The sequence below is a fragment of the Miscanthus floridulus genome, chromosome 17 (assembly GCF_019320115.1).
Source record: "Miscanthus floridulus cultivar M001 chromosome 17, ASM1932011v1, whole genome shotgun sequence".
Taxonomy (NCBI): domain Eukaryota; kingdom Viridiplantae; phylum Streptophyta; class Magnoliopsida; order Poales; family Poaceae; genus Miscanthus; species Miscanthus floridulus.
This window is the reverse complement of record NC_089596.1, coordinates 50,444,781-50,516,869: the sequence shown is the minus strand read 5'-3', so window position 1 is coordinate 50,516,869 and position 72,089 is coordinate 50,444,781. Positions and strand designations below refer to the sequence as shown.

General features: G+C 44.8%; 1 protein-coding gene and 1 long non-coding RNA gene across 3 annotated transcripts; one reads left to right on the top strand and one right to left on the bottom strand.

The window, feature by feature from the left end:
- Positions 1-29,868: 29,868 nt before the first annotated feature.
- LOC136518913 (uncharacterized) lies at positions 29,869-48,532 on the bottom strand. Of its 2 annotated transcripts, none has more exons than XM_066512601.1 (7): positions 47,747-48,532; positions 46,947-47,002; positions 33,686-33,795; positions 33,337-33,496; positions 33,168-33,260; positions 32,521-32,652; positions 29,869-30,175 (listed from the first exon to the last, which is right to left on the bottom strand). In XM_066512601.1, exons 1-7 carry the CDS (start codon positions 48,468-48,470, stop codon positions 30,158-30,160), a joined length of 1,293 nt encoding a protein of 430 aa, XP_066368698.1. In that variant the 5' UTR covers positions 48,471-48,532; the 3' UTR covers positions 29,869-30,157. The 2 variants fall into 2 exon arrangements, with proteins under 2 accessions (XP_066368698.1, XP_066368699.1); XM_066512602.1 differs by having other exon boundaries at positions 33,388-33,496.
- Positions 48,403-68,671, top strand: LOC136518915 (uncharacterized). Its single transcript, XR_010774653.1, has 3 exons — positions 48,403-48,537; positions 67,181-67,329; positions 68,402-68,671. It is a non-coding gene; the product is annotated as an uncharacterized lncRNA (long non-coding RNA).
- The last annotated feature ends 3,418 nt before the right edge of the window (positions 68,672-72,089 follow it).

Genomic DNA, 72,089 nt, shown 5'->3' with positions numbered 1-72,089 from the left:
ATTTGTAGGCTATTGAAATTTTCTTAGAATTTATTAAGCACTAAAAAAATTTATCCTTTAAATCACCTTATTGTATAAGGAAATTGATAAATGAATATAAATAAATTAGTTATGGTTAACCATGATGTTTCTATGGTGCTTGTGATGCATATGATCTGTTGATATTATTAGTTAGGCTTAGAAGTAATTACTTGTATGCAACTAGTTAATTATTGCTTTATAATTCAACTAGATGGCTGCATGTATAATTTCTGTTGTGATGATAATTTCATGATAATAATGGTCTTTTCTATAAAACTTGTAAATAACAAAGTTGTATATAACTTACTTATCTACCCTATGTTAAATTTTCATAGTCATCGATCTTATCGTTTAAGAATTATAGCTGTTAGAAATCTGCTGTCAGAAATGCTTACTCTCTGGATAGATATGAATGATTGAATTATTTGACCTAGATAACTACTGAATCACCTTAAGATGATTAAAAGAAAGTTGTAGGCAATTTCATAAGATTTCTAGAAAGTCCACAACCATATTATTTTGATTTGTAGAACTCTAGTAATGATCAATACAATTGGCTCTTGTCTTGTAGTCCAGAAAATGATTTACATAAGCGTTTGTTTAAGTTACTAGAGAAAAGATATGCACCTACTTAGTAAAAGAAAATATAACTTGCTATCACCGTAATGCAATGCTATTGAGAACACTTATGAGGATGCATTCATCACATCATATCATCTTATACATGTCATTATATATGCATTCGTGATATCTTATTTTATGCTCATGCATATAGGATCGTCCGAAGGGATAACTCTTTTGGAGTTCAACGAAGAAGAGGAGAAACAGCAGGAAACACCTCAGGCCATAGCTCTAGAAGAAGAGGAGCAAACTCTTGAGGACCTCCCTAAGCATCCGGATCACCGGCCAACCTCTTTCCTCAAAGTCAAGCCCAGAAGCATTCTAAGGCTCCTATGTTTTATAAAACTTCACTTGAGTCCTTTATGTTTGATGCATTAGATTATAAGATTTGATTGGAAATAGTTGATGCATAGAACTACCTTGTCCAGATATATACACCTTTAACCCTGTGTAGGTCTAGGATTGAATATATGCTTAGCCATGCTTAGACCGGTAGAAGTCGGGTGATTTCCTATTATCTGTGATTTATAGGTGGATATCGAAGCACGGTTAGATATATTTGCTATCATGGAAAAGAACCATGGGGTAATGTAACTAGAGGCCAGGCGGAGTCTATGTGTAGATTGACTCATATGATTTTGTCTGTGCCAATTAAGAACCATACTGTTGTTGGAACTTCTATTGAGATTAAACGCATGCCTCTCACTTAGCTGACCGAATAACTCATTTCGACCACGAAGCCGAGTAGCTCAACTCAGGCTGGGCTTCGTTCTATAAAAGTGCGCACTCTGGATGGTAGTAATGATGTGCGGGGAGCCAGACGTGAGCCCAAGGGTAAGCTAGGCCTAAACATCCATGCAGTTGGTTGTCCCTGATTATGCGGCGCTAGATGAACCCACAAAATGTGGACCTGAGTTATACCAAAGGTGACGTAAGGTGACCGTTGATTTGGTCTGCCTGGGTTTGTGCTAGGAATAAATTCCCAGCTGGTTGAAATCGATTCGAATCGCGGTCTCTCCTGGACAGTGAGAAACTTGGCTAGCTCCAGCATCGTAGTAACTGTATTATGGAATGATGGTTATGATGAACATGGAATTATTATAACAGCTATGGTTACTATTATTATGCTACTAAATGATATACCACATGTTTGACACAGGTTAGTTGCTAATCTAGAGATGAATAGCTATAATTAACTTGATGATCGAATTATAAATATACAACTAAATTAGTCGCTTTTATGCAAAATGTTATCGAGCTAGCTCCTCTTATAAAATCTTGCATAATCCTTGGAGTCACTTTATTTTTGGTTTATAACGGGTAAGTCTAGCTGTGTACCTTCTCATACTCAGGGTTTTATTACCATTGTTGCAGATGGTACAGTTTCTCATGCCTATTGCAAGAACTGCTTCTGTCGCGCCGTCGATGAGGAGTAAAGCCCTAGGCAGGCATCTCTTATTAATCCCTTTCTTATGCTTTTGTGGTAGTGTGATCGTGAGCTAGCACTATATTTAAACAATGTTGCAGGTGTTGGTTTCAAACTTTTATTTGCTTCCGCTACTATCTTACATGAACGTGGTTTGTAATAACTTTAATTCGTACTATGATGGATGAACTGTATTTGTGAACTTTATGTAACGTGTGACATGTATGTTGAATCATATACGATCTTGGTTGAATGTTGATGGTTAATCGAGACCTTTGTGGTACTAGACGGACTACCGGGTTTATATGGGCTCAAGTATGATAGAGCGACCGCTAGCGACCTGCCATTATACTTGTGCTCTTATAAATTGATCGGTTCTGCTACAGCTAGTATAAGATCAAGATTCAACATTAATGGCCACATGTGTATTTAAAACAAAGGTTTTTGTTTTCCAAAACTATTTTTTAGCAACTTATAGCTATATATATAAGTGTATAAAACCTAGAGTTTGAATCTAAAGTGTGCCAGTGATCACTTTCCTTTATGCCCAGTTAAGGACTTCAGGTAGCTAATTAAGTACTAACTTGGGGGTTTTCCATTTCATTGTCCATACGGCGTGCTATTGTATGGATGCCATTCACTTGAGTGGTAATGTATGGATCAAATGCCTCTACGCCCAAGGTAAGATGCCACTCATCATCACAGTGGCATGACCACAAGTTATGAGCGTGCAGTCTAATGAGGAGAGTTAGCTTTGGTACTAAAGTGTATATATGCCTCATATATATACGGAAGTATTTAATTGTGGGTTAGCTTTGATGCGGCTATATATGCATATTTATATGTATATATAGGACGTATTTACTCTCGGGTAGCTTTAATACGAAAGCATATATATATGGGTATATATATATATGGAAGTATTTAGCTTGCAACCTAGAGCCCAGATTTACATTCTGCATATAAAATTGTGGGGTTGGGCTAAAATGAAATTCTTGTGCAGTTACACAAACAGCGAAATGTGTAGCCTGACTAGTTATGTTATATATGAGAGAACGATTGTATGCCACCGTTTATGCCGTTAGAAGTTTTAATTTTTTCCTAAGTTTGTGAGGACGTACGGAATGTGCATGCATCATGATAAATTATTATTATTACACTTGCATTGTTCCTCCCCTTATGGATTTCTTACTTGGTTATGTAACTCTTATCCATTATGACATTGTCTCATGATAGTTGCACCATGTTGTTGGTACAGATGGCAACACCAACTAGAAGTGTGAATTTCCTGTTGATGTTTGGTACCCCTGCCCTACTTTGGAGAGTCTTGCATTATGTGGGGTATTATGAACCGCCCCTCTATTACTAGAATGAAGTATACCTAGAGGGACAACCATGGTATGAAGTACAGCTGACCATACCAGCTCGTAACCAAGCACCCTTCTGGCAGGAATGGAGGGTAGAATCTAAAGGAAGAACTCCTTGGGAGGCTGCCCAAGTAGTGGCTTTTGAGGTACTGAGTTAGATATGTCAGCAGCACGGGGACGAGCTTACCAGTAGTGCCACTAGTACTTTTCCTCGGGTGGATCCATCCACAGTAGTTTGGGCATAGCGCAACCACAATGCGTTGACCCGAGACCGGGATGAGCGGGCAGACAGTTCTAGTCCCACTATGAGTACAATGTTTGTAGTGATGAAGATGTTCTATACTCGCTAGGACACTAGGAACTTCTGGTAGGAGTCCTATACCACTTGCATGGATAGGCTCATGAGAGCCAAAGCTACACAGCATAAGCTGAGGAAGCATGTGCGCAAGTATAAAAAGGCAGCAAGTGAGGCTCGATGGGAAACTGATCAGGCATATGTAGCATTGGGGAATCTCCACACCCAAATGGAGCAAGTTGATCAGTAGAGAATTGTCGCCCAAGAGGCAAGAGCAGATGATCAGGCAGTGCTAGCAGGACTACGGGAGCAGCTGGAGGCCGCTCGTGCTGAGGCACTCATAGCTACGCGCTAGTGGATCCAAGCAAACAACCATGCAGCCTTGGCAGAAGCAGCACAAAATAGGGCTCAAGCCCTAACCATGCAGTAGGACCGTGTCGAGAGGGACTTGCGCTAGCAGCTTGCACAGACCCAGAACGTGGTGGTTGATCTTCAGCATGAGGTGCATTTTCTGAACAACCAACTGGACCCGATCCTAGATGAGGAAGAGGAAGATCCAGAGACATTGGTTGAAGATGACGGTTGGGAGAAAGAAGTGCATCTAGTGGATGAGGACGATGCTATCTCCGACCTCGATAGTGAGCATGCTGAAGATTAGAGTCATCTAGTGACTAGTTAAAGCGCTAGATGTATCCCTGCTATTCATGTAATGGATTTGTAACTTAAAGTTTGGTATTGTGATTTGACTTCGGTGTAATATTGGCACTTTGCATGTTGTTTCACTTTGGGTTGAACTTTAATGAAATTCCAGTTTTGTTTTACTGGTGAAAAATGACATGAATGTTAATGCGCTATGAGTATGATAAGTGATCTAATTGGTGATGTCATGTTGTGAGAATGGATTATTATGCCTCTATTTTATTGTATGAAATTAAGATTCTCTCCAGTAATTTCAGTTTGGCATGATTACACAATTCATCTGCAAACTCCTGACATCATCCAATAATCACTTATTATTGCAACTTTGCAGATGACTCGCACTCGTGCTGGGGCAGGCACCAGCTAAGGTAGCAATGATGGTGACTTACCACCACCACTATCACCGTCTACGAATGAATTCTTTGCATAGTTCCTAGGTAATCAGAGAGCTATGGAGGATACACTGCGCCTCATTGCGCAGAACACCGCTCATGCCCGTTAGAAACATCAAGTGCCTAAGCCAAATCAATACAGCTCTTTCAAGGATTTCCACGACACCAAGCCTCCTATCTTCAAAGTGGCCAAAGAACCGCTCTAGGCGGGTGAATGGCTAAACACGATCGAGCAAAAGTTCTGTCTATTGAGGGTTACTGAGCATCAGAAGGCAGAATATGCGTGCAATCAATTCTAGGGACCGGCTGGGATATGATGGACCCATTTCCTGTCCTCTCTACCTACCAACTCATAGGTCACATGGGAGCAGTTCAAATTAGCCTTTAGGGGACATCACATTCCCCCTAGGCTAATGCGCATGAAAGCCGCCGAGTTCATGAGACTCACACAAGGGACCAAGACCCTTACCAAGTACATGCATGCCTTCAACAATCTATCTCGATATGCCCTAGGGTTCGTCGATACGGAGGAAAAGAAGATAGAAAGCTTCAAGAGAGGCCTTGGCACTAAGCTAATGAAGACTATGGCCAACTCGAGGTGTACCACATACAATGAGTTTGTCAGCCATGCCTTGACCCAGGAGAACCAGAACAATTAGCACGCAATAGCAAAGGGCCACAAAAGAGCAGCTAAGGCAGGCACCTTAGGATCTTCCCAATCTAGAGCTTTAGTGGTGGCTAGGCCATAGTTTTGTTCACCAGCGCCTAAGTTTAGACCTCCTTCGCCAAAAGCTTAGGCCAATTGCCCCAAGAAGACATTCCTCAGGGCATTCACCATTGCCCTACCCAAGGGAAACAGAGGGCAAGGAAGCTCAACAGGGCCAAGGAGCAATCAACCATGCCTCAACTATAACCAGTTGGGCCATTGGGCCAAGGAGTGCCCCCATCCCAAGAAGAATGGCAATCAAAACCAGGACAATTAGAAACAGGCATAAGGCACATCCTAGATATGTGCATTACACAGCTGTTGAAGAAATCACTACGGGAGAAGTTGTCACCACCAGTATGTTTCTTGTTAACAAACATTCCGCCATTGTTTTATTTGATTTTGGAGCTTCTCATTCACTTATGAGCCAAGCATTTGCATCTAAGTATGATTAGAAAATAATTTGGTAAACAAGGGTGGTTATAGTATAAGTTCAGCTAGGGTTACTATCGCTACAAATCATATAGTCAGAGATGTGATTATCTCTATACAAGAGAGGGAGTACATAGTGGATCTAATAGTATTGCCTGGATTAGCCATAGATGTGATCTTAGGCATGAAATAGATGAGTGATCATGGGGTTCTCATCAACACTAGCACTAGAACAATTATGTTGAGAGAACCAAAGGGAGATAATGCTTTTTGAGCACCACTTTCCTAAAGTTTTGATCTCTAACACTTGTCTTGTGCTATCCAAGCCACTACCCTTTGTGATATTCCAGTGGTTTGTGAGTTTCCTGATGTATTTCCAGATGACTTGCCGGGTTTACCGCCTGATAGGGATGTGGAATTTAAGATTGAGTTAGTGCCAGGTACGACACCTATCTTAAGAAGACCCTATCGGATGCCACAAAATGAATTAGCTGAACTTAAAATTTAGTTATAAGAACTGTTGGACAAAGGTCTCATTCGACCTAGTTTGTCTCCATGGGGATGTCCAGCTTTATTTGTAAAGAAGGACAAGTCCTTGAGAATGTGTGTGGATTATATTCCGCTTAATGCTGTGACCATTAAGAACAAGTATCCTTTGCCTCATATCGATATCTTGTTCGATCAACTGGCGAAAGCAAAGGTATTCTCTAAAATTGACTTGAGGTCCGGCTGTCATCAGATTAAAATTAGGCCAGCAGATGTACCTAAAATAGCTTTCTCCACTAGGTACGGCTTGTATGAGTATTTGGTCATGTCCTTTGGGCTAACAAATGCTCCTGCCTACTTCATGTATTTGATGAATTCGATATTCATGCCCAAGCTCAACAAGTTCGTGGTTGTGTTTATCGATGATATCTTGATTTATTCGGAGAATGAGGCAGACCATGCATTGTTTTGTCCAGATTAAGGGAACATAAGTTATATGCCAAGTTCAGTAAGTGTGAATTCTGGTTGAGCAAAGTACCTTTCTTGGGTCACATCTTATCTAAAAATTGAATATCTATAGACCCATCTAAAGTACAAGAGGTCATGGATTGGAAAGCCCCAACTTTGGTTCATGAAGTTCAGAGTTTTCTAGGGCTAGCAGGCTACTATCATTGTTTCATTCCTAATTTCTCCAAGATAGCTAAGCCCATGACCAGACTACTTTAGAAGGATGAAAAGTTCAATTGGACGCTAGAGTGTGAAGCTGCTTTTCACACCGTAAGCACCTTGTTAACTATAGCTCCAGTTTTAGCACAACCCGACATTGAAAAGCCTTTCAATGTGTTCTGTGATGTATCGGGTATAGGTTTGGGGTGTGTGCTCATGCAAGAAGGAAGAGTTATTGCCTATGCTTCTCGACAGTTGAGAAAGCATGAAGTTAACTATCCTACACATGATTTAGAGCTCACAGCAGTTGTTCATGCGTTAAAGATATGGAGATATTACTTGTTGGGAAACGTATGTCACATATATACTGACCACAAAAGTCTCAAATATATCTTCACTCAACCTGAGCTGAACATGAGGCAGCAAAGATGGTTAGAGCTGATCAAGGACTATAATTTGGAAGTGCACTACCATCTAGGAAAAGCCAATGTTGTAGCAGATGCACTTAGTCAGAAATCTCATTGCAACTCTTTCAAAGCCTTGTTGGAAGATGGATTTAATTTGCTACATCCTGTTGTGCTACATAATATCACTATCAGTTGCTCACTTGAGAGTAAAATCATAGAACTGTAGAAGACGGATGTATGTATATTTCACCTTAAGAGAAGGATGAAAGAATAGGAAACCAAACATTTTAGGTTGGATGAAAGAGGTGTGCTATGGTTTGAGGACCGACTAGTAGTACCAAAGGACCATGAGCTTAGAAATCAAATTTTAGATGAAGCTCATTCATCTAAGTTGTCTATCCATCTAGGTAGTAGCAATATGTATCAAGATTTGAAAACCCATTTTTGGTAGACCAAGATGAAGAAAGAGATCGCCGCCTATGTCACTAGGTGTGATAATTGCAGTAGAGTCAAGGCCATTCATTTGAAATCTGTTGGATTACTTCAGCCATTGCCTATTCTAGGCTAGAAATGGGAGAAAATAAGTATGGACTTTATTACAGGCCTCCTGCTGACACAACAAGGTCACGATTCTATATGGGTCATTATAGATCGCCTCACCAAGTCGACACATTTTGTACCTGTTAACACAATGTATTACGTTGGGAAGTACGCTGAGTTGTATGTTTCTCAGATCGTGAGACTACATGGAGTACCAAGGACCATAGTCTCAGATCGGGGACCATAGTTTATAGCTCATTTTTGGGAACACTTGCACAAGGCCTTAGGAACCAAACTAATCAGAAGTTCGGCATACCATCCACAAACTTCTGGACAAACTGAACGAGTGAACCAAATCTTAGAAGACATGTTGAGGGCTTGTATAATATCTTCCAAGGGTTCATGGGAGAAATGGCTACCTTTAGCCGAGTTTTCCTACAACAACAGTTATCAAGAGAGCATCAAAATGGCTCCTTTTGAAGCCTTGTACGGTCGGAAATTTAGAACTCCCTTGAATTGGATTGAGCTCGGTGAAAGAAGATGCTTTGACATTGACTTTGTCGCCGAAGCTGAAGAGCAGGTATGCATTATCCAATAGCATATGAAAGTAGCTCAGTCTAGATAAAAGAGTTATGCTGATAAAAGAAGAAGACCACTAACTTTTGAAGTGGGAGACTATTTGTACTTAAAAGTTTCACCAATGAAAGGAGTGCAGAGATTTGGAGTAAAAAGGAAGCTTGCGCCTAGGTATGTAGGCCCGTACTAGATTATTGAACGGAAACGAAATGTCACCTACAAGTTACAACTTCCTCTAGAGATGAGTGCGATATTCAATGTCTTCCATGTTTCTTAGTTGAAAAGATGCCTTCGCATACTTGAGGAAGCCATTGCACCCACCAACATTAAGATCCAATCAGATTTGATATATGAAGAGAACCCAATTCGAGTGCTAGAAGAAATGAAAAGAGTAACATGTAGCAAGGTCATTAAGTTCTACAAAGTGGTGTGGAATAACCATAGTGAACAAGATGCCACGTGGGAACGGGAGAATTATTTACGTGAGGTTTATCCCGCCTTTTATGAGGAATGGTAGGTCTTTCAAATCTCGAGATGAGATTCCTATAAGGGGGAGGGGCTGTAACACCCTAGTGTTAAGCATGGCATTTGGCACCTGCATTTTATGAGCACAAGCATCATCCAAGCATTCATGAACATGAGCATATGAAATTTCATCTCATTCTTATACCTTATCACATGAAATGTTGAGTTTATATATATGCTTATGCTTGCAATCATGTATGACCAATGTATGAGATGGTTGTGAGGTCATGAAAACACCTTAGACACATCTAGAATGATAATTGGAACAATGTTTATATTCATGACTTAAGCCAATTTTGCTTCTAAGTGTTGGTTTCATTTGAAATGTCATTTTCATGATGCTAGTTTGACTAAAGTTGAACAGTAGCTTCGAGTGTTTCTATGGTTGTGACCTAAATAAAAGTTGTAGTTCTTGTCATGAGTAACAAACTTTATTTAAGGGTCATGAGCTAATTTAGTGTCTAACATGGTCAAATAGAGCTCATAAGTATCAACAAAATGTTGTTTTCAAAACTTGAAATTTTGCCGTCTTTAACTGTGTTTCAGTTTCAATGTAGTCTACTTTGGAACATTGTAGTTTGAAAACCAATGAGAATTAGACAAAACTCCTTTAAGCAATCTTGTAGTACTCACGTAGCTCTACAATTTTTATTAAGGTAGTTTTTGCTAAACCACATATTAGGACTGATCGCTTGAACTTGCTTCGTCAGTTAGGTTCAGAGGCGTCTGAACCGACACCGCGCACGCGTGTCGTGGCCGATCGGAGTCAGGCCACGGCCGCTGCTTGGAGGCCATCCGCCGGCATTGGGCCCATGTGTCAGGCCAACACGGGCATCAAAACGGCAGCGATGCGCCCTCCCTCCTCACTCTCTCTCACTCGCCTCGCTCTACCTCTCTCTCGCCTTCACCACGCCCGAGCGAAACTGAGCACCACGCCATCGCCGCCGCACCCTCGTCGAGCTCGCACACCACCGCCACCGTGCCATTGTGCGATTGCTCATGCACACCGCTCGGCCATCACCTCCTCCACCCCGCCGACCCGCCATTTCCTTAGTTAGAGCCCAGGTAATGCGACATTTTACGTCGCCATCGCCGCCATGGTCATGGAGCGTCGTCGAGCTCCGAGCTCGACGTGGCTAGCCCTATCCACCGCTCCTCCCATCTCTCTCTCTCTCTTGATTCATCTTCATCGTAGGTCCTAGAAGCTATAGCCATAGCTCGTTGAGCCGCTACCGCGTCGCCGGTGTCGGAACGCATGCCGTGAGCCGAGAGCGCCGCCGCCATGCACGCCGCCGTGGCTGTGCATGCCCGGTTCTCTTCCTCGTGCGCTTCTAGATGTTAGATATGATCATACAAATTTTTACATAGTATTCTTATGCTAGGATGAAAGTAAGAAAAATATTAAATCTGTTGCTTGACACTTTTCACTATGCTAAACTATTTTTGCTAAAATAAGCATATGTAACTTGTCATTTTTATAGAGGTAGCTATACTTGTCCAAATGGCATGAAATTTGTACAGTAATTTACTAGGGTCATTTGTAGGCTACTGTAATTTTCTTAGAATTTATTAAGCACTAAAAATATTTATCCTTTAAATGGCTTTGAAATTAAAAATTGCTTTTGCAAATGAAATATAACCTTAGAGTATAAATGCTTATTATCTAAGGAAATTGATAAATGAATATAAATAAATTAGTTATGTTTAACCATGATGTTTTCTATGGTGCTTGTGATGCATATGATCTGTTGATGTTATTATTTAGGCTTAGAAGTAATTAGTTGGATGCAACTAGTTAATTATTGCTTTATAATTCAATTAGATGGTTGCATGTATAGTTTCTGTTGTGATGATAATGGTCTTTTCTGTAAAACTTGGTAATAACAAAGTTATAGATAACTTACTTTTTACCATGTGTTAAATTTTCATAGTCATCGGTCTTATGGTTTAAGAATTATAGCGGTTAGATGTCTGCTGTTAGAAATGCTTACTCTCTGGACATATCTGAATGATTGAATTATTTGACCTAGATAACTACTGAATCACCTTAAGATGATTAAAATAAAGTTGTAGGCAATTTTATAAGCTTTCCAGAAAGTCCAGAACCATATTATTTTGATGTGTAGAACACCAGTAATGATCAAAACAATTGCCTGCTATCTTGTAGTCCAGAAAATGATTTACATAAGCGTTTGTTTAAGTTACTAGAGAAAAGATATGCACCTACTCAGTAAAAGAAAATGTAACTTGTTATCACCGTAATGCAATGCTGCTGAGAACACTTATGAGGATGCATTCATCACATCATATCATCTTATACATGTCATTATATATACATTCATGATATCTTATTTTATGCTCATGCATATAGGATTGTCCGAAGGGATAACTCTTTTGGAGTTCAACGAAGAAGAGGAGAAACAACAGGAAACACCTTAGGCCGTAGCTCCAGAAGAAGAGGAGCAAACTCTTGAGGACCTCCCTGAGTACCCGGATCACCGGCCAACCTCTTTCCTCAAAGTCAAGCCCCAGAGCATTCTAAGTCTCCTATGTTTTATAAAACTTCACTTGAGTCCTTTATGTTTGATGCATTAGGTTATAAGATTTGATTGGAAACAGTTGATGCATAGAACTACCTTGTCTAGATATATTCACCTTTAACCCTATGTAGGTCCAGGATCGAATATATGCTTAGCCATGCTTAGACCGGTAGAAGTCGGATGATTTCCTATTATCTACGATATATAGGTGGATACCGAAGAATGGTTGGATATATTTGCTATCGTGGAAAAGAACCATGGGGTAATGTAACTAGAGGCCAGGCAGAGTCTATGTGTAGGTTGACTCATGTAATTTTGTCTGTGCCAATTAAGGACCGTACTATTGATGGAACTTCTGTTGAGATTGAACGCATGCCTCTCACTTAGTTGTCTGGATAACTCATTCTGACCGCGAAGCCGAGTAGCTCAACTTAGACCGGGCTCTGTTCTATAAAAGTGTGCACTCTGGATGGTAGTAATGATATGCGGGGAGCCAGACGTGAGCCCAAGGGCAAGCTAGGCCTGACAAACCCACAAAATGTGGACCTGAGTTATACCAAAGGTGACCTAAGGTGACCATTGATCTGGTCTGCCTGGGTTTGTGTTAGGAATAAATTCCCAGCTGGTTGAAATTGATTCGAATTGCCGTCTCTCCTGTATAGTGAGAAACTTGGCTAGCTCCAGCATCGTAGTAACTGTATTATGGAATGATGGTTATGATGAATATAGAATTATTATACCGGCTATGGTTACTATTGTCATGCTACTAAATGATATACCACATGTTTGACATGGTTAGTTACTAGTCTAGAGATGAATAGGTATAATTAACTTGATGACCGAATTATAAATGTACAATTGAATTAGTCGCTTTTATGTAAAATGTTGTCAAGCTAGCTCCTCTTCTAAAGTCTTGCATAATCCTTGGAGTCACTTTATTTTTGGTTTATGACGGATAAGTCTAGCTGAGTACCTTCTCGTACTCAGGGTTTTATTCCCATTGTTGCAGATGGTACAATTTATCATGGCTATTGCAAGAACTGCTTCTGTCCCACCGTGGATGAGGAGTAAAGCCCTAGGCAGCCATCTCTTATTAATCCTTCTCTTATGCTTTTGTGGAAGTGTGATCGTGAGCTGGCACTATATTTAAATAATGTTGCAGGTGTTGGTTTCAAACTTTTAATTTGCTTCCGCTACTATCTTACCTGAACGCGGTTTGTAATAACTTTAATTCGTACTCTGATGGATGAACTATATTTGTGAACTTTATGTAACATGTGACATGTGATGAGGACATCGCCACGCTGGACACACCGACGCCATGGTCTTCCCCAAGTTGCAATTCGTTCCCAACTCAGCTGCCACGTCACCCTCGGATTCAGCAGACACGTCGTCACTGTTTCGGTCATAACTTTCTCATACGACATCGAAACGGGCCGTTCTTGGATGCGTTGGAAAGGGGACGACGACGCCGTTGTTTTGGATCTGGTCCTAGCTCCAGAAGGTTCTTGGATTCTGTGTGACCACAGCAAGGTGCTGCATCACCTATTTGGGCCAACTTGGCCATGTATCGTGTCGGGCCTTAAGCCCAAGTTGTGGGCGCCCAACCCCTGGCCGTCCCCAACCCTAGGTCGAGTCTTAGACTATAAACACAGCCGCCGCCGCTGCTACACAATTGGGTTTTGTTTAGAGTTTAGTTTTCCATCGAGAAACTGAATCGTTCATTGTAACTATGGTGACAAATCCTTTTACAGTGATCCAGGGCCCCCGTTCTTGATCTCCTCCACTGTGTCGATTAGTCCTTTGGAACCGAGTTCTTGAATCCTCTATTGATATTCGCGTCATTCATATTTGCAATTTCAGATTGCGTGTTTTACCTTCTTGCTTGTGCTCTTCGATTCGCTTGCAAGAAAAGCCTTCTTGGCGAGGTCAATCAAGTTGTGCTTGGTTGATAACCAACGGAGCAGTGGTGTAATGGTTGCAGGGTTCGAATCGCGTCTGATTTGAAGCCGGATCGCCAACGTCAAGATCTCCACAAAATCGAACTTACCGGCTACCTCTCGGAAGATCAGGCCTGTACTCATTAATTGACTTCTTGCCATCGCGCAAACCTTAGATAGGTTGCTAGCCGCTCTTATTTTGCCCTAATTGATGAGTACGGGCCCGATCTTCCGAGAGGTAGCCGGTAAGTTTGATTTTGTGGAGATCTCGACGTTGGCGATCCGGCTTCAAATCAGACGCGATTCGAACCCTGCAACCGTTACACCACTGCTCCGTTGGTTATCAACCAAGCACAACTTGATTGACCTCGCCAAGAAGGCTTTTCCTGCAAGCGAATCGAAGAGCACAAGCAAGAAGGTAAAACACGCAATCTGAAATTGCAAATATGAATGACGCGAATATCAATAGAGGATTCAAGAACTCGGTTCCAAAGGACTAATCGACACAGTGGAGGAGATCAAGAACGGGGGCCCTGGATCACTGTAAAAGGATTTGTCACCACAGTTACAATGAATGATTCAGTTTCTCGATGGAAAACTAAACTCTAAACAAAACCCAATTGTGTAGCAGCGGCAGCGGCTGTGTTTATAGTCTAAGACTCGACCTAGGGTTGGGGACGGCCAGGGGTTGGGCGCCCACAACTTGGGCTTAAGACCCGACACGATACATGGCCAAGTTGGCCCAAATAGGTGACGCAGCACCTTGCCGTGGTCACACAGAATCCAAGAACCTTCTGGAGCTAGGACCAGATCCAAAACGACGGCGTCGTCCCCTTTCCAACGCATCCAAGAACGGCCCGTTTCGATGTCGTATGAGAAAGTTATGACCGAAATAGTGACGACGTGTCTGCTGAATCCGAGGGTGACGTGGCAGCTGAGTTGGGAACGAATTGCAACTTGGGGAAGACCATGGCGTCGGTGTGTCCAGTGTGGCGATGTCCTCATCATCCTCCCCTTCTCGAATTGGAGTCGTCCTCGACTCCATCTTGGCGATGTCCTCATCAACATGTATGTTGAATCATGTATGATCTTGGTTGTATGTTGATGGTAAATCAAGACCTTCGTGGTAGTCTACGGACAACTGGGTTTATATGGGCTCAAGTATGACAGAACGACCACTTGCGGGCTGCCTCTTATACTGGTGCCCTTATAAATTGGTCAGTTCTGCTACACAACATAGATGCACGGTTTGCGCCAAACATACCATAGGCTTAGAAATCATTTTCCACGCACCCGATGGTACTCCTAGGTGACGAGGCTCAAGTGAAAGCTCATTTCCATCTGTTTGGAGATAGTGCTAATCTTGACGCAACATAGGTGCACGATTTTTGCCGAACATACCATTGGCTCGCAAATCATTTTGGATGCATCCGATGGAACTCATAGGTGACGTGGGTCATGTGGAATCTCATTTTGGTTTGTTTGGACACAGTGTTCGTATTGGTGCAAGATAGATGCACGGTTTTGCGCCAAACGTACCATATGCTCAGAAATCATTTTGGACGCACCCGATGGTACTCCTTGGTGACGAGGCTCAAGTGAAAGCTCGTTTCCATCCATTTAGAGATAGTGCTAATCTTGACGCAAGAAAGGTGCATGGTTTACGCCGAACGTATCATAGGCTTGAAAATTGTTTTGGTCATACCCATTGGAACACCAATGTGACATTGGTCATGTGGCATCTTGTTTCGGTCCGTTTGGAGACAGTGTTCATATCGGTGCAAGATAGGTGCATGATTTGCGTCAAACGTACGATAGGCTCAGAAATTATTTTGGACGCACCCGATGGTACTCCTAGGTGACGAGGCCCAAGTGAAAGCTCGTTTTCGTCCATTTGGAGATAGTGCTGATCTTGATGCAAGATAGGTGCATGGTTTGTTCCGAACGTACCATAGGCACGGAAATCATTTTGGATGCACCCAATGGAACTCCTAAGTGACGCGTGGGTCATGTGCAATCTTGTTTCGATCTGTGTGGAGATAGTGTTCATATCGGTGCAAGATTCTAAACCCGAATGCCATGGGGCAGAATCGACCCGAGGCTAGGCTCCCTACCTGCCGCTCAGGGCTCTGTGACCTGGCCTGAGTGTAGCACCTAGCTTCGATGGTGCCGCGCACTTCCTGATCGTCACCGAGCCGGTTATGCGCGGGCATATGGTGAGGGGAAGGCTCACGCCTTCACTCCTACCGGGGCTTGGCACCCTAGGTCCATGGATGATCCAAGCTATTGGCAGAGGGGTCATCGCTGCTGCCTCTCGTCGGTGGTGCACGCGTGTCGGAGCGATCACTGTTGATGGTGGGCATCGGTTGGGATGACCTTGAGGTAGCGGCATGGCGTCGTGACATCGAGCTCTTAGCCTGATGCTCATGGGCGACACGAAGGAGCCACCTTGCCTCATGGAGCTTCTCGTTGGTCTTCGAGTCTAGCATGTCGAAATGTCCTTGAGTTGGTAGGCGGCGACCACCATGTTTTAGGCCACGTGGGGGAAGCGCAACAGGCTGGGAGCCCCTGCATGGTCGTCGTCGGTGGGCTAAGCAGCTTGCCACCACTCAAACTCCTCCCTTTGCCTCTCAAGCTATACCTCAGCGACATTGAGGTCCACTAGCCGAGACTATAGGTGTGCTGCCTTCTCTCGAAGCTGGTTTGCGTGGCTAGTGGGACTCAGGTCCGGAGGCATGAGTTCAGAGGCGTCATCGGTGAGGACCTCACCATCGAGGTAGAAGCACTCACGGGAGGAGTAGTAGCTGACATTATCGGAGTAGTACTCCAGTTCGCACCTCGAAAGGATCTCAAGGAAGCCACACAGGGAGGGGACATTAGCCCCTACTATGCCTGAGAGGATGATGTCACGTGGTGCCTCTAAGGTTGATGAGATGCTCTAGCTCAAGCTAGAACGCCGCCGCCACATTCCGGATCCCATATAGTAGGTAAGGCATGTTGTACCAGAAGCGGTTGGGCAGCGGCAGCACCTCGCAAGTAGCAATCTGGTAGTGGACTTTTGTCAGGATGTAGAACATTTGGTGATGCTCCGATACGGTGGGGTTGGAGCCCAAACCGAGTCAGATCTACCATGCGAGGACCTCGAGATCTGCTCCCAAGAGGCCCGGTGGGGGAGATGATGCCAGGGACTTGTTGTCCACCAGCTTGACCAACCGGGTGAAGCTCATTGTAGCAGTTGGCAACATAGGCTAGGCTCTCAAAGTTGAGGACCCGACCCGGGGCGAAGGCACCGGCTATGATGAATAACTCACCGGGGAGCCATCTAGGGCGGCCTACTCTGACGACGAGGTGATTGACTTCGGCCACCATAGAGCCTTGATCACACTTGACGCACTCCTCTACCTAGGATGCCAGCTATCACGGGTTGGTTGCCATGGCAAGCATTGTTATTCATCGGGTGTCACTGAGTGTGGGTCTCCGGTGACTCAGGTGGACTCAAGAACACAAGAGAAGACACTGCGATAAATCCTGGTTCACACTATCGTAGCCCTATGTCCAGCAGCAGTTGTTCTTTGTATTCGAGAGCACCCAAATCGAGGGGTTACAACGAAGAAGAAAGAGACTTGGCATGGGATCACTCGGTGCTATCCTAGGCTCATCGATGGTGAGGTTGGTTTCCCCAATGAGGGAGAAGAACACTCCTCTCTCCCCCTGATTGTCATGGGGAGGAACGCTCAACCGTTCCTCTCTACTTGCTCTGCCTCTCCATCGAGCTCCGACTAGATTGCTCAGTTTTGTCTTGCCTCTCTAGTCTCATCCTTCCCCTCTCTATAGGATCCGACCTCTCCATCCTAGACCGAGGAAGGTCAGGTACAAGGCAGTTCGAGGATTTTGAGTCTATGGTCTACATGCGCTAGAGTCCAGGGGTGTTGTTATAGCGTGGAAGGTCTCTAGCATTGTCATCGAGTCAAGGGAGCCTCGGATGCCGCCTGGCTCTTCTAGCCCTGATGCTCTGACTGTCAGGGGCTGTCAGCTTGGACCGACCTCCACCTGGTAAGCCTTCTCGAGGCTTCCTTGGAGGCGAAGGCGCCAAGCTTGGAGCGCTGGCGAGTGGGCCCAGAAGTCCCCATGCCCTAGGAGATAGCGCTAGGAGTTGTCTTCTTATGTAACGCCACCTGTGTGACTTTGTCAGAGGAGTGGGCGACAATGTCGCGTGCTTATTGGCCAGGGCGACGCTGAGGAGCCCCCGAGCCTAGGATGCTCGGTGGGCTGAGTGATGATGCTCGAGGCCTTGGATTCCATCTTGGGCACTCAGTTGGGCTGAGGGCGAGCTAGGGGATTAGGCTCGAGCTATCATCGGTCAAGAGCCCAAGGACTTAGCAAGCCCCCGAGTCCTAAGCAGAGGCCAAGGGCGTGCTAGGGCTTAGCCTGATCCTTGGCTGAAGGTTATGCGTGAGCGTACCTAATGAGTAGAGCCCCCGAGCGATCCTAGCGGGATCGGTCGGGGGATCTCTCGGTCGGGAGCCTATCTCCAAAGAACTTGACATACCCCTATGTTTGACTCTCGTCACCCTACGACAAAAACACAGAGACGAAGAACCACGTTGCCAATCAGCAAAATGCGAGGGGACGGTGTGTCCAAAGGCTCCCCCCACAAACTGCTGCATACTGCAAGACTAGTTCATGGACTCATAGGTCACTAAGGCACCCACAACAATAAGAGCTAGTTACTAGCTCTAAGTCAACCTCTCCAATAGTGTTAGCTTTTAGTAAAGGCCTATAGTATGATTAGACCAACATGACACTCTCACACATTCTAAAAATGTGTGTACGAGCCCAACTCTTGATCAAGAGTTAGTTTTTCTCTCTCTTATATTAAAATATGTAAAAAATTGCTTGAAGGTGGCTTGAGTCACCCATTGCGGATGCCCAAAGGGTGTGTTGCGTTTGATGACAAGGATGGATGGGATGTGCCATCCATGGATTTCAAAATATGGTTGGATGGATAGAACGAGCCATTTTTCTGTTTGCTTAGATGAAAGAGAGTGGATGGGATGAGAATACTTGACTAATTGTATTTATATTATTTAAAAACAAAAACTAATTATACACTAATAAATATGCACTAACACTAACTTTATTGTGATAATCGCTAATTACAAATAAAATATATTAATTAGCACCACTATTGTCCTAATTGACATACAAAACATGCACTAGTCAACATATAAGCACTTCCTAAAATTAATCTTGTCATTATAATTACTAAACAATAAAAAAACATACTAATATCATTAATTATTTGCTAATGTCAAATATTAGAAAACGTGGATAAGCTCCCCCGGCAATTTTTTTTGACATAGATATCCAGCATCTGTCAAAATATTCCTCTATCAAGGATATCCATATCCACACTTAACCGTGAACCAAACATCACTTGTCCATGACCGTCATCTCCTATCTGGGGGATATCCATCAAACCAAACACACCCTATGAGAAACCATAAAACTCGCCAGGACATTTCTTTGCTTCAGTAATCAATGATCACCAGCAACAGCAGAGCACGACTCCCAATACAACCACAATATTAGGGCGTGGCGGTGGAGGCGTTCGGTGAACTCAACCGATCATCTAAATATATGAGGTTTTGGTGCCATTGTACATATTAAAGAGCACAAATTGAATAAGTTGATCAAGGATGATGGCTCAGTTGTGGAGGACAGCAGCGGAATCAAAATGTTAATCACTAATTTCTATAAATCTCTTTTTGAATCCCATGCAGGTTCACGTTACAATGAGTTGCTGGACCATGTACAACCAAAGGTGACTCCTGATATGAATAATTTTCTGTTGAAAGAGTATACAGTGGAGGAAATTAAACAAAACTTAGATGATATTGGTGATCTAAAAGCCCCCGGTGCTGATGGAATGCCAACTATATTTTATAAACATTTTTGGCATATTGTGGGACACGATGTGGTAAGTGAGGTTATGAGTTTTCTGAATGGAGGTGCTATGCAATAGGACTAGAATGACACAGTAGTTGCTCTTATTCCAAAGGTTGCAAACCCAGATAATGTTAAGGATCTCAGACCAATCAGCCTGTGTAATGTGATATACAAGATCGCCTCAAAGGTTCTATCAAATCGATTGAAAGTTATCTTGCCTGACATTATTGCTTTAAACCAAAGTGCATTTGTACTTGGAAGACTTATTACTGATAATGTTCCGTTGGCTTATGAGATGACACACTATATACAGACCAAAAGAAGGGGTATTGATGGGTATGCTGCTTTCAAACAAGATATGAATAAAGCATATGACCGAGTAGAATGGAATTTCCAGAGGATGATGATGGGCAGCCTGGGCTTTAGTGAGAATTGGATTGATCTTATCATGAAGTGTGTGACTACAGTAAGCTATCGCATCAAAATTAATGGCAAGCTCAGTGAAGAAATTAGTCCACAACGGGGTCTTCGACAGGGAGATCCTCTGTCCCCCTATCTTTTCTTGATATGTGCTGAAGCTTTTTCATGTTTGCTGCTTGCTGCAGAAACTACAGGGGAACTATCTGGAATTAAAGTATGCCAAAATGCGCCGAGTATCAATCACTTATTGTTTGCAGATGACTCTTTGCTACTCCTGAAAGCTAATGAATGGAGTGCAAACCATCTACAAAATATCCTTTCTTTGTATGTAGATTGTACGGGGAAAACCATCAACAAAGACAAGTCCTTAGTCATGTTCAGTAAAACACAAAGAATGCCAAAAAGTCACAGGTAGTGTCAGTCTTGAATATCTCAACAGAAGCCTATAATGAGAAATATTTGGGGCTGCCAATTTATATGGGAAAATCAAAGAAACAAACTTTTGCTTATCTAAAGGAAAGGGTGTGGAAAAGAATTCAGGGGTGGAAAGAAAAGCTTTTATCAAAGGCCGGCAAAGATGTCCTTATCAAGGCAGTAGCACAAGCTATCCTGACTTGTGCAATATCATGCTTTGATCTTAGAAAGGGTCTATGTGATGAAATTAGCAATATGATATGCCGTTTTTGGTGGGCTCAACAAGAGAATGAAAATAAGGTGCACTGGCTTTCCTGGGAAGTCCTGAGCTGTAGGAAGGACAAAGGAGGTTTGGGCTGTAGAGACCTCCATTTATTCAACCTTGCTATTCTAGCACGGCATGGCTGGCGTCTCCTCTTGAACCAAAGCTCTTTATGTGCTCAAAGTCCTGCGTGCTAAATATTTCCCAAGTGGAGATCTACTATCTGTTATTGAAAAACCAGGAATTTCCTATTCATGGCGAAACATTGTCCGCGGGGTACAGGCACTCAAAGATGGTCTAATCTGGCGTGTTGGCGATGGCACACAAATTAATATATGGTTAGACCCCTGGATTCCAAATGGCGTCACAAGAAGACCAGCTACTCCAAGAGGACACATAATTGTGACTAAAGTGTCTGAGTTGGTTGACCCAACTATGGGTGAATGGGATAGTGCTTTAGTGAAGGATATTTGCTGGGAGCAAGATGCAAAAAATATTTTGGCTATTCCTCTGAAGCAACGTATGATGGATAACTTGGCATGGCACTTTCATTCAAAAGGGCGCTTCTCAGTGAAATCAGCATATCATGTTCTAGCAGATAACAAAGATATGAAGAAAAATAAGCAAAAAGGTGAGTCAAGCAACACTGAGGTTACTGGAATATCTTTCAAGTGGAGTAATATCTGGAGGCTTACGTGTCAACCACACGATGCCCAGTCTGTTGGCGTCTTGATGAAGATGGAGGGCATTGCTTTCTAAAATGTAAAATGGTGAAAAAATGTTGGATAGCTTTGTCCATAGAACATATCCGCGTTGATCTTTTGGAGTCAACTTCAGCAAAGGATATGGTGCTGAAAATCCTATCTTTACAGCAAGAAGCAAAGATGAAAGTAATGTGACTCCTTTTTTCATGGTGGGAGGCACGCAATAAGGCAGTGCTAGCAAACAGTTGTGGTCGACAGCGGAGGTTGTACATAGAGCCATGTCCATAGACCCTTCTTGCTCTATGTAGTGGTGAGAGAGAGTGATATGAACCCACTAGGGTTTGTTTCCGATCTTTCGATGAGAGGTGTGGGATAACTCGATTGATGGGTGGAGACGACGTTCATGGCCCAACTACAGCCTTCCAAGCTGCGCCTTAGCAACCGATACACCACCTCCAATGGCTGCCGCGATCTTGTGGAGCGCGTCACCCGACCACTAGGGCACTCGTCCTGCAAGCAATCGAAGAACTAGCAAGAACAAGTATAGCAAGTACTAAATTACTAGATGTAGATGAAAGTTTCAAACTCAATCTCAATTAAGGTGGGGTTCCAAAGACAAGAAGACGGGCGGCTGATCCAGCACGCGCGCTTACAAGCAAGTAGCCAGAGCTAAACTTGATCTAAACAAAACCCAACTATTCTTGGTGGTGGCTAAAGAGTATATGAAGGTGGAAGGACGACCAGGGGGGTGTTGGGGTCGTTCTCCAACCCTAGGACGCGTCCCTAATGGACCCAACTTGATACACGGCCCATTGGACCAAACTAAGGTGACGCAGCACCTTTGGACAGACAAGCTCTTAGTAGTAATTCAGTCATTGCGGTCGCCTCAAAATAGATATGGACTTCATTCCAGATCCATATGAAAATAGACTTCATAAGGATTCCATGAAGTACTTGAACGCCCCAATCCGAGTCCGTATGCGACCGTGGTGACCATCACAAGTTGGAGCTGTCCTGGAGTCCGAATTCAGCCTCCGCGAATCCTTGTCCCTTTCGGTCCTCTCCCTGGTTCCTAACCAAAACAAGAGTGCACGCGTCTCCATGGTCTAAATATGATGGACAGGAACTCAAGAGTGAACTTACTTGATGATTAATGTGACGAGCATGGGCGCGAGTAATAGGACCAGAAACTGGTAGTCGTGTCGGCGTGGATGTATCGTTGGTGTTGATGTCCTCATCATCCTCCCCTTCTTGCATTTGAGACGTCATCGACTCAAACTCGTATTCTTCTCCCAAATATGGCTTCAAATCTGCAATGTTAAATGTGGGACTAACCCCAAATTCTACAGGCAGATCGAGTTTATATGCATTATCATTAATTTTCTCTAACACTTTAAATGGCCCATCAGCCCTAGGCATCAATTTAGACTTTCTGAAATCAGGAAACTTATCCTTTCTCAAGTGCAACCAAACTAAATCTCCAGGTTCAAATATTAGTTCCTTTCTACCTTTATCACCAGCAATCTTATATTTAGCATTCATACGCTCTATGTTTTCTTTAGTTGTTTCATGCAGTTTTAACATCAATTCAGCACGCTTAGTAGCATCAAAATTTAGTTTTTCAGAAGATGGCAAAGGCATCAAATCAATAGGAGCATGAAGCAAGAAACCATAGACAATCTGAAATGGGCATATCTTTGTAGTAGAATGCAGCGAACGATTATAAGCAAATTCAATATGAGGTAAACAATCTTCCCACATCTTAATGTTCTTCTTTAAAACAACCCTTAACATAGTAGACAAAGTTCTATTGACAACTTCAGTTTGACCATCGGTTTGGGGATAACATGTAGTAGAAAACAAAAGCTTAGTCCCTAGTTTTCCCCATAAAGTCTTCCAAAAATGACTAAGAAATTTAGCATCATGATCAGAAACAATTGTGTTGGGCACACCATGCAAACGAATAATTTCTCGAAAGAACAAATCAGCAATATGAGTAGCATCATCCGTTTTATGACAGGGTATGAAACATGCCATCTTAGAAAACCTATCAACAACCACAAACACACTATTACGTTCCTTCCTAGTCCTTGGCAAACCCAACACAAAATCTATAGAAATATCTTCCCAAGGGGCACTAGGAACAGGTAGAGGCAAATACAAACCGTGTGGATTTAACCGTGACTTAGCCTTTTGACATGTCATGCAACGAGCAGCAAACCTCTCCACATCTCTTCTCATCTTTGGCCAAAAGAAATGACCAGCAAGTATGTCCTCCGTTTTCTTAGCTCCAAAATGCCCCATCAAGCCACCTCCATGCGCTTCCTGCAGCAACAACAAACGAACGGAGCTAGCTGGAATGCATAGCTTGTTAGCTCTAAACACAAACCCATCACTAAAGATGAATTTGTTCCAACTTTTCCCATCTTTACAATGCAGCAACACATCTTTAAAATCAGCATCATTAACGTATTGGCCCTTAATTGTTTCTAATCCAAAGATTTTGTAATCAAGTTGATTCAGCAAGGTATATCTCCTAGACAAAGCATCAGCAATAATATTCTCTTTCCCTTTCTTGTGCTTAATAACATAAGGAAAAGATTCAATAAATTCAACCCACTTAGCATGTCTACGATTCAATTTCCCTTAACTATGAATATGCTTTAAAGACTCATGATCAGAATAAATAACAAACTCTTTGGGCCACAAGTAATGCTGCCATGTTTCTAATGTACGAACAAGAGCATACAATTTCTTATCATATGTAGAATAATTTAGAACAGGCCCGCTCAATTTTTCACTAAAATACGCAACAGGTTTGCCTTCTTGTAACAAAACACCACCCAGTCTAATTCTGCTAACATCACATTCAAGCTCAAAAGTCTTATTAAAATTAGGAAGTTGGAGGAGAGATGCATGTGTCAACTTATCTTTTAGCATATTGAAGGAGTTCTCTTGTACTTTGCCCCAACTAAAAGGCATTCCCTTCTTTGTAAGCTCATTCAAAGGTGCAGCAATGGTACTGAAGTCCTTCACAAATCGGCGATAGAAACCAACAAGTCCTAGGAAACTCCACACTTGTGTGATAGTCTTTGGTACAGGTCATCCCTGTATAGCTTCTACCTTGGCTTGATCAACCTCAATTCCCTGTGGAGTCACAACATAGCCAAGAAAAGACACTCGATCGGTGCAAAAGGTGCACTTCTCAAGGTTACCAAATAAACGTGCATCTCGTAAAGCATTAAAAATAGCACGTAAGTGATCAAGATGTTCATCCATAGATTTGTTGTAAATCAATATATCATCAAAGTAGACTGCAATAAATTTTCCAATGAAAGCACGCAGAACCTCGTTCATTAACCTCATGAAGGTACTAGGTGCATTAGTTAACCCAAAAGGCATGACTAACCACTCATATAAACCAAATTTAGTTTTAAAAGCAGTTTTCCATTCATCTCCCAATTTCATACGAATCTGGTGGTACCCACTTCGCAAATCAACTTTGGAAAACACATTAGCACCACTCAGTTCATCAAGCATATCATCCAATCATGGAATAGGGTGTCGATATCGAATGGTGATATTATTAATAGCTCTACAATCAACACACATACGCCATGTTCCATCTTTCTTAGGCACTAAAATGACAGGAACAGCACAAGGACTAAGGGACTCACGCACATAACCTTTGTCGAGTAGTTCTTGCACTTGTCGTTGAATTTCCTTCATTTCTTCCGGATTAGTCCTATATGGCGCACGGTTTGGCAAAGATGCACCAGGAATAAGATCAATTTGGTGCTTAATCCCTCGTATTGGTGGCAGCTCCGCTGGTATCTCACTTGGGAAAACATCTGAAAACTCCTGCAAAATGTTAGCAACAGCAGGGGGCAAAGAATGCTGCATATCGTGAACTGAAATCAAAGCACCCTTGCATACCAAAGCATAGGCAACATAAGTGGAAGCAACCAATTCATTAATATCAGATTTAGTAGCAAGCAAGCAATGTCCTTTCAATATTATCTCATCTTTGTTGCTACTAACAGATTTGACATTTTTATCGATCTCAGATTTAGTTTTCTTAGCTTTAGCAACATCATCATGCACAATAGCTTCAGGAGACATAGGGAGCAAAACAATTTTCTTATCATGGTGTATGAGAGAATACATATTTGATCTACCATGATGCATACAATCTGTATCAAATTGCCATGGTCTACCTAGCAGAATATGACAAGCTTCCATAGGCACAACATCACAGTCAACAACATCATGATATGATCTAATAGCAAAATGAATTCGTACCAATCTCGTTACCTTAACCTTACCACTATTGTTGAGCCATCGAATGCGATATGGATGTGGGTGCGGTTTGGTTGTAAGTGCAAGCTTCTCTACCATATCGCTGCTAGCCAAGTTGTTGCAGCTACCTCCATCAATTATCAAACGGCACGAACGCTCTTTAAGACACTTTGTTTGGAACAGTGTATGCCGCTGATTTTGCTCCGCCTTCTCCATTTGTGCGTTAAGCACACGCTGCACAATGAGGCTCTCATAATGATCTGCATCCTCTGCTCCAATCTGCTCTTCTGGTTGTTCCTCACTTTCTACATGGTCAGCAGCAAGCAAAGCAAGTGTATCTTCATCAAAATCACTAGCAGAGGAATACTCACCATCATCTTTGACGACCATAACACGCTTGCTTGGATAGTCATGCATCACATGTCCATATCCCTTGCACCGATGACACTGAACGTCTCTTGTTCTACCTGTAGATGCCATGGATGAAGCACTCGCAGCAGGCTTCTGGGTCATCTTCGCCACTGAATTTGCGGAAGTAGCACGAGGTTTGTTGCTGGATGTTGGCATAGGAGCATGTGTAGTTGGAGTAGTAGTCATGCGGGGCTGCCATGAATTAGTTTTCCCTGCAGAAATATTATTCTTGGCACTGGCACGTCGCCCCTGCACTTCCCTTTCAGCTTTACAAGCAAGATGAAACAAACGGGTTACGTTAGTGTGTTCTTTATAATCAAGGATGTCCTGAATTTCATGATTTAACCCACCCAAAAATCTTGCCATAGCAGGTTCCTCATCCTCATCTAAATTACAACGCAACATACCCATTTGCAATTCTTGATAATATTCTTCTACACTTTTAGCACCCTGTCTCAGTTGTTGCAATTTATTTAACAAATCACGTGCATAGTAAGAAAGAACAAATCTAGCCCTCATGATTCGTTTCAAAGCATTCCAAGTTCGTGGTACGTTATTAGGATTTTTCTTGCCATATTCTATCCACCAAACAGTAGCAAAATCAGTAAACTCACTAGTAGCAGCCCTAACACGTGTATTCTCAAGAAATTCATGATATGCAAACTTTTGATCAACAGCAATTTCCCAAGTAATGTATGCATCAGGATCATATTTACCATCAAAAGGAGGTATCTTAAATTTTATCTTACTGAAAGCATCATTATTATTATTGGGTACCTCACGTCGGCGGTGACCACCCATACCTCTACGATTGTGACATAGGCGACGCCGGTCACGAGTGTCATGAGCATCATGTTCAGTATCAGCAGTGTAATCATCATCATAATTATCCTCGTGTCGCTCTTCGTCCTTGTTGTCTTCATTATGCTGCTCTTTGTCTTTCGTGTGGAAGTCATCAAAACGCTTCAGAAGAGCAGCAAGGCTTCTGTCCATACGGGCAACAGATGCCTCCAATCCTGTAAGCTTGGTGGTGGAGGCAAGTTGGGTGGCCTCCAATTGCCCAATCTTGTCATTGGTCACCTGTAAATCTTGATCAAGTCCTTCTATATGCAACTGCACTTGCCTTGTAAAATATTGAATGATGCCCTTGGTGCGAGGAGATTGTGGCCTCTTGTTAACATCCTCTGATCCTGACATGGTTTAAAAGACAAGGGCAACAAGAAAACAGGTGAAGAAATAAAAGCACTACAGCTATTAGGATGTAGCTACTGCAAGGCGCTCACTCTCAACCTGTTACAAAAGCTCTTACCAATTCTTACCTTGCTCAACAGGAGGGAACGACAACCAACAAGTCTGCAACCGTGGAATGAAGTGTATCGGTGCCGCAACAACAACACCTGTCAAGCTGTAGTCGAAATATGTGGAGCTATAGGTGGGCTAAAGCAAGGAAGTACTAGCACCACGTTAGTCACAAAAGCAAGCTGAATAATCGTTCAACGGTGGTACTGTGCTGGTCCTAGCTTAGACCGTGCTAGAGACGCGAGCCTGGGCACAAAGGAGGTCACAACACACCACCGAAAACAATGGAGAAGCACAACGAACAGCCCCCCTTTTTCTCTTTTTTCCCTATTTTTTTCCTTTTTTTTCTTTTTTTCCTTTTTTTCTTTTTTCTGGGGATCCTCAAAAATGATTACATAACAAAAAGACTTCACAGGAGTCACACACCACACAAACTTTTTTTCGAAGGACAGGGGTATTCCGGTAAAAAAAAATTCTCTCTCTCTCTCTAGAGTAAAAAAAACCGAGCCAAAACGTATATGCAGGACGTGGAGTTTTTTAGTATAAGTAGGACTACTGCTGCACAAAGATGTACTCAAATTCGGACTCACAATAGCAGCCAGGTAGCTATCAATTCAGACTAAAAACCGATTCCAACTCGAACTCGACACCACGTGGGATTCGGTCTCTAACTCAGATTCCTACTCGGTCTTGAACACAAGGATGTATTCGGATTCAGCCAACAGAAGGTTTATATGTTAGCACACGGCTGTGACTAGAACGTGACAAGAACTCGAAACTCTAAAGGACAAAAACTAAGACCAGCAACTCGACACAACCGATGTAGCCGACGACTCAACAAGCCCTAACTAAGCAGTGCTAGCAAAGGCTCAAAGGGTTTATAGGATCGCGGTAAAACTAATCTACTATATTTTTTTGGCTTTTCTGGACTATAGGAAAAATTAGAACAACGAAGGATTGAAAGACTCTCACCGATAAACCTTACTCTGATTACCAACTGATATGAACCCGCTAGGGTTTGTTTCCGATCTTTCGATGAGAGGTGTGGGATAACTCGATTGATGGCTGGAGACGACGTTCACGGCCCGACTATAGCCTTCCAAGCTGCGCCTTAGCAACTAATACACCACCTCCAATGGCTGCCGCGATCTTGTGGAGCGCGTCACCCGACCACTAGGGCACTCGTCCTGCAAGCAATCGAAGAACTAGCAAGAACAAGTATAGCAAGTACTGAATTACTAGATGTAGATGAAAGTTTCAAACTCAATCTCAATTAAGGTGGGGTTCCGAAGACAAGAAGACGGGCGGCTGATCCAGCACGCACGCTTACAAGCAAGTAGCGAGAGCGAAACTTGATCTAAACAAACCCCGACTATTCTTGGTGGCGGCTAAAGAGTATATGAAGGTGGAAGGACGACCAGGGGGTGTTGGGGTCGTTCTCCAACCCTAGGACGCGTCCCTAATGGACCCAACTTGATACACAGCCCATTGGACCAAACTAAGGTGACGCAACACCTTTGGACAGACAAGCTCTTAGTAGTAATTCAGTCATTGCAGCCGCCTCAAAATAGATATGGACTTCATTCTAGATCCATATGAAAATAGACTTCATAAGGATTCCATGAAGTACTTGAACGCCCCAATCCGAGTCCGTATGCGACCGTGGTGACCGTCACAAGTTGGAGCTGTCCTGGAGTCCGAATTCAGCCTCCGCGAATCCTTGTCCCTTTCGGTCATCTCCCTGGTTCCTAACCAAAACAAGAGTGCACGCGTCTCCATGGTCTAAATATGATGGACAGGAACTCAAGAGTGAACTTACGTGATGATTAATGTGACGAGCACGGGCGCGAGTAATAGGACCAGAAACTGGTACTCGTGTCGACGTGGATGTATCGTTGGTGTTGATGTCCTCATCAGAGAGGTGTAAAACAGATGATAGAAAATGTACACTAGTGTCCGCCAAACTCTGAATATGTGAAAATTAACTTTGATGGTTCTTTTATCCAGGACAGAAAGAGTGGAGCCTGGGGTTTTGTTGTGAGGGATCATGAAGGATCCGTGATTCTGGCAGGCACATAAAATTTGGATAATGTTCATGATGCTCTATGTGCAGAAGCGCATGCATGCTTGATAGCTATCACTGCGGCAACTGATCAAGGAATGATGCATATTCACCTTGAATCGGATTCTATGGTTTTGGTAAAGGCCCTCAAATCTCCTAACTATGATCTTTCCGCTAGAGGTACTCTGTTTAGAGAAGCTAAATTTCTTCTAGACACCCGGTTCATTTCTTTTGATGTAAATTATGTTACACGTTCTTGTAATGTTTGTGCACATGAGTTAGCTCGCTGTGGTCTGCTATGGGACCCGGATCAATCCTATGTTTGGATTAATCCCCTCCCAGAGTTTGTAATTTCTTTGGCGGTTCGTCACATTCACGATCCATCTGAGACGTAATAAAGTTGCGAGTCTTTGCTTTCAAAAAAATATATATTAAATAGCACCCCTCTATATTAAAAGTCCATGAACGGATCGTGATTCAGCATTAGTCTTGGGGCCTCGTGCGGATCTGTCCCTAAGAATCTGATGAGAAGGAAATCTGCAGTATGCTTGATTCTTGTCTTGGTAGCATACAGCATGTTAAGAAAGTAGGAATACCAAAACTGCGTCAGGGGCTTCAAAGCCTCCATCTGTGGTTGATGAATGGGCGTTGCAACACGGACTACAAATGTAAGCATAACTAATCCTTCTGGTGTATTCTCATTCATCTGGCAAACTCTGCATAAGAAATCAGGACAATAATAAGATAAAATAGTGTCTGGTTTTTTTAATATACCTTGTCCAAGCTAAACAATAGAGCAGGCTCCGTAGGAGAAATAAGCAGAAATATGGCCAGAAACGAATAAATCATGGCTCATAGTTGGTAATTTATTTCTATGCTCTTAATATTTCAATTCAATCAATTTGTTCAGCTGCATTTCATCATAAAGATAGTTTAACCCCACGTATAATCGTATAATTCAAGAGTGTATATGCAACGGATAGGTTCGTGAGACCAAAAAACATATTTGAAAATAGGTTGTGCCACATGTTGTCACTTTACTAGTTACACATTAGAGAAAATTCCAATGTGCTTACTTCAGTCGAATACAAATAAGTAGTCACTCCGTTCCAAATTATTGGTCATTTTGGCTCTTCTAGAAACATAATTTTTACTATATATGTCTAGACATAGCATATACCTTAGGTGCATAGTAAAAGCTAAAAAAACAAAAACAACCTATAATTTAGGATGGAGGGAGTATTTAGGTGAAGAGTTCCCATTCAGTGTGATCTCTACAATGTAACACAAGTTTTCATGGTGCAGGATAAGCCACGTGTATGGAAACTGTTAGATGTACTCCCTACATCCCATATTATAAGACGTTTTTACTTTTCTAGATACATACCTTTTGTTATGCACTTAAATATACCCTATGTCTAGATATATAATAAAAGCAATGTATTTCGAAAAGCCAAAACATGATAACATGGTAACAGAGCTCTAATGATAGGATTCCATCCTCACTTGGCTGCTGCCGTCGCCGCCGGATGGCAAGCTTTCCCCGGCGAGCAACTCCACTTTTTTCCCTCCCCTCTTTTTTTCCCGCCTCCACAGGTCGCACAACCCCATTAGCGGCCGCCGCATACGCTGGCCATGCAAGCCCTGAACGGTAGCCACATCTGCACTCTGGGCCGTTGGTAGCTCCACAAAAAGAGAGGAGAGACAAGACGGTTGTGCCTTAATGCCATTCATGTTCCTTGATGCCCGATTATTTTCAGTGGCACCAATTAAGGAGAGTTTGTTTTTCACACGGAGATCCATATGGGTGGGCAGCAGTTATGGGCTTATCTCACTGGTGAGGCGAAAATGTCTACTATGTCCGATTCTCTACACACCACCCACGTATCCCCCCAATGTTGAGGATGCCATTAAGACTATCCGATTGGAGGTGGATTATGATGGAGGCCTATCAGTCTGATCTTGCTGTCTATGACACTTGGCTGTGTGAGAAAGCCTGTGCTAAGGCCATCTTGCTTGCGAGCATTGCGATTGATCTCTCAATGTCTCTCAAGGGTCTTGCCTCCACGTATCTGCTTCGTGGTAGTTATGAGGTCCGTAACGAGACTATGTATCTTATATAGAGTTGCTTCGTCAGCTAGACTTCTAGCTTAACCGTGGAGAGCTTGGGAGCTGAGTTCTGTGGTGCGAACACTTGCATGTTGCAAGTGTTGTGACTGTCACCGGAGTCAAAGAGACTCTCCGTCTTCATGAGTTCCTCTCTCAGCTTTGTCCTGAGTTCAAGACTGTTCAGTTGCCGAGGCAATGCCTGAGCTATAGGGCGAGGAGATGTGTCTTTGCACTGGTGGTGTGAGTCAGGCTCAGCAACAGGACAGTAGCCCTACATGCTAGCTGCTACGACCTCACAAGTGTCTTTGTTGCCTGCCTCCCTCGCTGCCTCAGCCCTAGCTGGTGGCGGACTTCTTCTATTCTTTGTGGCCATTGTGGCCGGCTAGGCCATGAGGAGCCGACTTTTCACAAGAACATGGCTGCAAGGGCCACAACCGATGCTCCTCTCTAAGCTTGAGTGGTTCTTCTACTCCTCAAACCTCTCAATCAGTGCCTACTACCGAGCAAAAGGTCCTCCTTGTTTTGTCGCCTTACTACCTTGATTGCCAGTACGGATTGTTGCTGCTCGAGGAAAGAAAAAAAAAGAGAGGGAGAGAAGAGTGTGGGTGAAAGAGGTAGACAAAATCTCAAACGTACATTTTGGTCCAATGGTTAAAGGACAAGGCCTTGGGGATGAGATATTGGGAGACTGCAAAAGCATCCCCTCGATAATACTGGATATTGTATTGCAGTAGCCCCATTACCACTTTATTGGGGAATCATATGGGAGGACTGCTGGAGATGCTCTTAGGGCGTGTTTGGTTTGCGTGGGCCAGGCATGCTTTCCGGGGTGAGAAGCAAACAGCCCCTTTTAGTCACTAGTATAGGGTGGTATCTGTACTTTGTACATGATTATATCCAGCCCTTCACATAGCAATAGATCTAAGCTGCATTTCTAACAGAAACTACTTACCAGACCAAGAGCCTCTGCAGCTGTTTTTACGTTACCAGCAGTACAAGCGCTCCTGTATAGATATAGAAGGTGAACCCTCTCGGCAACATGCAAATTCTTTTCTAGTCCAGCAGCCACCATTTCCATCTCTGCCTGTACGAAACAATAAAATGCAATTATGCTTGTAAGGATAACAATGCAGTAACAAAACCGAACAGTGCATACAGGATGTTGGATTTCTTCAGACAAATAAATAATCATCTTGCATACAAGTGACAAATATATGCTCTCAGCTATGTACCAGGGAAACTATTTAACAGAGGCACGACAAAAATATCAATCAAACTGGCACAAAAAATCCAAGCTTTATATGAGGCATCATCTGCTGCTTCAGGCCTCCAGGTCTAAACATGCTATGTCCTAGCTCAGGCGCACAGGACATAAGCAACTTACTTGGACTTGCTTCCTAGTTTTAATAAGCCTTTAACTAACAAAGAATTAATATTGTCTAGTTATACTCCTACACAGGTCCAGATGCACAATTTTGAACCCACACAGTTCAACCAGCACATCAAGACACAGAGTACACAAAGGGGTGAAAATAGAATGAATGCAGAACAAATGTAATGCCAAAGACAAGCTTTCAAGCTTAAAACGAAACGACATACAGAATTGTCCTCTGGAGGAAATATGTAATGAATTCTACAAATCTTCACAAGTTCATCCAGTGCTTCTGGCCGTTTTCCTTGAATCTCTAGAGCCTAGGGACGAAAAAAACATGGAATCAACATTGTAAGAACATGGAATCCCTGCAGCTATGTATAGGTAAATCCATACCCAGCATTGCAAGAAGCATGTCCGTGTACGAGTAGCAATTGATGCACATACAAGAGTGGCAGCACGAAACTTGTCTAATCCAATATTGCTAGCAAGACCGGCGAGAAACTCCCTTGGATCCTCACCATTAAGTTTTGCTGCACCGATGTCTTTTGCTGCTCTTTATTAAGCACCAAATATCAACGAGTCTAGATCAAGCATGGTGGATGGCAATGATAAAATAAGAACAGTATGTACAAAGAAATACGTAAAATTAAAAAAAAACTGTCTGGCAGCAGAAATTTACAAATAGCTGATGAACAGAGTAACTGAAGCCAAAACAAATTCTTTGAACAAAAGCAATAAATACCTGCTGCAATCATCTAAAACAAAGTTCACTGCTGCTCTGTAGAAAGAATCACGAGCATTTTCAGTATCAAAGCAGACCTTTACCCCCGATATCTTGCATAATTGCCTAAGCTGCATATCAAAGCATGATTACACAATGCTGGCAAGCACATGGAACAAATTGCAGCATCAATCCAAAATAAATTCAGGTATACCAAAGATTGTGAAACTTATACGTTTAATTTATTTACCCAAATAAATCATACGTCTGCTCAGAACTATGGCTAAGCATAACATTACCATCTGCAATTGTTAGGTTCATTGTGTAATAAAAGGAACAAACAACAACTTCTAAAGCTTGTATGGTCATATAAGGGGGGACAAAGTAACTTCATTTAGGTTCGCAGTTTAATGCTACTTGCTTGGTAGCTTCTTCCCTCATAAGTGTTTCGCCTCAACGTCCAGATGGAGATTGGAGAAAGATGAAACTGACACCACCATGATAATGACACACCACGGACAGGCGGGCAAGAAGCTCACCAAAACTCAGAACACATTTCTCCCCAGTCCCAATCAGTTTGCAGCTCTGCGTCCACTCACCTTTACCAACTGCCGTGGGCATTAAGAGATCGACCATGACCTTTGCCCTTCATTATCAATCACAGACAGGTGATGAGGCGCCTGTCCAGCAATCAGGTGAAGCAGGCATTCTCGTCTACTCAAGGCGTCCAAGAAAGAAGCATACCGAGACAGTTGTAGAATTGGGGCCTACGGAGGATTTCATCCACCGGATCTCCAGGCCCTTGCCAACTCTCTCCACCCCAGCTATTCCGAAGCATCGTTGCCAACCCACTGTTTCAACTCTCCCTCCAAGGCAAAGTAGGCGGATAGCCAAGCTGCCGCCAGAAACCAACCCACAAGCAGCCGGGACAGTACGTCGACAACTAGGCTTTGCGGAGAACCATAGCTGTCACTCAGAAGCCTCCAAAGAAAAATGTGCTCGCTTCTTCGACAAACCTCTCTCAAAGAGCCATGTGACTGCCCTTGCTAAGCTCCTGGGCAAAGAGGTGCCGCCAGATGTGCTCGGCGTCCCCGTGGAAGATGCTATGGCTGTGTAATTCTTTGAATCTGTGGTCGCATTTCTTTTCCAATGGATTCCCCAAATTTTTTGGTGTGGAATGTTCAAGGTCTTAATAAACGGGCTCGACGAGACAATGTTCGCAAGGTCGTTGATTCTTGTCGCCCAGCAGTTGTATGCTTGCAGGAATCTAAGCTTGCCCACATATCTCTCTGGGATGTCATGTCCATTCTTGGTCGAGACTTTTAAAAGTTTGTTTTCCTCCCTGCACAAGGAACTCGTGGTGGCATCCTTATTGCGTGGCGCGATGGAGTGTTTGAGGCTGATGTATGGCACGTACAGCGGCATTCGGTGTCGGTCAAATTTAAGTCCGGCGATGAGCATGTTTGGTGGTTCACCAGGGTTTATGGACCACATCAAGATGCTGAGAAGATTGCTTTCCTAGATGAAATCAGGGAAGTGCGGGCTAACTGTGGAGGGCCATGGATGATGGCCGGTGATTTTAACATGATTTACTCGGCCGAGGATAAAAACAATGAAAACTTAAACAGAGCGATGATGGGTCGATTTCGCCGGCTAGTGAATGATCTAGAGCTGAAGGAAATTCCACTGATGGGAAGACGCTATACCTGGTCCAACGAAAGAGATGCCCCTGCCCTGGTTAAATTGGACCGTGTCCTTTGCACGGCAGACTGGGAAGCATTGTATCCAGAGTGCATTTTGCAGAGTCAAGCTACCGAGATATCTGATCACTGCCCTCTCTTACTCAGTCTCAAGGAAGGAATTCAAGGCAAAAAGAGATTTCACTTTGAGAGTTTCTGGACCAAGCTTGAGGGCTTCCACGAAGCTGTAGAGCAATCTTGGTCCGCGCCGGTTACAACCAGCTGTCCTCTTGACCATATCTCAATTAAGCTCAAAAGGCTAGCGCGTGCTCTTCAATCTTGGAGTCAGAAAAAAGTTGGTAATATCAGTGCACAGCTTGGAACAGCCTGTGAAATCTTACATCCACTAGAAATCGCAAGAGACAGCTGGTTATTGACAAGAGAAGAGGATTGGTTGCAGTGTGAATCCAAGCGACACTGTCTTGTCTTGGCATCACTTGAGCATACTGTTACTAACCTTGGAAATCTGAGACGATGAATAATCACTCCATTAGTGGAGAGGTATATATAGACACTCATATGGGCCAATAGTAGATGGGCCTTCACTTAATAACCCCCTTCAAACTCAAGGCGGAAGTGGAGGATCTAAAGCATTGAATTTGAAAAAAGGCAGTTCAGTTGCCACAAACCAAAAGAGCAGAGCTCTGGCCAGCGCTGGTGCTTGTGCTGTGTGTGTGCGCTTGAGCTCAACCCCTTCTTCTATCTCTAGCCATAATGAGTGTGTGTGTGCTGGTAAGCAAGTTGCTTACCTGTGAAGGGAGGCGAGGGACCAACAGGTCCGGAGTAGGGGGTATAATTGTACGGGACAGTTTTTTTTCCTCTCTTAATACAATGATACACAACTCTCCTGCGTATTTGAGAAAAAAAAAGATATCATACAGAACGACTATTCCAGAATGCTATTTTATTTTTGGTGTTTTAACCAGTGTGGCTACATTCTACAACTGCAAGGATCCAATTTCACACCAGACAACAAAGATTATAAGCAAATGAAAGGCACCGATGAACTCACAGCAATTGCTGCATGGAAGACTCTAATAAAAATAGTATATTCCCTTCCATGACTTCACTATTTCTCACTAAATCCTCCTGAAGTCCCACAGCAACGCATGGTGTATCATCTAATCATTAAAATAATTAAATAATATATTTTCTTCCATCATTTTACTATTTCTCACTACATTATAAAAATATATATTTCCTTTCATAATTTTACTATTTCTCACAACATCAAACCTCTAAAATCCCACAGCAATGCGTAGGGTATCATCTATCTAGTTACTAAATAGAGAAAGCAAACAGCTATGTTATCAGCAAACTGCATGCTCAAGACGAGCATCGAGCCATCGATGCCGCCAATTGTCTATCCGCAATGATGCTATTGGGCCGGCTGATGACCACATGGTGACCCTCTTCCACGAGTTCGACAATGTTACTACCGGCATCCAATATGCCAGGCGCCGGCGTGGCTAAGTGGCGCCTAGATTAGATGAGCTAATAGTCCAGTTATCCTTATGCTTTATTATTTGCTATTTTCCCCAATAGGATATTTATTTCTTAAAATAGATTGCTTAGAACGGATATATATATATATCTTGTAAACATTATTGTGGAAATTAAGCAAAGCAACAATATTGGTTGCACGGCTTCCCTGAAGCCCTAGCCGCCACCCCTCTCTGTTGCCGGCGTTGTGGATCACCACAGCGCCAACTCGCTGCCGCCGCTTCCTAGGACCTCGCCCTCCTCACTTCCATCCCTACAATCTACGCAGCAACTCCGATAGTCCTATCAATCTGGTATCAGAGATGTCGGGTCCTCCCACCACCACCCTGCCGCCGCCTCTGCACCACCAGCCACCACGTCTGTGCCGCCCATCTCCTCGGCGCCGACTACACCTTCCTCGTCGACTCCTGACCCCCTAGTCAAGGCGGTCGCCGATCTTGCTCGCTCCGTCGCTGACATCTACTCCCGCCTTGCCAGCGTGGAGACACAGAGGCAGCCGCCCCCATCAGCCACAACCTTCCTGCCGCTTGTTTTCCCTTATGGGATGCCAGGGTACGGCACGACGGCACTGCAGTTCCAGGGCGTGCAGGCAACCGTGCCGGCTTCATCCAGGCGACAGCCCCAGTTCCGCTCCATCAGATGCGGTGGACGTCGGCCCCCTCGCCGATCCCGTCCTATGTCATGGCGCCAACAACCAGGCCAGTGTTCACCACGGCGCCGCCCTTCACTGCCACGACGATCGCGTCAGCAACCACCACCAGCGCCACGCCCCGGCTCGGTGGGCCGAGCCACTAGTACCAACACACTAATGGCACCTTCTACGGGGGCTCGGACGGGACCCTTCTCTATGGCGGCATTTCGCCGTACCTGTTTGGTGCCGGCCCGATCGACGCGTCGCCATACCTAGGCGGAGTTCCAGAGCAGGCCGTCCACGTAGCCGGCCCGGGCATGGCTCCTCCGCGCTTCTACAAGCTTGAGTTCACGACATATGACGGCACCGAGGATCCCCTAAACTGGCTCAACTATTGTGGGCAGTTCTTCCATGGACAGCGCACCCTGGCTTCGAACCGTGTCTGGCTCGCGTCTTATCAATTGACCGGCGCGGCCCAGACCTGGTACTATGCCCTGGAACAAGACGAAGGCATGCCCACCTGGGATCGCTTCAAGGAGCTCTACAACCTCCGTTTCGGGACGGTGGTTCGCGGCACCCACCTGTCCGAGCTTACCCGGCTGTCGTTCCTGTTGACAGTCCAGGACTACTCTGACTGCTTCAATGCGGTGTTGTGCCATGCCCGCAACCTGTTCGCCCCCGAGAAGGTGGAACTCTTTGTGGGAGGCTTACCGGAGCACATCAAGGTTGACATGGAGTTGCGCGAGCCTCAAGATCTCCAGACGGCCATGCATCTGGCACGGGCCTTCGAGCGCCGCGCCACGGCCACGACGCCGGCCCCTGCCTAGCGTGGGGCATGACTGCCACAGCGCCTAGGCCTACCAACGCCTCCTCGGTCGGCTACAGCAGTACCAGCGGGCACGGGCGCCCCCCTAGCATTGCCCGCTCCCCCAACAGCGGCGGCCGGCCAATCAGCTCCGGCTCATCCCTTCCATCGGAAGACGCCAGCTGAGCAGCTGGAGCGCCGTCGCCAGGGGCTCTGTTACAACTGTGACGAACCCTATGTCCGCGGCCATCAGTGCCAGCGTCTCTTCTACTTGGAGTCAACCGATTTCCTTGACGACGACGTCCCTGCTGAGGCGGCCGCCGTGACTGCTTTCCAAGAGGAGGCTGCTGCCCCTGAGGCTACGCAAGATGCAGCAGCCCAGCCGACAGTCTACCTCTACGCCATCACCGACAATCAGACGGAGAACACCATGCACCTACCTGTCTCCGTCCACGGCCACCGCCTTGTGGTGCTTCTCGACTCCGGCTCCAAGCATAACTTCATCAACGTCCAAATGCACTGCCTACGCCTGTCCACAGCGCCACATCCCACCATGAGGGTCTTGGTGGCCAACGGGGATGGAGTGCCTTGTGAAGGGGTCGCCCGTGATGTGGCGCTAGCCATCGGCACAGAAGAGTTCTCCATCAGTTGCTTCGACATCAACCTCGGCGGTTTTGATGTCATCCTCAGCGTTGACTTCCTCCGCACGCTCGGCCCTATCCCCTGGGACTTCGAGGATTTGTGCATGGCCTTCACGCGGGGCTCTCGGCGCATCTTGTGGAAGGGCCTCGGCTCCCCCCGTGACGACATTCGGGAGCCGACGGCCCGTGCGGTGGCTGCAGCACCTGACCAGCCCTTGCTGGACCGCCTCCTCCGCCAGTTCGACGACATCTTCGCGGAGCCGTGCGGTCTGCCTCCAACGCGCTCCTACGACCACTGTATCCACCTGCTGCCCGGCACCCCGTCGCCGTTTGGCCGTACTGCTACCCGCAGCTCCAGAAGGATGAGTTGGAGCGGCAGTGTGATGCCATGCTCACTTAGGGCGTCATTCGGCCCAGCACATCAGCGTTCTCCGCACCCGTCCTCTTGGTGCGGAAGGCCGATAATACTTGGCGCTTTTGCATCGACTATCGTGCGCTCAACGACAAGACATCCAAGGACAAGTTCCCCATCCCGGTGGTCGATGAGCTCCTCGACGAGCTCCATGGCGCCCGCTTCTTCACCAAGCTCGACCTTCGCTCAGGCCATCACCAGGTGCGCATGCACCCGGAGGACACAAAAAAGACGGCGTTTCGCACGCATCACGGCCACTTTGAGTTCCTGGTGATGCCTTTTGGCCTCACCAACGCACCGGCCACCTTTCAGGTCCTGATGACCGACGTCCTTCGGCCGTTCCTGCGTAGGTTCATCCTTGTGTTTTCGACGACATACTGATCTACAGCTCGTCGTGGGACGAACATTTTGCAGCACATCCACCTCGTCCTGGACACGCTCTGGGCGCACCGCCTCCACCTCAAGCGCTCGAAGTGCTCCTTCGGGGTGCCTTCGGCCGCTTACCTTGGCCACGTCATCTCCGCCGACGGCGTTACCATGGACAGCGACAAGGTGGACGCCGTCGCATCATGGCCTACACCGCGCTCGGCGCACGGCCTGCGCGGCTTCCTCGGCCTCGCGGGATACTACCGCAAGTTCATCCACGACTTCGACACGATCGCGGCGCCTCTCACCCGGCACTTGCATAAAGACGCCTTCTCCTAGTCTGAGGAGGCTGAGGCGGCTTTTCAGACGCTCAAGCGCGCCTTGTCGACAGGGCCGGTCCTCCAGATGCCCGTCTTCGACAAGCTGTTTACTGTCGACTGCGACGCCTCCAACGCCGGTTTTGGGGCTGTTCTCCATCAAGATGGGGGACCGCTCGCCTTCTACAGCCGCCATTCGCCGCTCGTCACCTGAAGCTCGCGGCCTACGAGCGGGAATTGATCGGTCTTGTGCAGGTTGTGCGTCATTGGTGCCCATATCTCTGGGGGCGTCGCTTCCTCGTCCGCACCGACCACTTTGCCTTGAAGTTCTTGCTTGATCAGTGCCTCTCCACCGTGCCGCAACATCAGTGGATCAGCAAGCTCTTTGACTTCGACTTCACTGTGGAATGCCGCCCAGGGCGGTTGAACACGATGGCTGACGCTCTGTCCCGCCGCGACTCCAACGCCGTTGCAACCGACGCCAGGGCGCGCACCATGTCGAGGCCCTCGTTTTGCTTCATCGACGACATCCGAGCGGCCACGGCCACCGCCGACGATGCCCGCCGTCTCGTGTAGTAGCTTCAGGACGGCGAGCTCGGTGAGCCATGGCGCCTTGCTGAAGGCCACCTCCTTCATGGGTCCCGCATACATGTGCCGGCCCATGATGACTTGCACCACCAGGTCATCACGCTGGCGCATGCCGCTGGACATGAGGGCATCCAGAAAACGCTCCAGCGGCTCCGGAGCGACTTCTTCATCTCGGGTGACCGCTCTTTGGTCCAAGACTTCGTGCGTACGTGTAGCACGTGCTAGAGGAACAAGGCGCAAGCTCTACTACCAGCAGGTCTGTTGCAGCCCCTCGACGTGCCATCCCAGGTTTAGGCCGACATTTCGATGGATTTTGTGGAGGGCCTGCCCAAGGTCAATGGCAAATTTGTCATCCTCACGGTGGTTGATCGCTTCTCCAAGTATGCGCATTTCATCACCCTCGGCCACCCAGACATCGCTACGTCTGTCGCACGTGCCTTCTTCAACAGCATCATGCGTCTCCACGAGTTTCCCTCCTCCATTGTTAGTGACAGGGAACCGGTGTTCACAGGCCATGTGTGGCGTGATCTATTCAAGATGGCGGGCGTCACATTGCGCATGAGCACGGCCTTTCACCCCAGACGGACGGCCAGTCCGAGGTCGTCAACAAGGTGCTGGCTATGTATCCGCTGCGTCACAGGGGATCGGCCTCATGCGTGGGTCGAGTGGTTGCCTTGGGTGGAGTACTGCTACAACACATCCTTCCCCAGACGGACGGCCAGTCCGAGGTCGTCAACAAGGTGCTGGCTATGTATCTTCGCTGCGTCACAGGGGATCGGCCTCATGCATGGGTCGAGTGGTTGCCTTGGGTGGAGTACGGCTACAACACATCCTTCCACTCCGCCCTACGCGCCACTCCATTTGAGGTGGTCTACGGTCGGCCCCCACCGCCTCTACTGCCGTATACAGCGGGGACAACCCGTAACGACAAGGTGGATGTGCTCCTTTGCGAGCGTGATGCCTTCCTCACTGAGGTTCGTGAGCGTCTCCTCCAGGCGCAGCAGCTATCCAAGAAGTACTATGACGCCTCTCATCGCGACGTGGAGTTTGCTGTGGGCGCCTAGGTGTGGTTGCGCCTCCTCCACCGCACAGCACAGTCCCTGGAGCCCTGGGCCAAAGGTAAGCTTGGCCCTCGCTACGCTAGGCCATTCCAAGTGCTTGAACACATTGGATAGGTTGCCTATCGTCTTCAGCTGCCCGAGGGTGCGCCTGCATGATGTCTTCCATGTGGGGCTGTTGAAGCCGCACAACGGAGACCCTCCAGCCGCTCCAGCAGCCCTGTCTCCGACGCTGGATGGTCGTCTCCTTCCGGCGCCTGATCATGCTCAGCTTCGTCGGGGTGCTTGGCAGGTCCTCATCAAGTGGCACGGTTTGCCCGAAGATGAAGCTACTTGGGAGCCACTCCAGGAGTTCAAGGATCTCTACCCCAACTTCCAGCTCGTCTCGAGGACGAGCTGTTTGTCAAGGGAGGGAGAGATGTTATGACCGACATCCAATATGTCAGGCGCCGTCGTGGCTAAGTGGCGCCCAGATCAATAGATGGCGCCTAGATTAGATGGGCTAATAGACTAGTTATCATTATGCTTTATTATTTGCTATTTCCCCAATAGGATATTTATTTCTTAAAATAGGATTGCTTCGAGGGGATACATATATATCTTGTAAACATTATTGTGGAAATTAAGTAAAGCGACAATATTGGCTGCTCGGCTTCCCTGAAGCCCTAGCCGCCACCCCTCTGTCACCGGCGCTGTGGATCACCACGGAGCCAACTCGCCGCCGCCGCTTCCCCGGACCTCGCCCTCCTCTCTTCTATCCCTACAATCTACGCAGCAACTCTGATAGGACTCCTATTCCTATTAGACAATCTCTTCGATGAACCACATGGGCCTACTACCTCATCACCATTTGCATCACCGGATCCGTGGTCACAAATCGAATGGCAGTGTGATGAGATGTTGTCTACACGTGATCCAGCCAAGCTCGTCTCCATTCTCCTTCCCAGCTCTTCTCGTCACGAAGCGGGACGGTGCCAAGCGATTCTGTGTGGACTACCACATGCTCAACATAAAGGCAAGTTATACATTTTAGTGTGGAGGAACTCCTAACAGGCTGGAGGTGTGAAGTTCTTCACCAAACTCAAGATGTGTTTCAACTATCACGTAGTGCTCATGCACCCAGACAACGTGGAGAAGACCGTGTTCCACACATACTAGGGCCTCTTAGTTCATGGTCATGCCTTTCGTCCCGACAAACGCACCCATGACATTCCAGGCATTGACGAATGACAAGAGCAGGGGTAATAAGAACATTGTTAAGGGAAAAAGAAGCATCGGCTATGGGAAGAGTGAAGGTTCCACGACTGATGACGGGAATGGATTGGCCATTGCCCACAATTATATACGGAGAAGAGGGAGGCGAGTGAGTAAAAAGACCTGCCGAGTAGGACATGTTGGAAGTAGCACCCAAGTGGTGGCACCCGGAAAGGAAATACCACTGTCCCTAGGAAATACCCAAGCACACCATTCCTAGCTTTGTTCCTCTCCCACTCGTCTTCTCATTCTCTATCCAAGGCCGCCAGCAATGTTCAAGAAGGCGCTAGGCGGTCTCTAGGCGGTGACCCACCGCCTAGAGCCTAGGCGAGCCTACTCGTTTGCAAGGCGTTTTCTAGGCATTAGTATATACACACATATATGTTTCGCCACTGCCAAGTCCACCAGCAGTGGCGGTTGACTCCTCCGCAGGCCGCCGAGCGCCCAGGGACTCCGGGACAGGATCTGCCGCCATCGCCTCAGAGCCGGGACCAGCCCCCGGCTGCTCGCCGGTCTGGACGGACGGATTCAACTCCTCCGTACGCCTCGTACTGCATCAGATTAGCTCGTTAATCGCCACCGCGATAAGGATCCGACAGCAAAATAACTCCAAGGCAAGGATACTTACGTGTCGGCCTGCCGGTACACTTTTCTGAAACGGCGCTGCCTACCCGAGCCCCCAGGCGCGGCCCTGGGGTCGACTCCCACGCCCCAGGGTGGAGCTCTCGCGGTCTCCACCGTCGGCCTCTCCTCCGCCTGCCGCTCCGGGACTCCCGTCGCCTGTTGCTCGGGGACTCCCTCCCCTCCCTTCGATCGCTCCTCCGCGCGCGTGTTGCTCGGAGGCGCTTCAGTGCTCGGAGGAAGAGTTACTGGAGCCCCGTCGTCATCCGACCACTCAGACATTGCCGCACTCTGCGTCCGAGTGGTCCGGTCACCGCCAAGTGAGATGTCGCCCGGCTTGCGAGGAGCGGCATCCGCCGTCTTCCTCTTCTTCCGGGCCGGCTCATCTGCCGCTGCCCTCTTCCCCCGGACTTTCTCCGACACCGGGGGAGGACTCTCCGTCCGACCAGCGTCCGCGCGGCCGAACTCCAACAAGGCGCTGACGGCTCCTTCCTCAGGCTGAGTTGGTGGCCGGGCGTCTACTTCCTGCGGCCAATCGCCCCTCGGCACGCCCGAAGTACACCGCTCGTTCCTACGAATGGATCTTTCCATAAGTGAATCAGTTCACTGCTCGGCAATGGTACAGGATAAAAAAGGATCAAGAACACAGAGTTGAGATGTTTACCTGAGGAGGCAGGTTCGTGCAGTTAAAGGGTCTCGTCTGCCCTAACACGCTGAACGAGGCAAAACGGAGCGAATAGCTCTGCGGCCCGCTCTAGCACATCGGCCCTCGACAGCATCTCTGTCCTCTCCCGGGTGCCGTCGGTGTCCCCTTTGAAGTCAAAGAACGTGTGGGCCCTCTCCTTGCAGGGCAGGACACGGCGCACTATGAAGCTCGCCGCCACTAGTCCGTCGTTCGTCTTTATGCCCTTTATCAGGCTGAGGAGCTCCCTCACCTGATCCATATCTGCACTGCTTGGCCTCTCCGACCAGCTTTTCTGGCTCTCCGGGATGTGGTCGGCGTCGCAGCGGATGGCAGGATGGCTCTGCTTCATGTAGAACCACCTGCCGTTCCACCCTTTCAGCGACGTGTTCAGCGGCAGAGTGAGATACTCGTCCGCCATTCCGTCGTGCAGTTAAAGATACACGCCGCCGACCACCTTGGAACCACCGCCGCCTATCTTCTTCAGCCAGAAGAGGTGACGGAAGAGGTTGAAGTGGGGAAGAATCCCGAGATACGCCTCACAGAAGTGAATGAAAATCAAAATGTGCAAGATAGTGTTTGGGTGGAGGTTGCACAGACTGACTCTCCAGAACTCCAATAGATCCCACAAGGATGAACAGGAAATCATAACTCGCGCCAGAAGTAATCCTCAAATACTATAGCTTTGTCAGTACGAGGCAATGGGTCGGGCTCACCGCTGGCCGGCCGTCATCCGGCGGTGACGCAGTCAGGAAGATCGCCCGCCTCCACCATCCTGTTGAGCTTCGCCTCCCCCGTGCGCGACGGCACCCACTCTTCGTCATGGCTGACTCCGGCGCTCGCCTTCTTTGGGTTACCGACTCCCTTCTTCGGCGCCATCTCTCAAATCTGGTTTGGGATTGGCGGCGGAAACGCGTGTGAATATAAATCTAGAAACGCGAGGGCTGAGGAGGAAGATGAAACAACAAAGTGGCAAAGGTGGGAGCGCGCGGTGCGGCGTCGCAGTTATAAAACACTCCCCCCACCTTTCGCATTCAAGGGCTGTTGAGAAACCGCTCCACAATTTGCGTCTCCGCATTCTCCGAAACAGCGTGGTGGGCCGTTACCTGGGCTTTCGCGCAACTGCAGCCCGTATCGCCCATTTATCGCCGCAAGTTGTTACTGCTCACCAAATATTCGCCGACCTCTCCGCCATCTGTTACGGCTCACTAATTACTACTGTACAGTCATTACTCTGGTTTTTTCTCCGCGATTTGTTTTCTCCAAGATTTCCACTTGTGGCTCGGGGACTGCGTCATCAATACGACTTGGTTCCTCACCGCACTGGGGACTTTCTTCTGTTGACTGTTTCTGACCTTGGCACCACGTGACCACGACACCTACTGTCAGGCTCGGGGACTAAGTGGGTCCACTTCACCTTGCGGTGAATGTGTTTTTCTCATTTCGGGGTAACACCCGGGGACTGGCTGCCTGTCTGGCTGATCTTGTAATTTTCTTTACTTTGGACCCTGGCACCACGTGACTACGTCACCTACTGTCAGGCTCGGGGACTAAGTGGACACACTTCACCTCGCGATGAGTATGTTTGCTTTAATCTGGAAGACTCCGTGCCACCCGAAACTGAAGAAGACTATCTCCCTTTCTCGTGGTCGGACTCTAAGTGGGCACACTTGGTCCACTGCGAGGAAATTTTCGATTTCGAACTTAAGCTCCTTACATCCTTATGGCAAGCCTAACTTGGGATGCGCTGCTCGGCGATGGTTCACGCTGCTCGGCGACGGTTCACGACACTCAGCGACAGTTCTCACTGCTCGGCGACGGTTCACAGCTGCTCAGCAACTTATCACGGTGGCCGGACCATGAGTTTGACTGCTCGGCTTTGTTCGCACCAGCTCGGACAAGCTCAAGACGGCGTTGCACAATGGATACAAGGCGCTCGGGGACTAGCTGTGGGGGGTACAACCCCGGATACCCACAGCAGACCACATGGGCTGCGCCCCCAGGGGCGGCCCAGCCCACAAGACAAAGCCTTACAAGGCACGGCGCTGCTCGACGCGTCCCGCAAGATACCAAGAAGATATCCTGAAGATACTACGAGATCTGTTAGGATACGTATGATCTCATGATTCCTGTAATCTGTTATTACTTTCCGGTTATCTCCTAGATCTAACCGACTTGTAACCCTACCCCCGGACTATATAAGGCGGGCAGGGACCCCCTCTAAACTCACGCAATATCATACGATAGCTAATACAATCCAACAGACCACAAGAGTAGGGTATTACATCATACTAACGGTCTGAACATGTCTAACTCGTGTGTCTCTGTTGTCTTCTTGTTCTCGATTACACGCATCTCTGCCGATCAATCTACCTTCGTGGGATATCCCTCGGAGGACTGCCGACGATATTCTGTCAACATCACCATAAACCTTCCTCCAATTTCCCTTCATCTCTAGCATGTGACAATCGCTCTGTTACTTCTAACAAAGGGACAGTTTAAAGGGGGAATCTATGCTTCTTTTTTCTCAAATGCACATGAGAAGCGCATGTCATTGCATTAAAGAAGAGAAATCAATGCTTCTCGAACATAATGATACAACTCAGAAGTCATTCGCATATATGAAAGATTATAGCATCAATGTTAAAAAGTAAAAAGCACTAACTTGAATTGCGTCATCATATCTGTAATCCCTCCCCATGACTCTATTATCAATTATTGCTGGCACAAAAAAAAGGATTTACAAATTTCAGTAATAGCAACAAGTAATTATAGGACGAAGGACAATCCACTTTACTTCCCAAAGAAAAAGGGTAAATATGTTATATGTACCTATAATTCTGGTTGACCGATTGTGTACATTAATATATATGGAAAACAATAGTAGCATCCCACAATGCAAGTATGAAGTGGGTAACTTGATTTCAAATACAGTAACAACAAGGTTCCTCCTATTTGTTTCACATTTGGACTATGTAGTACTCCCTCCATCCCAAATTATAAGTCATTCCAAGAATCTTGGAGAGTCAAAGTTTTTCAAGTTTGACCAAATTTATATAACAAAATAATAATATTTATCATACCAAGTAAGTATCATTAGATTCTTCATTAGTTATATTTTCATATTATATCTATTTGATGTCATCAATCTTTGTGTTTCTCTCTATAATTTTAGTCAAACTTGAAAAAGTTTGACTCTCCAAGATTCTTGGAATGACTTACAATTTGGGATGGAGGGAGTACATTGCTAAAGATAATAAGATTCACACGCAATATCTTATTCACGTGCCAAATTTTAGTCATTGTTAGATTTCTAGCAAAACTGTAAGAACTATTACAATTTCAAGGTAATAATCATGACAAGAGCTAAGTTATCATGCAAATTTCAAATAATCATGACAAGCATTAGGGCAACACATTCAGAATTATGCCAGCAGCCTAGAATTGAAATTTACAGGCATTCACCTCGGACCAATCTGTTTGCCATTCTTGCCCACTTCTCCATCTCTGGCCCAGATTTCATCACCGTTGCTCCAACCTTCGGCCACCAGCCTGGCAACTTCGCTTGTGAGTACCTCCTCCAGACCTCCTTTGCTGGTTCTGGGACACGACTGATCCTAGCTGCCTCCATAGGCGACGACGACACAGCAACCACCACCTCTTTCCCTCCCAGGCTGCGGTCCCTCCTTCGCACAACCGCCCTGCCGCCTTCACCTCCACCCCACAATCCCCTCCCCAACCCTCGCCGCCACCAAGCCCGTAAGACCATCCCCAGAAGCACTCGCGCTGCGACGGCGCAGGCGAGCAAGAAGAGGAGCGCTCCGGCGAAGTAGCGCAGCGACGAGCGGCGGAAGGTTAGGACCACGCGGTCCCCGCTGACCTCGCGCACCGCCGAGCGTAGGTCGCGGTAGGCGGCGTCGGCCTCGGTGCCGAAGCGGTGGATCTGCAGCTCCACGAGGCGGCGGAGGCGCCAGAGCTCCGCTTCGAGTGCGCCGAATCCATCGTCGGGGTGGGCGACCGGGGCGGACTTGCCTCGGGAGCGGTTGGGGCTAGGTTTTACACCGCGGAAACGGCGTGCGAAAAAAGTTATCGTCGTGGTGGAGGCAGGCCGGTGGCCACGACGGAGGTGGGAGTTGAGGAAGGATGGGGGAGACGGCGAGAAGGTGACCGTGGCAGTGGCTGCGGCCATCGACAGTCTTACGGCGACGGCGGAAGTGATAGGAAAGAGCACCCTGTTTGGTCGGGGAAATTAAAAGGTCGGTTCGCGTGTCCTTAAAATCCGTTTATTTTTTAGTCTGTATTTTTCTCTCACAAATTTTTCTAGATTCATCCAAATTTTTCTAAATTTCTTTAAATTTTTCCAAGCGAACGGAGCCAATATTTGCCATCCTTGACGAGAGCACTTGTCAATTACCAACTTTATTAGTTTGGTAATTACCGTTCGCTACATAAACAGTAAAAGTTAAATTATGTTACCCACTTTTGACGACGGGGCACGTTAACTCACCGTGCTAGCATGGAGAAAGCCTGGGAAATGACCGTCTTAGCCCTGTATCCTTATCCTCACGTCCTCTCTGTCACGTGACCCAACATGTTAGGTTCATCCTCAACCTCTAGCAGTGGTCTCTCTAAAAATCCGTCGAGCCCCCTCCTTGATGCCCTTGTCCTTCATCAACTCCAGGTTGAACACCTCCGACATCTAATCCTCCCGCACCACGGACTACATCCACCGGGTAGCTCCGTCACCATGCCGCCGTTGGGGAGCTCGCTCTCGGGGTACTGACCCGGAGCTCTGGGAGCACCACACATTCATGCTCTCACCTTTATTTGAATGATTATCGAGTACTCTATCCTGCTTCCTTTTTCTATTCTAGTATGCTTTAGTCTGGGGGTGTTTAGCTCATACTTTCATAGGCTTTTAAGTTAAGCATGGTGTTTAGGTTAATTAGTCTTCCTTAATCAAATTAGGCATGGTGCCTAGTTTAATTATTGAAATAAAAATTATTTGTTTAGAATTTGGTTGCACACATGGACTAGCTCTTGTAGGCAATTATCAAATTCAAGAGGGTAAGTGTTGATGATAAAAAAATGAACTAGCTCATGTTTTGTTTCTTATTTATATGCATACCAGAATCAAGGAAAAGCTTTTTGAATAATGACCATTTACCTTAGAATGTTACCTTTGTCATTGGAGTGTGGAGACACCCTATGACGAAGGGTAGATGACTCATGATGATCCTTCCCATTTTGCTTGAAGTTTTCCTTGTTCGGCTAGTCTCGCATCTTGAGCTGTTCATGAGGTTCTTTTTCTCCTAGGTTGCACCCTTTCTTTCTCATCCTTTTGTCATGCCATCTTTCTGCGCTTTGATCTTTGACACTTTGTTAGACCTTCTGCCTCACACATTGTTTTATGTCTGCAAAGGATTAGTGGACAACACATACCCAAAGGAATATACAATTTTGAAACATGGGTTGTTTGTCCAAAATTTTGTAATTTCCCTCTATGCTAATGAAAAGATGGTTTTGGGATTACTTTAGTATAGAGATCATGTTTTATACAGGCATGACTCAAGGCAAAGGTAACTTGCAACAAAAGACAAAGTGAATGAACTTTGGTACTTATAGTTCTTTCATCCATGTTGAATGAGGTGTAGTTCTTACATCTATGATGAATGAGCTGTGTCTTCTTGTGCAAGTTATTGAAGTTCGTCATGTGCCTTGCTTCATCTCTAATTTGAATTCATCTCGTGACTTACCCAAATTGAATTAAGAGTTTCCTATTGGGGTTAGTCCAACAAAATAGCCAGTGTCTACACAAACAATTTTTAGTTCAATAACCAAACTAAACCCCATGTCTAGTTTTAGTTAAGGAAGGCATAGCTTGATAACATTTTGCATAAAAAAGCAAATAATTCAGTTGTACAATTATAATTCGACCATCAAGTTAATTATAGCTATTCACCTCTAGATTAGCAACTAACCTATGCCAAACATATGGTATATCATTTAGTAGCATACAATAGTAACCATAGCCGTTGTAGTAATTCTATGTTCATCCGAACCATCATATTTCATAACACAGCTACTATGATGTTGGAGCTAGCTAAGTTTCTCACTGTCTAGGAGAGACAGCAATTCGAATCAATTTCAATCAGCTGGGAATTTATTCCTAACACAAACCTAGGCAGACCAGATCAACGGTCACCTTAGGTCACCTTTGGTACAACTCAGGTCCACATTTTGTGGGTTCACCCAGCGCCGCACAATCAGAGATAACCTGTTGCTAGGACGTTCAGGCCTGGCCTGCCCTTGGCTCACATCTAGCTCCCCGCACATCCTTACTACCATCCAGAGTGCGCACTCTAACAGAACGGGGCCCGGCTTGAGTTGAGCTACTCGGTTTCGTGGTCGGAATGAGTTATCCGACCAGCTAAGTGAGAGGCATGCGTTCTATCTTGTCAGAAGTGCTAACAACGATATAGTCCTTAACTGGCATAGATGGAATCACATGAGTCCACCTACACATAGACTCCGCCCGGCCTCCATTTACATTACCCCATGGTTCTTTTCTATAATAGCAAATATAGCCAACCGTGCTTCAATATCCACCTATATCTCGCAAGTGACAGGAAATCACCTGACTTCTACCGGTCTAAGCATGGCTAAGCAAATATTCGATCCTGGACCTACATAGGGTTAAAGGTATATGTAACTAGATAAGGTAGTTCTATGCATCAAGTGTTTCCAATCCACTCTTATAACCTAATGCATCAAACATAAAGGACTCAAGTGATATTTTATAAAACATGGGAAACTTAGAATACTCTAGGGCTTGCCTTTGAGGAAAGAGGTTGGCTGGTGATCTGAGCACCTAGGGAGATCCTTGAGAGTTTGGTCCTCTTCTCCTAGAGCTATGACCTGAGGTGTCTCCTGCTGATCCTCCTCTTCTTCCTTGTTGAACTCCAAAAGAGTTATCTCTTCAGACGGTCCTATATGCATGAGCATGAAATAAGATACCATGAATGCATATACGCTTAATTTAGAAGTATGGCGAGTACTTCCAAACCAAAGCATACTATGGCAAACAAGGGTAGCATGAAAGTATTATAGAGATTTATTCAAATAGAGATGAAAGAGCATGATTGTTATTTAGCAAATTGATCATGGCTTAAAGGTAGAGACAACCAAGATGAATTAGCAACATGGTATAAGATTTTTTAGAGAAGTCCATCCCCTAGTTTGAATTTTGCAATGCAAAATCAAGTTTGGATGGATGTGATTCAATGTTACATGATAATTGGTTGGACATACCTTGCGTCATCATCATTGTTTTCGTTTCAATCCTACAATGGTTAGTGACAAAAATGCCCGAAGGTATATTTTCAAAACTATGCTTCTATGCTTATTTCACAAGGGTATCACAGCAGAAGGTGAAAACTCATATTATCTTCCAAAAGTGCTTGCTTTAGGACAAAAGCTTGTCCTTGGGAAACCTTCGCTTCAAGTTGATGAAGTGGTTTCCTCTCCAACATCAACCTTTGCGTAATGATATCAAGATTCACACAATGAGATCTACAATATTTATGATAAACATATGCATCTACAACCACCCTTTCAAAGTCTTTATGAATAGGAAGCATGAGGGGGTTGAAGATCTCGTGTGTGGCAATGTTGGAGAGACCAATTGCTTCAAGAGATTTCTCATGTGAGCATGGATTTGATGATGTGTTAATGAAGTAGCTTCCATGCTCACTGATGTAGTCTTCCTTTTCAAGCTCCAGGGTTGATTCTTCATGAATGTCTATAGGTGACAACATTGTCTCCATCATTCCATGCCTATGACATTCATTGGATGTTTTTTATCCAGGATTTCCCATGGATTGGTGGCGCTTGGGTTGATCTCGTCTAAGGCTTCCTCCAAACTTGGATGAGTCATGTTTGCAAAGGGAATTAAGTTAAACTCACCATTTGAATCTAGGCCAAGTTTGGATTCTACCCACAAGGCTTCATCCTTGTCCATCCATTCTTTAGCAACGGCATATGAATTCTTAATACATTCCAGCCAATTCTTAATACATTCCAGCCATTGTCATTGCTCTTTTTGGTCGTCCTTGTGGCCTTCATGATTCCTATGCTTTGGTTGTCTTAGTGGATTTCTAGGGCTATCATGAGACTTAGGAGAAAGAGCATAAGAGGGATCATCGAGGTCAAGGATGGGTTGAGAGATGGGTTCATATAAGACATCTAATGTGGGCATAGAAGGGGAGAGAATAGGAGTGGCTTCTAAATGGCTTGGCTCTCCTTCTACGGCATCACTTAACATGCCATCCTTGAATTCTTCTCAATGTCCTATATGGGAATAAGGACGCTTCCTAAGAGATCCCTTCTTGAGAGGATTTGAATTATATTCACTCAAAGTTCTCCTATGAGAATTTAATATTCTCCTAAAATCAGCACCAAAGAGGTCTTCCTTAATTTTAACAGGGATTTCCAAAGGTGGAATTCCTCCTTCTCTTGGAGGATTTTGGGGTATTGGTGGTTCAGGATTGATAGCTAAATCTTTGGATCGGAGTGGTTGTGATTTGGCTATCAAAACTTTCTCTTCTTGTTTGGGAGAGGATTCCTTCTCTTCTTTGAGGAGTTTATTATGAATGCTAGTGCAGGGAGTCTTTCCACTAATTTTATAAAGCATCGCCCTAGCTTCACTAGAAGACAAATGAAGGAAAGCTCCTCTAGAGGCTGCATCAAGGGATTCCTTGGAATCCTTGCTAAGTGTAACATAACCTTCTAATTTTTAAGAGCACAAGTACAATGGCAACGCGCAAGCGGTCGCACTATCATACTTGAGCCCATATAAACCCGGTAGTCTATCGAGTAATACGAAGGGTCTCGATTCATCGCCAACATACAACCAAGATTGTACATGATTCAACATACATGCCACATATTATATAGAGTTCACAAATACATTGCCTTACATCAGAGTATGATTAAAGTTATTACAACCCAAGTTCTAAATAAAGTAATAATAGCAGAAGCAAAGTAGTTTTAAAACTAACATCTCACACCATTATTTAATACAAGCCAGTTCATGATCACCACCCACAAAAGCATCACAGATAAGATATATAAGTAGAAGCACCTTTCCCGAGGCCTACTCCTCGTCCACAGTGGGACAGAAGCAATTCTTACAATAGCCATGAAAGACTGTGTTATCTGTAACAAGTGGGAAATAAACCCTGAGTACAAGAAGGTACTCAGCTAGACTTACCCATCATAAACCAAAAATAAAGTGACTCCAAGTATCATGCAAGGCTTTATAAGTGGAGCTAGCTTGACACTATTTTGCATAAAAAGCCACTAATTCTGCTAAACATATTTATAATTCAGTCATCAAGTTAATTATAGCTATTCATCTCTGGATTAGCAACTAACATGTGCCAAACATGTGGTATATCATTTAGTAGCATAACAGTAGTAACCATAGCCGGTGTAAGAATTTCATATTCATCAGAACCATCATATTCCATAATCCAATTACTACGATGAAGGGGCTCTGTCAAGTTTCTCACTATCCGAGAGAGATAGCGATTCGAATCGTTTGTAACTAGATGGGCAGTATTCCTAACACAAACCTAGGTGGACCAGATCAATGGTCACCTTAGGTTACCTTTGGTACAATTCAGGTCCAATTTGCGGGTTCGATCAGCGCCGCACAATCAAGGTCACTACCGGATGCCAGGTCGATCAGGACTCTAACCTGCGCTTGGCCTCACACCGGCTCCCCACACATCCTTACTACCTCCACTGTGCACACTCTAACAGAATGAGGACCAACCTAAGTTGAGCTACTCAGCTTCATGGTCAAAATGAGTTATCCGGCCAGCTAAGTGAGAGGCATGCATTCAAAATGACAAGAGGGCCTCCAACGATGCGGTCCTTAATCATCATAGACGGAATCACATGAGTCAACCTACACATAGACTTCACCTGGCCTCTAGTTACATTACCCCATGGTTTTGTTCCACGATAGCAAATATAGCCAACCGTGCTTCGGTATCCACCTATATCTCGCATGTGACAGGAAATCACCTGACTTCTACCGGTCTAAGCATTGCTAAGCATATATTTGATCCTAGACCTATACAAGGTTAAAGGTATATTTATCTGGACAAGGAGTTCTATGCATCAAGTGTTTCCAAATCAATTCTGACAACCTAATGCATCAAACATAAAGGACTCAAGTGATATTTTGTAAAACATAGGAGGCTTAAAATGCTCCAGGGCTTGCCTTTTAGGAAAGAAGTGGGTCGATGGTCAGGGCACTCCAAAAGTTCCTCAGTGGCTAGCTCCTCACCTTTGGGAGCTACTGGTTATGGTCTCTCCTAATTCTCCTCTACCTCTTCTTTGAATTCCAGTAGGGTTACTCCTTTGGGCGATCCTATATGTATGAGCATGAAATAAGATATCATGGAAGCATAGATAATGACATGGATGATATGATATGACAAAATGCATACTCATAAGTATCCTTAACAGTAATGTATTAAAGTGATAACAAGATAAATTTTCTTTTACTGAGTAGGTGCATATCTCCTCTCTAGTAATTAAACAAATTTTAATTTAAGCAATTTCTAGATTGCAAAACAACAACCACTTGTTTTGAGCATAACTAGAGTTTTACACATCCAAAATAATATGATCTTAGACTTTCTAGAAAGCCTATAAAATTGTGTACAACTTTCTTATAATCATCTTAAGATAACTCAGTAGTTATCTAGGTCAAACAATTCAATCTTTTAGATCTGTTCAGAGGACAAGCAAATCTGACAGCAGACTTTTAAAAGCTATAATTTTCAAACCATTAGGCCTATGACCATGATAGTTTTGGACAAGGTAGATGAGTAAGCTATCTACAACTTTGTTATTGACAAGTTTCACAGAAAAGATCATTATCATCATGAATTTGTCATCATAATAGAAACTACTCATGCAGCCATCTAGTTGAATTATAAAGCAATAATTAACTAGCTGCCCATAACCAATTAATTCCAAGCACAACTACTAATATCAACAGATCATATGCATCACAAGAACCATAGAAAACATCATGGTTAAGCCCAAATAATTTACTTATGTGAATTTATTAATTTCCTTATATAATAGGGTGATTTAGAGGATAATTATTTCCAATGATCAATAAATTCGGAGAAAACTACAGTAGGTTACACATGACCGCAATAGTCTACTGTACAAATTTCATGCCTTTTGGATAAGTATAGCAAACTCTACAAAAATGACAAGTTCCATAGGCTTATTTTAGCAAAAATAGTTTAGCCTAGTCAAAAGTGTCAAACAACAGATTTCATATTTTCCTTACTTTCATCCTAGCATAAGAACACTATGTAGAAATTTGCATGATCATAAGTTTTGTATTTTTACCCTAATTAATTTCACCAGAAACTAGCATTTAATTAAGGTGAAATAGAAAGACCATATTCCAAGTATGCCCACTGTTGGTTTAGCATTTTTTCCTAGCTAGAGCATACCAACTCAAGACCCACAAAATTGCAATCACAATTTTAGCACTTCCCTAGCTCAAGTTATGTATTTTACAAGATAGAAATGAATTTGAAAGCACTTTACTAGCTTAATTTAATTCCCCTAGAAAAATACCCCAAATAGTAGGTTTCATATTTTTATCAAATAGTACACTTCATGATGAATCTAGCAAAATTTGGATCACCGCATTTGGACACTCCTAGCATAAGATATGGATTTTTGAAGTTTGCATTTAAATCTGTGAAAACAAATAAAGAAAACATTTAAAACTCTGACTGATAGCTGGGCCTCGTGGGTCAAAGGGACCCACACGTCAGCGAGGCAGAGCAGAGCGCCAGCTTTGACCATCGAGAACTCACCGACGGTGAGGTCTCTGGCGATGGCATCACCACCAATACACTTGTCTCGTTAAGCCGCATCGAGGGGTACCCTCGGTTGACTCAGAGGCTTGCCAGCGGCCATGGTGGCTTGGTGGCAATGCACGGCGGTGCACCGACCATCTCTGGCCACGAGAGACTCAGGCGAGCTTCGCTATAGCTTCACAGTGACCTAGCGAGGCTAAAGGGTGAAGGTTAGGGTTAGTAGCGGCGCTGGAGGAGCACGACCGCGTGCATGGTGGCACAGCGGTGTGAGCGTGACAACGGTGAGGTCACCATTCCGATGAGATGGAAGTCTATGATGGATCTCCATCTTCAGTGATGGTGCTAGGGTTAATGGAGATGTGGAAACACGCGCTAGAGGGGGATGATAGGACCTAGTCGGTGCTGGCCATGATGAGCTTGAGCTCGCAGCCCTGGCGGGCGCGTGTTCCTACTATGACTTAGACGACAATGTGAGCTACTATGACTTAAGACAACGATGGACTAGGGGAGAAAGAGGTAGGAGGAGCAGTGGATAAGGCTGGCCACGATGAGCTCGGAGCTCGGTAGTGCTCCGTGGCCGTGGCGGCGATGGCGACGTGAAATGTCGCTTTACCTTGGCTCGAACAGTGGTAGTGGCGAGTCAGGGAGGTAGAGGAGATGATGGCAGAGCTGTGAGCGTGATGGATCAGATAGAGGTGCAGTGAGGACGGTGAGTGCTATCGACAGAGGCTCGACGGCGGCGTGCGGGTGCGATGCCCGCACTAGCATGGCGACTACGAGAGAGAGAGCAGAGCGAGAGCGAGAGAGCGCAAGTGAGAGTGGAGAGCGAGCGCCCAACCTCTTCTCCTCTTTAGCACGGTGACACTAGGCCGGCGATGGTGTACAGCTGCCACATGGCACACGCGCTGACGCCGATCAGCCACGACACGCGCGGCTTGCCGGTTCAAACCAGCCATCAGGCTGACTGATAAGCCATCTTCGTGCCATTGTTACTCCTAATCCATGTAGAATTAGAAAAAACTCCCTTACTGAGATTTGTAGAGCTATAGGAGATCTACAACTTTATTTTAGAAAGTTTAGTCAAATTCCCAATGGTTTTCAAACTACAGTGCTCAAAAGTGGTATACTTTGAAACTGTAAGTCAGAGAAAATTTCACAAGTCCCTAAAACAACATTTGATTGATTCTTGTGGGCCCTATTTGACCATGTTAGGCACTAAATTAGCTCATGACCCTTAAACAAAGTTTGTTCCACATAAGATAAGCTACAACTTTTATTAAGGGTGCGCTGCCATGCAAACAATCTATGCTATAGTTCAACTTTGGTCAAAGTAGGATCATGAAAAATGACATTATGAGTAAACTAGGACTTAGAAGCAAAATTGGCCCATGTCATGAATACAAACATTATTCCATTTACCATCCTAGATATGTCTAAGGTGTTTTTGTGACCTTACAACCATTTCTCACATTGGTCACACTTGATCACAAGCATATGTAAGTATATAAGCAACATCACATGTGATAAAGAGAAGGTGAATGAAATGAAACTTCACATGCTCATGCTCATGAATGCTTGGATGATGCTTGTGCTCATGAAATGCAAGTGCAAAATGCATGCTTAACACTAGGGTGTTACACTAAGACCCATGTCAAAATGTTGAAGAAGTACAGGGTCTTGAATGGCAAGGTCCGGGCCAGTGATGATGAGTTCATTAAAACAATCCCATGATGTACCAAGGGATTCTTCTTCTAGTTGTCTAAAATTCAGAACCTTTTTTTGAAGGCTAACCACTTTAGAGATGGAAAAGAAACGTAAACAAAATTTAGAGCATAGCATTTCCCAATCTCCTTGCATACTTCCTACGGTTTGACTGTACCAATGTTTAGCTCTTCCTATCAAAGAGAATGGAAACAACTTCCATCTTAAGGTTTTGTTAGACATGCTAGCGATACGCAAGCATGCACATGTCTGTTCAAACTCCAATAGGTGTGAGTATAGGTTTTCATCGCCTTCTCCCGAGAAGGATTGTTCCTGAATCAATTTTATAAAACATGAGCATAACTCATAGCCAGGTGTTATGATAGGCTCTAAAGATTTTGGTGGCTCTAGGCGTGCACTTGTGGGTTTAGCATATTGATAGATAGGAGTGGAATCCATGATAAAATAAAAAGTAAAAGAAAAGAAAAAATAAAAGATAAAATGTTAAGTTAGGCTCGAAGTTAATTCAACAACCGTTTCCCTAGCAACGGCGCCAGAAAGCTTGTTGATATATTTAACGCACATAGATAAATCTACAAGCACACGGATACCACTATAGCTTTCACCCAGATGTATGTCAAGTATCGTATCCATAGGGAAACATGTGAGACTAACTACGGTCTAACTTAACTAGGGGTAGCAACAAGGTTAGGATAAATAGGAGCGTAGGGAGGATTACTAGGGTTCTCTAGTTCTAACTTGGGTAAGCTTATGTCTTCTACTATCCAACTAGGGACATTACTAGGGAAAGACACCAGTAGAGGATGCTTTCCTTCGCAACCGCGTCCTATGTGCACCTACAGACAGGAGGTGGACTACAAAGGATCAACGAAGCTATATAGTACATGCTATATAGAACTTATGTCACTCACGTGATCTACCACTTTTCAGAATGTAGGGTGCATCCACAATCAACCTAAGTCTAAGCACCACGCTTATACTTATGATTAATACTTTACTCCCCCTATGTAGAGAATACAGCACTCAAAAGAGTCATAAACCCGATGAACAATACAAATAAGATGCTTAATTGAATCAGAAGTTGATTACCAGAGAAATATCAGAAGTAGGCTCAGATAGAACTTGAATTTGCCAAGGTACAAGACGTAGAGAGAGCACCGATAGGCCGACACCTCCTCTAAACTCTTCTCTCACTTTCTATCTCACTATTTCTAATCATAAGACTAAATCCTATGGAGGACTAATCTTCTCTTGATGTCTAGCTCTGATCCTCATGATATGAATTAGGGTTTTAGGGATCTACTGACGGAGGAGGGTAGGGATTGGTATATATCGGTCAGAGCATCAATTCTAGACCCTTGGATCAAGCTGACTTGAAAGAACAGCGTAGATGCAATCTACGAGGCGGTGGGGAACCGACATTCAAAGCGAAGGCTGACCGGTGGGACCCATAGGCCGGCCGGCCTATAGGTGGGGCTAGTCGGCCCAACATGGCAGCCCCTCAGGGTCTGCTTCATTGGAGAGCCTCACTGAAGTCTTCTAGAATCTTCCCACACTGTTTAGGTGGCGGAATTCCATAATTTCCTTTGACGAATAGGTCCCCCTTGACGGTTTTCTCGATAAACCCTGCTGAAAACACAGATTCAACAAACTAATGGAATTTATTAGTTTAAACCCCTATACCTCTATTTGGTGATGGACTTAAACATATATGCAGGTTATGTTGATGGTTTATAATTGATGTTAGTGACCATCAACGGTAGGTCTAATCGTCCCTTAATGAGGGACGATTGAGTTTTACTATGATGCAAGTTGATAAGTCCTCTTTTCCAATGCATATGGTTAAAGTAGGGAAACCCGCGGTTTTGATTCGCCCAGAGCAAGTCGATGCAACCCAAGGAAAAAATGTGATAATCGGCGAGCCTCGGGAAGTGCCAAAAGTTGAGAAGGTTGTGGCGCAAGTGGTTCTTGAGAAGAATGAGGATGGCAAAAATCAACTCAGCATGCGCAACCAAATATTTATACAAGCACCAGCATGATGAAGCAGTGGCGGCTCAGCAAAGGCCTTCTAGGCCAGTTTCACACAATAGCCAAACCAGCCAGGCCGGTTCGTCAGGTTCCAGCGGCCTAGAAGTTCGCAAATTACACACTTTTGTTCCAAAAAGGCTCGAATTTGTCACATGGAAGTCTAATGAAGATAAGAACAAGGGGAAGTTCGTGAAGTGCCAATGCACATTTGATAGACTCATGGCCAAGTATAAGAAAGAAAAGGCCAATTCTATGAATTGGCGATTTAAAAAAAGAGAGCCCTCACTTCCCAAGCAAGATGATCGATCCAAGCAAATGGTGGTAGCTCAGGTAACGGTTCTAGTGCAGCAGAGAGTTGCTCCTCATGTGTCTTCTTGGGGTCCCCTAGTTTTGCCTCCCATCACACCACAATGGGGCCCTTATGGAGTTTGGGTGCCATATCCTCCGGCAGCACCTATGCATCATCAACAAAGGTGGGGAGAGCCTGCTAGTTATGATTCATGACAATCCATCTTTAGCCAATTGGGCAATGGCCAATCGAGCTCCAGTGGTACAAATCAAGGCCAAGTCATCACATCAAGAACTTTGACTCCACAAGAATCAGGAAAGGCACCGATGCAGCAAGTTTATGTGCTTAAGAAGGTTGAAATTCCTATTGCTCCTTCACCGAAGTCCAATCCTCTCCCATTCATCATAATTGGCTCTATGGAGGTGCCCATCACTAATCATGTTGGCCCGATTGTGATTGAGGGTCCAGCTCCAGCAGCAACTGAAGAAGAATCTCCAAGTGTTGTTGCTAAAATTGAGAAAGAGAAACGTGTCGAGCATGATCCTAAATATTTTCAACCAAAGTGGTGTCCTTCGGGGTTGTCCAAGACAAAGAGGCGTAAATTGTAGTGTGCTCGGCACAACAAGTAAAAGAAGGAGGAGTTGGAGAAGATCATGGAAGAAATTTTCAAATTGATGCATCCAATTCCTCCACAATCAAGCAAAAAAGGTGGAGAAGTTGCCGGTTGCAGCAGTGAAACTGGCTAGGCTGGTTCTAAAACTGGCCAGGCTGATTCATCATTTACACAGTCTTCCAAACCGACTAGGATGGTTTTTGAACCGGCCAGGCCGGTTCCTTAGGCCACCATTACTGAAGAACCTGCTAGGCCGGTTTCTGAAGCGGCTAGGCTAGTTTCTCTACTTCCCAACATCATCGATTCATCTCCAATTGAATCAGCCTCGATTGATGATGCTATTGCTCCTATGGATGTTTAGGAGTCTTCTAGAGATTTAGATGCTGAGCCGATTCCCACTGCCCCATGTGCCTCCGAAGTGTCTTCGGATAATTTTGCCTCCACCATTATTTCTATGGTTGGTATATAGGTTGTGGATGACTCTAAGGTTCCCGATGAGGAGTTGGTGGATTATGAAGCTTCTCCAGAGAGGGCAGAAGTGAATGTGGTGTATTTGTTGTCCGACTATTATGTTGTGGGAGATGACTCGACGACCACCCAATTCAATTTTGCTATTCAAAGTGTTGTTTTCTAGAAACCAGAGGACTCCGTTAATCATCTCAAACCACTACATGTGAAGGGTCATGTCAATGGGACTCCGATTCACAATATGTTAGTGGATAGCAGAGCGATTGTAAATTTGATGCCATATTCGCTTTACAAGAAACTTGGAGGCACGGATGAGAAGCTAATCAAAACCAACATGACAATTAACGGAGTTGGTGGACGTGATCCTATTCTGGCCAATGGAGTTGCTTCGATGGAGGTCACCATTGGGAGCAAGACTTTGGCCACCGCCTTCTTCGTTGCCGAGGTGCAAGGTAGCTATAATTTGATTCTTGGGCGTGATTCGATTCATGCAAATCGGTGTGTTCCTTCTAGCTTGCACCAGTTTCTCATTCAATTGGTGGGAGACGATGTTGAGGTTGTCCATGTAGATTCATCAGACTATGTAGCTATGGCCGATGCTCCTTCGCTCGGGGGGCATGATGGTATTGCTTGTCTTTTCGGACATGATCTTTCTGATTTTTAGTTTCTTAGTGTCACTAGGGAAGGCTTTTTACCTATTTCTTTGAAGCTGGTTGACAATCGGCTCAATATCATCGTGTAATTTATCAATGGATGCTAATTTAGAGTGGTTAAAACATCGTGTTGAGCAATATCGAGCATTAAGACCAATACTTGTGAAGCTATTGATGATTTCGATGAGCTTGATAAATTAGGAGAAGGTTTCAGGTCGGCTGATCCATTGGAACAAGTTGATATTAGAGAACATTTATAAATCAAAACTTGAAAGCCGATTATAAAGTTAAGTTAATCGAGCTTCTCAAAGAATATGTAGATTGTTTTGCATGGAATTACACTGAGATGCCTGGGTTAAGCTGCGAGCTCATTGAGCATCGGCTGCCCATTAAGTCTGGGTTCAGGCCTCACAAGCAACACCCACGTCGCTTTAATTCTACTATATATGACTGAATTAAAGAGGAGATTAATCGGTTGTTGGAAGTGGGTTTTATTCATCCATGTAGGTATGCGAAGTGGGTTTCTAACATTGTGCCCGTTGAGAAGAAAGATTCTGGAAAAATTCGGGTTTGCATTAATTTTAGAGATCTTAATAGAGCCACTCCAAAAAATGAGTATGCTATGCCTATAGCCGATATGCTTATTAATGATGCTTTAGGACATAAAATTCTTAGATTTCTTGATGGTAATGCTGGTTACAATAAAATCTTTATGGCCGAAGAGGATGCTTCAAAATGGCCTTTATATGTCCCGGCTTTGTTGGTCTTTTGGAGTGGGTTGTCATGACTTTTGGATTAAAAAATGTTGGTGCGACTTATCAAAGAACTATGAATTTGATCTTCCATGATTTGCTTGGTGTTATTATGGAGGTCTATATTGATGATATTGTGATCAAATTGGCTACTCATGATCCTCATTTGGCTGATTTGCATCTTGCTTTTATGAGGATGTGCCGGTATGGCTTGAAAATGAATCCACTCAAGTGTGTGTTTGGTGTATCGACTGGTAAATTCTTAGGCTTCATTATTCATGATAAAGGCATAGAGATTGATCCTAAAAGAATAGAGAAGATCAAGAATGTTCAGGCACCTAAATGCAAGGACTTACAAAAGTTCTTGGGAAAGGTGAACTACTTGAGGAGATTTATTGCTAACTTGTCCGGGAAGATTATTCCTTTTACCCCCATATTAAAGTTGAAAGATGAATCTGAATTTATTTAGGGGCAAAGCAATAAGAGGCATTTGACAAGATTAAGGAGTATCTTTCAACACCACTGGTTCTTCGTGCTCCATGGAGAGGAGACCCTTTTAAATTATATATTGCTGCTAAAGAGAAAATCATCGGTGCGGTGTTGACTCAAGAGGATAGCGGTAAGAAATATGTTATTTCATATATTGGTCACCGTCTTGTTGATCCCGAGACAAGGTATGCCCATATTGAGAAATTGTGCTTATCATTATACTATGGATGTTATAAATTGAGACATTACTTGCTTTCTAGTACATGTGTAGTTGCTTGCCAGGCCGATTTTATCAAACACATGTTGCATTGGCCAATCCTTAGTGGAAGGATCGGTGAATGGGCATATGCACTTACAGAATATGATTTGACCTTTGAACCATTGAAAACTTTGAAAGGTCAAGTTCTTGTTGATTTTATTGTTGAGCATAATATTGACTTAGATGATGAGGTCAATTATATAACTTGCACTCCATGGAAGGTTTATTTTGATGGATCGGTTTGTAAAGATGGCCAAGGTGTTGGCATCATTGTTGTTTCTCCCAATGGTGCTATTGTTGAGATGTCTTGCCGATTGGAACATATTTGTACTAACGATCAAGCCGAATATGAGGCTCTCTTATTCGGTTTGGAAATATTACAATCTAAGGATGTGCAGCATGTTTTAGCTCTTGGTGATTCTTTACTAATCGTGTAGCAAGTCATGGGTGTGTATCAATGCTTAGAAGGGTCACTAAATATTTGCGTTGACATTACGAAGCAATTTGGTGAATTTCAAATTTGGCATATTCCGAGGCATGAGAATCATAAAGCTAACATGTTGGCTCAACAAGCATTAGGTTATGACATCGGTGGGTGGAATTTTCACATCAAAATGGAGCCGATGCATCACATCGCTGCTCTAGAGGCTGCCAAACTGGCTAGGCCAGTTGTATTGTGTTCCTTGGCTGATGAACTAGCTAGGCCGGTTTGCCTGCAAGTTTTTCCTCGAGTCGGCTTAAAATGCTCCCTGTTGATGCTAAAGTCGATTCAAGTGATTGGAGGGCTCCCATTGTTGCATATTTATGCGATCCCAATGTTAAGGTTGATAAAAATATTCGGCAGAGTGCTTTCAAATTTATTTTGCATAAGGATGAATTATATCGGAGAACTATCGAAGATTTGTTGCTTAAATGCTTGGATGATGATCAGGCTAGAGTGGCCACGGGAGAAGTGCATGAAGGTGTTTGTGGTACGCATCAATCGGCTCCCAAGATGAAGTGGCTCTACAGGAGGGCCAGTTTCTATTGGCCCACTATGATTACCAATTGCTTTCGTTACTACAAAGGCTATGAAGGATTCCAATGGTTTGGTAATATTCAACTGGTCCCTGCTGTGTTGATGCATCCTATTATCAAACCATGGTCATTCAGAGGTTGGGGACTAGATTTCATTGGCCAAATACATCCCCCATCATCAAAGGGACATCGCTTTGTCTTGGTTGCTACAGATTATTTCACTAAATGGACTAAGGCGGTTCCTTTGAAGAATATGACACATAGAGAGGTGGTTGAGTTTATTACCGAGCACATAATACATAGATTCGACATTCCCTAAACATTAACTATGGATCAAGGAACTTCTATTGTGTCTAAAGAAGTGAGGGATTTTGTTAAATTATATAAGATTAAGTTGCTCAATTCATCTCCTTATTATGCTCAAGCCAATGGCCAGGCAGAATTGAGCAATAAGACTTTGATCAAGTTGATTAAGAAGAAGATTGAAGAAAATCCTAGAAGGTGGCATGAGGTCTTGTCTGTGGCTTTGTGGGCTCATCGCATCTCTAGACATGGTGCTACTAAAGTTACTCCTTTTGAGCTTGTTTATAGTCCCATCTCTCTCTCTCTCTTAATTCATCTTCGTCATAGGTTCTAGAAGCTATAGCCATAGCTCGTTGAGTCGCTACCACGTCGCCGGTGCCAGAACGCGGGCCACACCGCCGTGAGCCAAGAGCGTCATCGCCATGCCCACCGCCGTGGTTGTGCATGCCTAGTTCTCTTCCTCACGCGCTTCTAGATGTTAGATTTAGGTTAGAGCTAGGTCTAGCTCGAGGCAAGAGCCTAAGGCCAATGTCGACCTCATTGGAGCGGAACGCCACCGTGTCGCCATTGTGCTCGTGCCACCGTGCCGCCATGCATGCAGCCAAGCTCCGCCGCCGCTCCACCCTAACCTAATCCACGCCATAGAGCTTTGCTAGGGTTTGTAGATGCCATAGCCATGCTTGCCTGGCCATGCCATCACCGGGGATGATCAAAGCACCATCGCGCGCTGCCACCGAGGCGCCATGCTCACCGACGAGCTAGCTCCTGTGATCCTCCGAGCAAACCTAGGGTACCAGTAGGTGCGCAAGAGAGTGGGGATCACGACGCCAGTGACCTCACCGTCGATGAGCTTTTTGCCGATCAAGCCACACCCCTGCTCTGTGTGTCATTGACATGTGGGTCCTGTTGACCCACGGGTCCCAGCTGTTAGTTGGTTTTTGAAATGTTTTTCCTAATTTATTTTCACAGATTTGAATGCAAACTTGCAAAAATTATATGTGGAGCTCGAGTATCCAAACAGGGTGAAACAAATTTTGTTGGATTCATCTTGAAGTGTACTATTTGATAAAAATATGAAATCTACTGCTTAGGGTATTTTTATGAGAGAATTAAATTGAGCAAGATAAGTGCTTTTAAAGTAGATTATATCTTATAAAATGCATAACTTGAGCTAGGAAAGTGATAAAAATGTGATTCCAATTTTGCTGGTCTTATGTTGACATGCTCTACCTATAAAAAATACTAAACCAATAGTAGGCATAATTGAAATATGGTCTTCATATTTAATCCTAATTAATTGCTAGTTTTTAGTAAAATTAATTGGGGTAAAAATACATAACATATGATCATACAAATTTTTACATAGTATTCTTATGCTATGATGAAAGTAAGAAAAATATTAAATCTATTGCTTGACACTTTTCACTATGCTAAACTATTTTTGCTAAAATAAGCATATGTAAATTGTTATTTTTGTAGAGGTAGCTATACTTGTTCGAATGGCATGAAATTTGTACAGTAATTTACTAGGGTCATTTGTAGGCTACTGGAATTTTGTCAGAATTTATTAAGCAATAAAAATATTTATCCTTTAAATGGTTTGAAATTAAAAATTGCTTTTGCAAATGAAATATAACCTCAGAGTATAAATGCTTATTATATAAGGAAATTGATAAATGAATATAAATAAATTAGTTATGTTTAACCATGATGTTTTCTATGGTGCTTGTGATGCATATGATCTGTTGATGTTATTAGTTAGGCTTAGAAGTAATTAGTTGTATGCAACTAGTTAATTATTGTTTTATAATTCAACTAGAGAGCTGCATGTATAGTTTCTGTTGTGATGATAATTTCATGATGACAATGGTCTTTTTTGTAAAACTTGGTAATAACAAAGTTGTAGATAACTTACTTTCTACCTTGTGTTAAATTTTCATAGTCATCGGTCTTATGGTTTAAGAATTATAGCTGTTAGAAGTCTGCTGTGAGAAATGCTTACTCTCTAGATAGATCTGAATAATTGAATTATTTGACCTAGATAACTACTGAATCACCTTAAGATGATTAAAATAAAGTTGTAGGCAATTTCATAAGCTTTCCATAAAGTCCACAACCATATTATTTTGATGTGTAGAACTCTAGTAATGATTAAAACAATTGGCTGTTATCTTGTAGTGCAGAAAATAATTTACATAAGCATTTGTTTAAGTTACTAGAGAAAAGATATGCGCCTACTCAGTAAAAGAAAATGTAACTTGTTATCACCATAATGCAATGCTGCTGAGAACACTTATGAGGATGCATTCATCACATCATATCATCTTATACATGTCATTATATACGCATTCATGATATCTTATTTTATGCTCATGCATATAGGATCGTCCGAAGGGATAACTCTTTTGGAGTTCAACGAAGAAGAGGAGAAACAACAGGAAACACCTTAGGCCATAGCTCCAGAAGAAGAGGAGCAAACTCTTGAGGACCTCCCTGAGTACCTGGATCACCGGTCAACCTCTTTTCTCAAAGTCAAGCCCCGGAGCATTCTAAGTCTCCTATGTTTTATAAAACTTCACTTGAGTCCTTTATGTTTGATGCATTAGGTTATAAGATTTGATTAGAAATAGTTGATGCATAGAACTACCTTGTCTAGATATATACACCTTTTAACCCTGTGTAGGTCTAGGATCAAATATATGCTTAGTCATGCTTAGATCGGTAGAAGTCGGGTGATTTCCTATTATCTACGATATATAGGTAGATACAGAAGCATGGTTGGATATATTTGCTATCATGAAAAAGAACTATGGGGTAATGTAACTAGAGGCCAGGTGGAGTCTATGTGTAGGTTGACTCATGTGATTCTATCTATGAAGATTAAGGACCGTACTAGTTGTTTGAACTTCTGTTGAGATTGAACGCATGCCTCTCACTTAGTTGGCCAGATAACTTGTTCTGGCCACGAAGCCAAGTAGCTCAACTCAGGTCGGGCCCCATTCTATAAAAGTGCGCAGTCTGGATGGTAGTAAGGATGTGTGAGGAGCCATACGTGAGCCCAAGGGTAGGCTAGGCTTGAACATCCTAGCAGCTAGTTGTCCCTGATTGTGCGGCACTGGACGAACCCACAAAATGTAGACCTAAGTTATACCAAAGGTGACCTAAGGTGACCGTTGATCTGGTCTGCCTAGGTTTGTGTTAGGAATAAATTCCCAGTTGGTTGAAATCGATTCGAATCACCGTCTCTCTTGGACAGTGAGAAACTTGGCTAGCTCCAGCATTATAGTAACTGTATTATGGAATGATGGTTATGATGAACATGGAATTATTATACGGCTATGGTTACTATTGTTATGCTACTAAATGATATACCACATGTTTGATATAGGTTAGTTACTAATCTAGAGATGAATAGCTATAATTAACTTGATGACTGAATTATAAATGTACAACTAAATTAGTCACTTTTATGCAAAATATTGTCAAGCTAGCTCCTCTTATAAAGTCTTGCATAATCCTTGGAGTCACTTTATTTTTGGTTTATGACGCATAAGTCTAGCTGAGTACCTTCTCATACTCAGGGTTTTATTCCCATTGTTGCAGATGGTACAGTTTATCATGGCTATTGCAAGAACTGCTTCTGTCCCATCATGGACGAGGAGTAAAGCCCTGGGCAGGCATCTCTTATTAATCCCTCTCTTATGCTTTTGTGGAAGTGTGATCGTGAGCTGGCACTATATTTAAACAATGTTGCAGGTGTTGGTTTCAAACTTTTCATTTGCTTCCGCTACTATCTTACCTGAACGTGGTTTGTAAAAACTTTAATTCGTACTCTGATGGATGAACTGTATTTGTGAACTTTATGTAACGTGTGACAAGTATGTTGAATCATGTACGATCTTGGTTGTATGTTGATGGTTAATCGAGACCTTCGTGGTACTCGATGGACTACCGGATTTATATGGGCTCAAGTATGACAGAGCGACCACTTGCGGGCTACCCATTATACTGGTGCTCTTATAAATTGGTCAATTCTGCTACACAACATAGATGCACGGTTTGCGTCAAACGTACCATAGGCTCAGAAATCATTTTGGATGCACCCAATGGTACTCCTAGGTGATGAGGCTCAAGTGAAAGCTCGTTTCCGTACGTTTGGAGATAGTGCTAATCTTAACGCAAGATAGGTGCATGATTTTTGCCAAATGTACCATTGGCTCGGAAATCATTTTGGACGCACCCTGATGGAACTCATAGGTGACGTGGGTCATATCGAATCTCATTTTGGTCCATTTGGACACAGTGTTTGTATTGGTGCAAGATAGCTGCACGGTTTACACCAAACATACCATAGGCTCATAAATCATTTTGGACGCACCCGATGGTACTCCTTGGTGACGAGGCTCAAGTGAAAGCTCGTTTCTATCCGTTTGGAGATAGTGCTAATCTTGACGCAAGATAGGTGCACAGTTTATGTCGAACGTATCATAGGCTCAGAAATTATTTTGGACGTACCCGTTGGAACACCAAGGGGATGTTGGTCATAGTGGAATCTTGTTTCGGTCCATTTGGAGATAGTGTTTGTATCGGTGCAAGATAGGCGCACGATTTGCGCCAAACGTACTATAGGCTCAGAAATCATTTTGGACACACCCAATGGTACTCCTAGGTGACGAGGCCCAAGTGAAAGCTCGTTTCTGTCCATTTGGAGATAGTGCTGATCTTGATGCAAGATAGGTGCATGGTTTGTTCTGAACGTACCATAGGCTCAGAAATCATTTTGGATGCACCCAATGGAACTCCTAAGTGACGTGTGGGTCATGTGCAATCTTATTTCGATCTGTGTGGAGATAGTGTTCATATTGGTGCAAGATTTCTAAACCCGAATGCCATGGGGCCAAATCGACCCAAGGTTGGGCTCCCTGCCTGCCGCTCAGGGCTCTACGACCTAGCCTGAGTGTAGCACCTCGCTTCGATGGTGCCGCACACTTCCTGATCGTCACCGAGCCGGTTACGCGTGGGCGTATGGTGAGGGGAAGGCTCACGCCTTCGCTCCTACCAGGGCTTGGCACCCCTGGTCCATGGACGATCCGAGCTATCGGCAGAGGGGTCATCGCTGCCGCCTCTCATCGGTGGTGCATGCATGTTGGAGCAATCCCTGTTGATGATGGGCGTCGGCTAGGATGACCTTGAGGTAGCTGCATGGCATCATGACACCAAGCTCTTAGCCTGCTGCTCAAGGGCGACATGAAGGAGCCACCTTGCCTCGTGGAGCTTCTCATTGGTCTTCGAGTCTTGCGTGTTGAAATGTCCTCGAGTTGGCAGGCGGCGACCACCATGTTTTAGGCCACGTGGGGGAAGCGCAACAGGCTAGGAGCCCCTGTGTGGTCATCATCGGTGGGCTAAGCAACTTGTCGCCGCTCAAACTCCTCCCTTTGCCTCTCGAGCTATACCTCGATGACGTTGAGGTCCGCTAGCCGAGACTGTAGGTGCGCTGCCTTCTCTCGAAGCTAGTTTGCGTGGCTGGTGGGACTCAGGTCCAAAGGCATGAGTTCAGAGGCACCGTCGGCGAGGACCACGCCATTGAGGTAGAAGCACTCATGGGAGGAGTAGTAGCCGATGTTATCGGAGTAGTACTCTAGTTCGCACCTCGAAAGGATCTCGAGGAAGCCTCACAGGGAGGGGACATCAACCCCTACTGTTCCCGAGAGGATGGCATTGCGTGGTGCCTCTAAGGCTGATGAGATGCTCCAGCTCAAGCTAGAACACTGCCACCATGTTCTGGATCCCGTATAGTAGGTAAGGCATGTAGTACCAGAAGTGGTTGGGCGGCGCCAGCACCTCGCAAGCGGTAATCTGGTAGTGGACTTTCGTCAGGATGTAGAACATTTGGCGATGCTCCAATACGGTGGGGTTGGAGCTGAAAGGTCCTAATGGCTAGAGGGGGGGTGAATAGCCTAATAAAAATTTCTACAACAACACTTAACCAAATGGTTAGACAATTATGAGGCGAAGCGAGTGTTGTGCTAGCCTACTCAAAATGCAAGCCACCTACCACAATTCTAGTTTAGATAGTGTCAATTCACACAAGAGCAATGACACTACCCTATGTTAGTGTGCTCTCAAAGGCTAACTAAAGAGCCACACCAACTAAGCATGAAAGCTCTCACAACTAGCTACACTAAAGAGCTTGTCAACTAGTTAGCGGTAAAGTAAAGAGAGTGATCAAGAGGGTTATACCGCCGTGTAGATGAATGAACCAATCAATCACAAAGATGAATAACAATGATGACCCAATCACCTCAGAATCAATGATGAACACAATGATTTTTACCGAGGTTCACTTGCTTGCTGGCAAGCTAGTCCTCGTTGTGGCGATTCACTCACTTAGAGGTTCACGCGCTAATTGGCTTCACACGCCAAACCCTCAATAGGGTGCCGCACAACCAACACAAGATGAGGATCACACAAGCCACGAGCAATCCACTAGAGTACCTTTTGGCGCTCCACTGGGGAAAGGTCAAGAACCCCTCACAATCACCACGATTGGAGCCAGAGACAATCACCACCTCCGCTCGACGATCCTCGCTGCTCCAAGCCGTCTAGGTGGCGGCAACCACCAAGAGTAACAAGCAAAATCCACAGCGAAACACGATCACTAAGTGCCTCTAGATGCAATCACTCAAGCAATGCACTTGGATCACTCCCAATCTCACTATGATGATGAATCAATGATGTAGATGAGTGGGAGTCCTTTGGCTAGGCTCACAAGGTTGCTATGTCAATGAAAATGGCCAAAGATTGCTCCCTTGAGCCGGTCATGGGGCTATAAATAGAGCCCCAATCGAATAGAGCCGTTATACCCCTTCACTGGGCAAAACGCGCTCTGACCGGACGCTCTGGTCATACTGACCGGACGCTGGCCCTCAGCGTCCGGTCGCCCGATGGACGCCATGTGTCACCAGCTTCAAATGCTGTTCGTCAGATTTCAACGGCTATGACGCTGACCGGACGCAGCAGCTTCAACTGACCGGACGCAGAACCCCCAGCGTCCGGTCGTTTCCAGTAAGGTACCGACCTCGACCGGACGCGTCCGGTTAAAACTGACCGGACGCTGGAACCTCAGCGTCCAGTCGAGTACAGTAAGGGTCGAAATCTGGTTTTCCTCGACCGGACGCGTCCGGTCCACCTCGACCGGACATAGCCAGCGTCCGGTGGTAAACCCTAGCCACTGTACCGACAGTCAACGCGACCGGACGCAGGCAGTCAGCGTCTGGTGCTTCTGGATCCA

Excerpts from the sequence above, each read along its gene's own strand:
- LOC136518913 (XM_066512601.1), bottom strand. The coding sequence starts at position 48,470 with ATGGCCGCAGCCACTGCCACGGTCACCTTCTCGCCGTCTCCCCCATCC. Across the intron at positions 33,261-33,336 it reads CATGCTTCTTGCAATGCTGG|GCTCTAGAGATTCAAGGAAA; the intron begins GTATGGATTTAC and ends TTTCGTCCCTAG. Across the intron at positions 32,653-33,167 it reads TTCCTCCAGAGGACAATTCT|GCAGAGATGGAAATGGTGGC; the intron begins GTATGTCGTTTC and ends TGTTTCGTACAG.